Consider the following 72,089-nt stretch of genomic DNA (forward strand, 5'->3'; position numbering starts at 1 on the left):
TCTGCAAAGAAGTTGTAACTGAGATCTGTGAGTTAGTAAAAGCAAACCTGCAACCTAGACGCGTCAGGAGGACTGCTTTGACAGTTGAAGTGAAGGTTACAGCTGCACTTCCATTCTATGCATCTGGATCGTTCCAGGCCACAACTGGGGATGTGTGTTCCATTTCTCAACATGCAACACATATCTGCATTCAGCAGGTGACTGCTGCACTATATGTCCAGAGGAATGACTAAATAAAGTTCCCCATGACTGCCCAGGCTATGCGTGATAGGTTTCTGGGCTTTTTCAGGATTGCTGGCTTCCCAAAGGTACAGGACTGCATTGATTGTACCCACATCATCTTGCGAGCACATCTTTGAGGATTCCGAGATGTACAGGAACAGAAAAGGCTTCCACTCCGTTAATGTGCAGCTCGTGTGTGACGGCATGCATCGCATCCTGTCAGTTGATGCAAGATACCCTGGGAACACTCATGATGCATTCATCCTACACAAGGTATCTGCCATGTTTCAGCAGCAGTCAGAATGGCAGAGCTGGCTACTGGGAGACAAAGGGTATGGCCTTGCCACCTGGCTCATGACCCCCCCCTACGCGAAAGCTGACCGGGAATACAACATGTCGCACTTTGCGATGCACAGCATAATAGAGAGGTACATTGGCATCTTGAAACAGCGTTTCCGATGCCTGGACCATTCCGGAGACTACTTGCAATACTCCTCTGAGATTGTCGGTCAGTTTACTAGTTACTACATAATTTAGCCACTATGAGGCAGCAGCAGCTGATAGTAGAAGACCCACCTGAGGTGAGAGTGGCTGATAATGATGAGGAAGATGCAGCTGATGAGCAGGAGGACAAGGACAAGGAAGCCATGCAAGTAACTGAACCTGGAGCATGACGGCGGAGGAGGGCGGGCCATTGTGCCCCTTTAAAGATTGCTCGAGCCTTGTGCCAGCAGCTCATCCGTGAACACTTTGTTGCTTGAAGGCTCAGTGGCAACTATTCCACATGGACCATGTTTACTGTTTGGACCTGTTCCATAATGTTGTGTTGTGTTAATGGAACAAATGATGGAAATGATTCTTCTTTACTTCAAAAAGTTGTGTTAATAATGGAACAAATAATGGAAATGGTTCAGTTATAATTTAAAATATATTTTCTTCAAAAGTTTAACAAACATTTGTTTGTACTTAACATAACTTTAATAAAAATATTCTTGTATCAAACTTTTAAGTTTTCAGTTAAGATCACTTTCAAACTTTAAGATCACTTAAAAACTTTAAGATCACTTACAAACTTTTAAACTTGTAAATTTACATAACTTACAAAAAACTTTTAATTTGAGAACAGTTACAACAGTAACAACAATAATAATAACAACAACAGCAGCAGCAACGAAAGCATTTCTCGGGTTGGTACTAAGCTTATTCTTTCGAACATCTCGGGTAATGCGCACTTCTTGATGTGGGGGGGCGGGGGCAGGCGGTAATGTGGAGGTCCCGGGTTGGACCTCTTCAGAGGCTGGTGTGCGGATTGGAGTGGAAGTGGCAGTTGATTCTGTCAATTGGCGCGGGGTCTGGGTGTGTTCCCTTATTGCAGCAGCTAACTCTGACATTCCCTCCCTCATGTGCACCGACATTATTTCCGCTGCCTAAGACATTCCCTCCCACATGTTCTTGGACATTGTTACCATTTCTCGTGATAGTGTTGTTACTTCTCCCGACAGCCCCGAGACCTCATCACCCACCTCACAGATGGTGCCCAGGAATGATCATGTAAGGTCAATGCTCTCCGCACTCATTAGAAACATAGAAACATAGAAAATAGGTGCAGGAGTAGACCTTTCAGCCCTTCGAGCCTGCACCACCATTCAATAAGATCATGGCTGATCATTCACCTCAGCACTCCTTTCCTGCTTTCTCTCCATACCCCTTGATCCCTTTAGCCGTAAGGGCCATATCTAACTCCTTCTTGAATATATCTAATGGACTGGCATCAACAACTCTCTGTGGCAGGGAATTCCACAGGTTAACAACTCTCTGAGTGAAGAAGTTTCTCCTAATCTCAGTCCTAAATGGCTTACCCCTTATCCTTAGACTATGTCCCCTGGTTCTGGACTTCCCCAACATCGGGAACATTCTTCCTGCATCTAATCTGTTCAGTCCCGTCAGAATTTTATATGTTTCTATGAGATCCCCTCTCATCCTTCTAAACTCCAGTAAATACAGGCCCAGTTGATCCAGTCTCTCCTCATATGTCAGTCCTGCCATCCCAGGAATCAGTCTGGTGAACCTTCGCTGCACTCCCTCAATAGCAAGAACGCCCTTCCTCAGATTAGGAGACCAAAACTGAACACAATATTCCAGGTGAGGCCTCACCAAGGCCCTGTACAACTGCAGTAAGACCTCCCTGCTCCTATACTCAAATCCCCTAGCTATGAAGGCCAACATACCATTTGCCTTCTTTACCGCCTGCTATACCTGCATACCATCTTTCAATGACTGATGTACCAGGTCTCGTTGCACCTCCCCTTTTCCTAATCTGCAGCCATTCAGATAATATTCTGCCTTCGTGTTTTTGCCACCAAAGTGGATAACCATATGCCATCATCTGAATCACATCTGTTAGATCCTGCATTTCAGGAGAGTGCTGAAATCCCCAGCCTCGGACAGTGGGAAACCATGGAATGCCCCACCCACACTCATACTACTCAGGGAAGGGGCTGGCACCTCAATGGGCAGCACCTGCACCTCCTCCAGAGTGAGTACAACAGTGGGGGATTCATCCATCCCCTCCCCCTCCTCCTCACCCTCATGCTCTTGGTCTGGAAGGTGGGATTGGAAGATGTTCTTCTCTTCAGGCTCGTCCGCGTCTGAATCTTCTTCTGCATCGTCAGGGTTGGCCTCAAGTTCTGCAAAATATAACAGAACAGACAAATGGTTAGCAGCAGAGGAGGGGGCAGGGTGGGTGGTATGAGTAGGCTCACACAGCGCAGACTGATTTGAAGGTCCACGATGAATGATAGCACATTGCATCAACCGAAACGTAGCTGACAGAGACATCCCCATGAACCGAAGCATGGCTAGCCCACGCAGTGCTTAACATTTAGCAAAGCCAGACTGTGGAATTTGCAGGACTTACCCTCTCCCTGGAGTGTGCGCCCAGCTTGTGCAGTGGTGGTTGCTTTTCTCCAGGGAGAGGGTAAGTCCTACAAATTCCATCAAAGCAGCGACCCTCTCTTCCAAGGGTGTCAGTGGCTGCAAATTTGCCGGGACTCCTCCTGTTCGAGTTCTTTTCCATTTGTTGTGTGCCACCTTCCTCTGCAAAGATTAAAATATAACTTTTTAAGGAGGGTGTCTTTCTGCTGGGTGGATCATATGGATGGTCACATTTACAATTGCAATTCCAATGAATAAATGAAAATATTACTTACACTAACTACTTGACCAAGGTCCTGCCACTTCTTTTTGCACTGGCCTCCAGACCTTGGGTTGGTCACCATTGCTCAGTAATCTTGTGCAAGTTGGTTCCAGCGTTTCTTCATTTCTTTTGGTGGAACTTTTATGTGACCTCTGCTGGTCTCCAATTCATGCCATCTGCCGTCAATCACAGAAACCAATGCTTTCACTTCATCCTGTAAGACATTCTTGGTCCTTGCATCTTGTATTGCAGCTCCGATTTTCCCAATGAGAATTCAAGTTCTCACACACAACTGGCTCTTTAAAAATGGCCGAATGCAGACCGGGGGCTGTACTGGGCATGCGTGCCCATAGGAATCATGTCAAAAATATCCCTTTTTTTCTGCGCATGCACAGAAGGGGGCGGCATCGTTTTTTGGTGCAAATATTAGGCTCCGCTCCCCGAAGCTACAGGATAGGCTGCGCAGCACCAATTTCAAAAAATAGAATGGGGAAACTTGATACTTTTTTTTGGAGTAGTTTGGGTCAAAAAAATCGGGCGTAACTGTTGCAATATGCCAAAAAATGGCACTGGGGAAAATTGAACCCAATCTTTGTAAATAAAATATGGTGCAGTGGTTCATCACACCACCACATGTGGAATTGAACGACTGTGTACAGACTAGAAAAATCCCAGGTACGATTTCTGGTCTAAGCTAAATTAACTGTTCTCAGTCGTGTAGTGTGAGGATTCTACAATTTGCCTTACTGGCCGAGGGAGATGGAAAAACAAGCTTAGATTGCTTCCTTCTGCTTTCTGTCCAATGACCTCTGGTGAAATGACTGCATGGAATTTGGAATAGGACCAAATTAGACTTGGCTGTCATGCTCGACATGTGGAATAGCCTGTTGTTGTCCATTGTGTAAGGCCATACATGAAGAATGGTTAATTGGTTAAAGTACTGAAGCATTGCTGAGAAAGAAATAGAGAAAAGAAAAGAGAGAGAGAGAAAGAAAGATAGAGAAAAGAAAGAGAAAAAGAAAGAAAGATAGAGAGAGAAAGAAAGAATGAGAGAAAGGAAAAAAGAGCGAGAGAAAGAAAGATAGAGAAAAGAAAGAGAAAAAGAAAGAAAGGTAGAGAGAGAAAGAAAGAGAGAGAGAAAGAAAGAAAGACTGACAGACAGACCTGAATATGTAAGTCGATGAAGGGCAAAAGACATTTAATGCAAGGTAATAAGACTCGGGAGGGGAAATAAGCAGTGGGAAATTAAGTAGGCTGCAAAACAGTGCACAGGAGAGGAATCTGGAAATATTGGTGGATTGCTCACTGAAACCAGTAACACACTGCACGGTAGCAGTAAGGAAAGCTAGTTAGATCTTGGGATGTATAGTTAGAAGTAGCACAAATCTCAAGAGGTGCTAATGAGTCTGGATAAGGCACGGGTATGGCCACACCTAAAGTATTCTGGTCACATTATTACAACAAGGATATCCACATATTGGAGGCTGTGCCAAAAGGGGTAACCAAATTGATACCTAGCTTAAGGCATCAATGCTCTGAAGAGAGATTGAAGGGCCCAGGATTGTTCATTTTGGAGACGTGATAGTTCAGCAAAGACATTATTCAAGTATTGTAGATCCTTAAGGGAATAGATTCATTGAATCCCAATAATCACAAATTCTCGAACCAGGGGATATGGACTCAAGCTTAGAACAGTGGAAGTGCTGAATGTGTGGCTCAGGGAGGGGCAGATAGTGTGGACAAATTTAAGGAAGAATTCGATAGATTATTTGAGGCAGCGTGCAATTGAGAGGTAGTAGATTTTGGGATCGATGATTGACTGCAGAGTCATAGAAACATAGTAAATAGGTGCAGGAGTAGGCAAGTCGGCCCTTCGCACCTGCAGCACCATTCAATATGATCATAGCTGATCATGCAACTTCAGCACCCCATTCCTGCTTTCTCTCCATACCCCTTGACCCCTTTAGTCGTAAGGGCCACATTTAACTCCCTTTTGAATATATCTAACGAACTGGCCTCAACAACTTTCTGTGGTAGAGAATTCCACAGGTTCACAATTCTGAGTAAAAAAGTTTCTCCTCATCTCAGTCCTAAATGGTTTACCCCTTATCCTTAGACTGTGGCCCCTGGTTCTGCACTTCCCCAACATTGGGAACATTCTTCCTGCAACCAACCTGTCCAACCCCATCAGAATTTTATATGTTTCTGTGAGATCCCCTCTCATTCTTCTAAATTCCAGTGAATATAAGCCTAGGCGATCCAGTCTTTCTTCATATGTCAGTCCTGCCATCCCGGGAATCAGTCTGGTGAACCTTCGCTGCACTCCTTCAATAGCAAGAATGTCCTTCCTCAAATTAGGAGACCAAAACTGCACACAATACTCAGGGTGTGGTGTCACCAAGGCCTGTACAACTGCAATAAGACCTCCCTGCTCCTGTACTCAAATCCCCTCGCTATGAAGGCCAGCATGCCATTAGCTTTCTTTACTGCCTGCTGTACCTGCATGCCTACCTTCAATGACTGATGTACCATGACACCCAGGTCTCGTTGCACCTCCCCTTTTAATAATCTGCAGCCATTCAGATAATAATCTGCCTTCCTGTTTTTTCCACCAAAATGGATAACTTCACATTTATCCATATTATACTGCATCTGCCATGAATTTGCCCATTCACCTAACCTGTCCAAGTCACCCTGCAGCCTCCTAGCATCCTCCTCGCAGCTCCCACTCCCACCCAGCTTGGTGTCATCTGCAAACTTGGAGACATTACATTCAATTACTTTGTCTAAATCATTAATGTATATTGTAAATAGCTGGGGTCCTAGTACTGAACCCTGCGGCACCCCACTAGTCATAAGAACATAAGAACATAAGAATTAGGAACAGGAGTAGGCCATCTAGCCCCTCGAGCCTGCTCCGCCATTCAAAAAGATCATGGCTGATCTGGCCGTGGACTCAGCTCCACTTACCCGCCCGCTCCCCATACCCCTTAATTTCCTTATTGGTTAAAAATTTATCTATCTGTGATTTGAATACATTCAATGAGCTAGCCTTAACTGCTTCCCTGGGCAGAGAATTCCACAGATTCACAACCCTCTGGGAGAAGAAATTACTTCTCAACTCGGTTTTAAATTGGCTTCCCCGTATTTTGAGGCTGTGCCCCCTTGTTCTAGTCTCCCCGACTAGTGGAAACAACCTCTCTGCCTCTATCTTGTCTATCCCTTTCATTATTTTAAATGTTTCTATAAGATCACCCCTCATCCTTCTGAACTCCGAGTAAAGACCCAGTCTACTCAATCTATCATCATAAGGTAACCCCCTCATCTCCGGAATCAGCCTAGTGAATCGTCTCTGTACCCCCTCCAAAGCTAGTATATCCTTCCTTAAGTAAGGTGACCAAAACTGCACGCAGTACTCCAGCTGCGGCCTCACCAATACCCTGTACAGTTGCAGCAGGACCTCCCTGATTTTGTACTCCATCCCTCTCACAATGAAGGCCAACATTCCATTCGCCTTCCTGATTACCTGCTGTACCTGCAAACTAACTTTTTGGGATTCATGCACAAGGACCCCCAGGTCCCTCTGCACCGCAGCATAGTCACTGCCTGCCATTCTGAAAAGGACCTGTTTATTCCAACTCTTTGCTTCCTATCTGCCAACCAGTTCTCTATCCACATCAATACATTACCCCAATACCATGTGCCTTAATTTTGCAAACTAATCTCCTGTGTGGGACCTTGTCAAAAGCCTTTTGAAAGTCCAAATACACCACATCCACTGGTTCTCCCTTATCCACTCTACTAGTTACATCCTCAAAAAATTCTAGAAGATTTGTCAAGCAAGATTTCCCTTTCATAAATCCATGCTGACTCGGACCGATCCTGTCACTGCTTTTCAAATGCGCTGCTATTACATCTTTAATAATTGATTCCAGCATTTTCGCCACCACCGATGTCAGGCTAACCGGTCTATAATTTCCTGTTTTCTCTCTCCCTCCATTTTTAAAAAGTGGGGTTACATTAGCTACACTCCAATTCATAGGAACTGAACCAGAGTCCATGGAATGTTGGAAAATAACCACCAATGCATCTATTATTTCTAGGGCCACTTCCTTACGTACTCTGGGATGCAGACTATCAGGCCCTGGGGATTTATTGGCCTTCAGTCCCTTCAATTTCCCTAACATCATTTCCTGACGAATAAGGATTTTCCTCAGTTCCCCCTTCTCACTAGACCCTCGGTCCCCTAGTAATTTTGGGAGATTATTCGTGTCTTCCTTAATGAAGACAGAACCAAAGTATTTGTTCAATTGGTCTGCCATTTCCTTGTTCACCATTATGAATTCCTCTGATTCTGACTGCAAGGGACCTACATTAGACTTCACTAATTTTTTTTCTCTTCACATATCTATAGAAACATAGAAACATAGAAAATAGGTGCAGGAGTAGGCCATTCAGCCCTTCGAGCCTGCAGCACCATTCAATAAGATCATGGCTGATCATTCCCTCAGTACCCCTTTCCTGCTTTCTCTCCATACCCCTTGATCCCTTTAACTGTAAAAGTAGCTTTTGCAGTTAATTTTTATGTTCCCTGCAAGCTTATTCTCATCCTCTATTTTCCCCCTCCTAATTAAACCATTAGTCCTTCTCTGCTTGATTCTAAATTTCTCCCAGTCCTCAGGTTTGCTGCTTTTTCTGCCAATTTATATGCCTCTTTCTTGGACTTAACACTTTCCCTAATTTCCCTTGTTAGCCATGGTTGAGCCATCTTCCCTTTTTTATTCTTACTCCACACAGGGATGTACAATTGTTGTAGTTCATCCATGTGATATTTAAATGTCTGCCATTGCCTATCCACCGTCAACCCTTTAAGTTTCATTCTCCAGTGTATCCTAGCCAATTCACGTCTCATGCCGTCGAAGTTTCCTTTCTTTAAGTTCAGGACCCTAGTCTCTGAATTAACTGTGTCACTCTTCATCTTAATGAAGAATTCTACCATATTATGGTCACTCTTCCCCAAGGGGCTCCGCACGACCAGATTGCTAATTAATCCTCTCTTGTTACACAAGACCCAGTCTAGGATTGCCTGCTCTCTAGTTGGTTCCTCGACATATTAGTTTAGAAAACTGTCCCTTATACACTTCAGGAAATCCTCCTCCACATTATTGCTACCAGTTTGGTTAACCCAATCAGTATGTAGATTAAAGTCACCCATGATAACTGCTGTACCCTTATTGTGCGCTTTCCTAATTTCCTGTTTGATGCCATCCCCAACCTCCCTACTACTGTTTGGTGGTCTATACACAACTCCCACTAACGTTTTCTGCCCTTTGGTGTTTCGCAGCTCTACCCATATAGATTCCAAATCATCCATGCTAATGTCCTTCCTTACTATTGCGTTAATCTCCTCTTTAACCAGTAACGCTACCCCACCTCTTTTTCCTTACTGTCTGTCCTTCCTGAATATTGAATACCCCTGGATGTTGAGTTCCCAGCCTTGGTTACCTTGGAGCCATGTCTCCGTAATCCCAATTACATATCCGTTAACAGCTATCTGCGCAGTCAATTCATCCACCTTATTACGAATGCTCCTTGCATTGAGACTCAGAGCCGTCAGGCTTGTTTTTTTAACACTCTTTGTCCTTTTAGAATTATGTTGTAATATGGCCCTTTTTGATTTTTGCCCTTGAATTCTCTGCCCTCCACTCTTGCTTTTCTCCTTCCTACCTTTTGCTTCTGCCCCCCTTTTACTTCCCTCTGCCTCCCTGCATAGATTCCCATCCCCCTGCCATTTTAGTTTAAACCCTCCCCAACAGCACTAGCAAACACTCCGCCTAGGACATCAGTTCCGGTCCTGCCCAGGTGCAGACCGTTCGGTTTGTACTGGTCCCACCTCCCCCAGAATCGGTCCCAATGTTCCAGGAATTTGAATCCCTACCGCTTGCACCATTTCACGTATTCATCTGAGCACATTTTCATCTGCAATTCCTACTCTGACTAGCACATGGCACTTGTAGCAATCCTGAGATTACTACCTTTGAGGTCCTACTTTTTAATTTAACTCCTTGCTCCTTAAATTCAGCTTATATGACCTCCTCCCATTTTTTGCCTATATCATTGGTACCTATATGTACCACTACCGCTGGCTGTTCACCCTCCCCCTCCAGAATGCATTGTAGCCGCTCCGAGACATCCTTGACCCTCGCACCAGGGAGGCAACATACCATCCTGGAGTCTCCTTTGTGGCCGCAGAAATGCCTATCTATTCCCCTTACAATAGAATCCCCTATCACTATAGCTCTCCCACTCTTTTTCCTGCCCTCCTGTGCAGCAGAGCCACCCCTGGTGCCATGGACTTGGCTGCTGCTGCCTTCCCCTGATGAGCTATTTCCCCCAACAATACCCAAAGTGGTGTATCAATTTTGGAGGGAGATGACTGCAGGGGACCCCTGCACTACCTTCCTTCCACTACTCTGCTTGATGGTCACCCATTCCCTATTTGGCTGTGTATCCTTTACCTGCGGTGTGACCAACTCACTAAACGTGCTATTCACAACATCCTCAGGATCGCGGATGCTCCAGAGTTAGTCCATGCGCAGCTCCAGTGCTGCAATGTGGTCTGTCAGGAGCTGCAGCTGGATACACTTTCTGCACATGTCGTTGTCAAGGACACTGGAAGCGTCCCTGAATTCCCACATAGCACAGGAGGAGCATGACACGGGTCTGGGCTCTCCTACCATGACTTAACCCTTAAATTAACTTAATTTGGCAACAATGCCAAGGGTTTCCTATTGATAAGAAAAGAAAAAGAAAAAGAAAAAGATAAAATACTCACGAATCCACCAGCTAATCACTTACCTGCTTGGCTGTGACGTCACATTTCGATTTCTTTTTACTTCTTTATTTTACCTTCGGCCTCGATCTCCTGCTCTCACTGTGATCTCGGGCCTCGGGTCCCCGCTCTTTCACCCCTGCCGCTGGTCCCGCTCTCGCTGCTGTGATCTTGGGCCTCGGGTCCCCGTCTTTCCAGTTCTGAACTTTCCTGTGTTTGGGTTGACCCTGATGTCTCAGACAATGGCCGGCCATTTTCTTGGAGCTGCTCCAACTCCACCGCAAATTGTTTTTTAATTTGTTTATGAGATGTGGGCGTTGCTGGCAAGGCCAGAATTTATTGCCCATCCCTCTAATTGCCTTTGAGAAGATGGCAGTGAGCCACCTTCTTGAACCTCAGAGGGCAGTTAAGAATCAACCAACATTGCTGTGGGTCTGGAGTCACATTTCGGCCAGACCGGGTAAGGACAACTGATTTCCTTCACTAAAGGACATTATTGAACCAGATTGCATTTTTGCAACACACTAGTAATTTTATGGTCACCAGTACTGATACTAGCTTTTTTTTATGCCAGGTTTAATTAATTCACTGAATTTAAAATTCCACAACTGCCTTGGTGGGATTTGAACTCACATTGCTTGATCAGTAGTCCAGCCCTCTGGATTACTAATCCAGTAACATAACCATTATGTTACCGTCCCCAGCAGTGTGGCACAGATCCTGTTGATGCAGGTAAACAAGTTTTTTGCGCATTTCAAGTGAAGTTAGGACACTGGAGTGGGAGCAGTTCTGAGGAAATATCCCGACCAATACTTCCCAATTAAAATTCTGCTGGTTGAAAGAAAAGTAGCTTAACTTTGTCTCTGATGTGATGCCAAGTCCCCAAATATTATACTGGGCTGTCATGGCAAGATATAAGCTGAGCACTGGAATGAGATCAATACCCCCAGGGTTGGTTCCAGTTGATGTTTTGTTTAAGATTGCAGCTCCCATATTATAAATACTGACTGATTACAGTATATCCAATGTTTTCCTAAATGTACAATGCAGGCTACCCAAGGTGTCTTGATGATACCACCAAATACATGATGCAGAAATTTTATCCTGAGGAAAAATGCTTCTTTAAATCATTTCTGAATTTAATTGCAACAGTCAAATCAAAATAAACAACAACAAAAAGCCTACAAGGATCATAAATTCTGAGTTCAGCATTTCCAGTTTTATTCATTTTGACTCGTCTAACTGTGGAATGTGTTAAATGTATAAACATTATCCATTTGTGTAAAAAGCACTTTCCTGTGTCACCATTTCTAAAACATCTGTAAGATGAAACAAATATATTATAAAAGTAAATTGCTACTGTCATAAAGGAATGTTCAGTTTACAAAGGGGTAGAGCTGCCTTGCTAAAGAGGAGTAAGCTGCTCCTCAACCACGGTCCCATTTCATCTATTGGTGAAGTCATCCCACCCACACGTCACTGCACTTTACTAGACTTTGGCTCACTGCCGACTGAATCGGAAATAGAATGAATTGGGCTCTACAACAACAGTTAATTCAGAGACTAGGGTCCTGAACTTAAAGAAAGGTAACATCGACGGTATGAGATGTGAATTGGCTAGGATAGACTGGTGAATGATACTTAAAGGGTTAATGGTGGATAGGCAATGGCAGACATTTAAAGATTACATTTAAAGATCACATTCAACAATTGTACATCTCTGTCTGGCGGAATCAATTATTAAAGATGAAATAGCAGCGCATTTGGAATGCAGTGACAGGATCAGTCCAAGTTAGTATGGATTTATGAAAGGGAAATCATGCTTGACAAATCTTCTCAAATTTTTTTTGAGGATGTAACTACTAGATTAGACAAGGGAGAACCAGTGGATGTGGTGTATTTGGACTTTCAAAAAGCTTTTCACAAGATCCCACACAAGAGATTGATGTGCAAAATTAAAGCACATGGTATTGGGGATAATGTACTGACATAGATAGAGAACTGGTTGGTAGACAGGAAGCAGAGTCGGGATAAACTGGTCCTTTTCAGAATGGCAGGCGGTGACTAGTGGGGTGCTGCAGGGCTCAGTGCTGGGACCCCAGCTATTTATAATATACATCAATGAATTAGATGAAGGAATTGAGTGTAATATCTCCAAGTTTGCAGATGACACTAAGCTGGGTGGCGGTGTGAGCTGTGAGGAGGATGCTAAGAGGCTGCAGGGTGACTTGGACAGGTTAGGTGAGTGGGCAAATGCATGGCAGATGCAGTATAATGTGGATAAATGTGAGGTTATCCACTTTGGTGGCAAAAGCGTGAAGGCAGAATATTATCAGAATGGCGGCAGATTAGGAAAAGGGGAGATGCAACGAGACCTGGGTGTCATGGTACATCAGTCATTGAAAATTGGCATGCAGGTACAGCAGGTGATGAAGGTGGCAAATGGCATGTTGGCCTTCATAGCTAGGGGATTTGAGTATAGGAGCAGGGAGTCTTACTGCAGTTGTACAGGGCCTTGGTGAGGCCTCATCTGGAATATTGTGTTCAGTTTTGGTCTCCTAATTTGAGGAAGGACGTTCTTGCTATTGAGGGAGTGCAGCGAAGGTTCACCAGACTGATTCCCAGGATGGCAGGATTGACATATGAGGAGAGACTAGATCAACTGGGCCTGTATTCATTGGAGTTTAGAAGAATGAGAATGGATTTCATAGAAACATATAAAATTCTGACGAGACTGGACAGGTTAGATGCTAGAAGAATGTTCCCGATGTTGGGGAAGTCTAGAACCAGGGGACACAATCTAAGGATAAGGGGTAAGCCATTTAGGACCGAGATGAGGAGAAGTTTCTTCACTCAGAGAGTTGTGAACCTGTGGAATTCTCTACCGCAGAGAGTTATTAATGCCAATTCGTTAGATAGATTCAAGAGAGAGTTAGATATGGCCATTATTGCTAAAGGGATCAAAGGACATGGAGAGAAAGCAGGAAAGTGGTACTGAGTTGAATGATCAGCCATGATCTTATTGAATGGTGGTGCAGGCTCGAAGGGCCGAATGGTCTACTCCTGCATCTATTTTCTATATTTCTATGTTTCTATTGTGTAAAAATAAAATGGGGAAGGTGGCTCAACCGTGGCTTACAAGGGAAATTAGGTTAAATCCGAGCAAGATGCATATAAATTGGCCAAAAAAAGCAGCATACCTGAGGACTGGGAGAAATTTAGAATTCAGCAGAGGAGGACAAAGGGTTTAATTAGGATGCGGAAAATAGAGTATGAGAGGAAGCTTGCAGGGAACATAAAAACTGACTGCAAAAGCTTCTACAGATACGCGAAGAGAAAAAGATTAGTGAAGACAAATGTAGGTCAATTACAGTCAGAATCGGGTGAATTTATAATGCGGAACAAAGAAATGGCAGAACAATTGAACAAATATTTTGGTTCTGCCTTCACTAAGGAAGACACAAATAACCTTCCGAAAATACTAGGGGACCGAGGGTCTAGCGGGAAGGAGGAACTAAAGGAAATCTTTATTAATCAGCAAATTGTGTTAGGGAAATTGATGGGATTGAAGGTTGATAAATCCCCAGGGCCTGATAGTCTGCATCAAAGTGTACTTTAGGAAGTGGCCCTAGAAATAATAGATGCATTGGTAGTCATTTTCCAACATTCTATCAACTCTGGATCAGTTCCTTTGGACTGGAGGGTAGCTAATGTAATCTCACTTTTAAAAAAAGGAGGGAGAGAGAAAACAGGGAATTATAGACCGGTCAGCCTGACATCGGTGGTGGGGAAAATGTTGGAATCAATTATTAAAGATGTAATAGCAGCGCATTTGGAAAGCAGTGACAGCATCGGTCCATGTCAGCATGGATTTATGAAACATAGAAACATAGAAACATAAAAAATAGGTGCAGGAGTAGGCCATTCGGCCCTTCGAGCCTACATCGTCATTCAATAAGATCATGGCTGATCATTCCCTCAGTACCCCTTTCCTGCTTTCTCTCCATACCCCTTGATCCCCTTAGCCTTAAGGGCCACATCTAACTCCCTGTTGAATATAGCCATTGAACTGGCATCAACAACTCTCTGCGGCAGGAAATTCTACAGGTTAACAACTCTCTGAGTGAAGAAGTTTCTCCTCATCTCAGTCCTAAATGGCCTATCCCTTATTCTAAGACTATGTCTCCTGGTTCTGGACTTCCCCAAAATCAGGAACATTCTTCCCGTGTCTAACCTGTCCAGTCCCATCAGAATCTTATATGTTTCTATGAGATCCCCTCTCATCCTTCTAAACTCCAGTGAATAAAGGCCCAGTTGATCCAGTCTCTCCTCATATGATAGTCCAGCCATCCCTGGAATTAGTCTGGTGAACCTTCGCTGCACTCCCTCAATAGCAAGAACATCCTTCCTCAGATTAGGAGACCAAAACTGAACACTATATTCCAGGTGAGGCCTCACTAAGGCCCTGTACAACTGCAGTAAGACCTCCCTGCTCCTATACTCAAATCCCCTAGCTATGAAGGCCAACATACCATTTGCCTTCTTCACCGCCTGCTCTACCTGCATGAAAACCTTCAATGACTGATGAACCATGACACCCAGGTCTCATTGCACCTCCCCTTTTCCTAATCTGCCGCCATTCAGATAATATTCTGCCTTCACGCTTTTGCCACCAAAGTAGATAACCTCACATTTATCCACATTATACTGCATCTGCCATGCATTTGCCCACTCACCTAACATGTCCAAGTCATCCTGCAGCCTCTTAACGTCCCCCTCACAGCTCACACTGCCACCCAGTTTAGTGTCATCTGCAAACTTGGAGATATTACACTCAATTCCTTCATCCAAATCATTAATGTATATTGTAAAGAGCTGTGGTTCCAGCACTGAGCCCTGCGGCACTCCACTAGTCACTGCCTGCCATTCTGAAAAGGACCCGTTTATCCCGAATCTCTGCTTCCTGTCTGCCAACCAGTTCTCTATCCACATCAGTACATTACCCCCAATACCATGTGCTTTGATTTTGCACACCAATCTCTTGTGTGGGACCTTGTCAAAAGCTTTTTGAAAGTCCAAATACACCACATCCACTGGTTCTCCCTTGTCCACTCTGCTAGTTACATCCTCAAAAAATTCCAGAAGATTCGTCAATCATGATTTCCCTTTCATAAATCCATGCTGACTTGGACCGATCCTGTCCCTGCTTTCCAAATGCACTTCTATTTCATCCTTAATGATTGATTCCAACATTTTCCCCACTACTGTGTAACATTAGCTACCCTCCAGTCCATAGGAACTGATCCAGAGTCAATAGACTGTTGGGAAATGACCACCAATGCATCCACTATTTCTAGTGCCAATTCCTTAAGTACTCTGGGATGCAGACTATCAGGCCCTGGGGATTTATCGGCCTTCAATCCCATCAATTTCCCTAACACAATTTCCCATCTAATAAGGATATCCTTCATTTCCTCCTTCTCACTAGACCCACTGTCCCCCGGTACATCCGGAAGGTTATTTGTGTCTTCCTTCGTGAAGACAGAACCAAAGTATTTGTTCAATTGGCCTGCCATTTCTTTGTTCCCCACTATAAATTGCTGTACCTGCTGAAAGGGAAATCATGCTTGATAAATCTTCTAGTTGCATCCTCAAAAAATTCTAGTAGAGTGGACAAGGGGGAGCCAGTGGATGTGGTGTATTTAGACTCTCAAAGGCTTTTGACAAGGTACCACACAAGAGATTAGTGTGCAAAATTGAAGCAAATGCTATTGGGGGTAATGTACTGACTTGGATAAAGAACTGTTGGCAGACAGGAAGCAAAGAGTAGGAATAAACGGGTCCTTTTCAGAATGGCAGGCAGTGACTAGTGGGGTACCGCAAGGTTCAGTGCTGGGACCCCAGCTATTTACAATATACATTTGTGATTTAGATGAAGGAATTGAATGTACTATCTCCAAGTTTGCAGATGACACTAAGCTGGGTGTCAGTGTGAGCTGTGAGGAGGATGCTAAGAGGCTGCAGGGTGACTTGGACAGGTTATGTGAGTGGGCAAATACATGGCAGATGCAGTATAATGTAAATAAATGTGAGATTATCCACTTTGGTGATAAAAACAGGAAGGCAGATTATTATCTGAATGGTGACAGATTAGTAAAAGGAGAGGTGCAACAAGACCTGGGTGTCATGGTACATCAGTCATTGAAAGTTGGCATACACGTACAGCAGGCGGTGAAGAAGGCAAATGGCATGTTGGCCTTCATAGCGAGAGGATTTGAGTATAGGAGCAGGCAGATCTTACTACAGTTATACAGGGCCTTGATGAGGCCACACCTGGAATATTGTGTACAGTTTTGGTCTCCTAATCTGAGGAAGGACATTCTTGCTATTGAGGGAGTGCAGTGAAGGTTCACCAGACTGATTCCCGGGATGGCAGAACTGACATATGAAGAAAGGATCGACTAGGCTTATATTCACTGGAATTTAGAATTTAGAAACATATAAAATTCTGACGGGATTGGACAGGTTAGATGCAGGAAGAATGTTCCTGATTTTGGGGACGTCTAGAACCAGGAGTCACAGTATAAGGATAAAGGATAAGCCATTTAGGACCGAGATGAGGAGAAATTTCTTCACTCGAGAGTTGTGAGCATATGGAATTCTCTACCACAGAAAGTTGTTGAGGCCAGTTCATTAGGTATATTCAAAAGGGAGTTAAATGTGGCCCTTACGGCTAAAGGGATCAAGGGGTATGGAGAGAAAGCAGGAATGGGTTACTGAAGTTGCATGATCAACCTTGATCATATTGAATGGTGGTGCAGGCTCGAAGGTCCGAATGGCTTACTCTTGCACCTATTTTCTATGTAACAACACCAACTTGTATTTATAGAGTACCTTTAATGTACTGAAATGTCCCAAGGTGCTTCACAGAAGTATTATGAGATAAAAAATGTGACACCATGCTGCATAAGTAGAAATTAGCGCAGGTGATCAAAAGCTTGATCAAAGAGGTAGGTTTTAAGGAGCGTCTTGAAGGAGGAAAGAGAGGTAGAGAGGCAGAGAGGTTTAGGCAGGGAGTTCCAGAGCCTGGGGCCTAGGCAACAGAAGGTACGGCCAGCAATGGTTGAGCGATTATAATCAGGGATGCACAAGAATTCGAGGAGCACAGACATCTCAGGGTGTTGTGGGGCTGGAGGAGATTACAGAGATAGGGAGGGGCGAGGCCATGGAGGGATTTGAAAATAAGGATGAGAATTTTGAAATCGAGGGATTGCTTAACCGGAAGCCAATGTAGGCCAGCGAGCACATATCCGCAGCATAACTAAGACTGCCTATTTCCACCTCCATAACATCGCCTGTCTCCGCCCTTGCCTCAGCTAGGTGGTTTTGATTTTCATGCGCTTGGTTGCATAGATGCTCATGATGGGGGAAAAAGAAGAACAATCTACTATGAGCTCTTCATGGCGGGCGGGCGGGGGGAGGAGGTTGGCGGGGGGGGCGGGAGTGGGGTGGTGGGGGGTGGAAGGGCAGTTATTTTTGTTTTATTTACGTACCATTAATTGAGATGAATGCAAATGGGGGTTGGGGAAAGTAACTCAGTGAAAATGGGATCTTTCAAAACCTGTGAGGATGACCACCACTGACATCAGTATAGACAATCACTCCAATGGTGAAATATTCCAGCGGGTCAGTTTCAGTTGCTCTTTGATGTCTCAGCTTGTTAAGGCAGTGAGTAGCTGAGCTTTACAGACCAGGATGGTCTCGGGTTCAATCACTGGTCTGTGTATCTGTGACCAAGCTTATGGTCTACAGGGCTATAGTAATACCCGCCCTCCTGTATGCCTCAGAAATGTGGACCATATCCAGTAGACACCTCAAATCACTGGAGAAATACCACCAACGATGCCTCCGCAAGATCCTACAAATCCTCTGGGAGGACAGACGTACCGACATCAGTTTTCTCACTCCAGCCAACATCCCCAGCATCGAAGCACTGACCACACTCGACCAGCTCCATTGGGCAGGCCACATTGTCCGCTGCCGGACACAAGACTCCCAAAGCAAGCACTCTACTCGGAACTCCTACACGGCAAGCGAGTCCCAGGTGGGCAGAGGAAACGTTTCAAGGACACCCTCAAAGCCTCCTTGATAAAGTGCAACATCCCCACCAATACCTGGGAGTCCCTGGCCAAAGACTACCCTAAGTGGAGGAAGTGCATCCAGGAAGGCGCTGAGCACCTTGAGTCTCATCGCCGAGAGCATGCAGAAAACAAGCGCAGGCAGCGGAAGGAGCGTGCGGCAAACCAGACTCTCCACCCACCCTTTCCTTCAACGACTGTCTGTCCCACCTGTGACAGAGACTGTAATTCCCTTATTGGACTGTTCAGTCACCTGAGAACGCACTTTTGGAGTGGAAGCAAGTCTTCCTCAATTTCGAGGGGCTACCTATGATGATGATGATGTACAGTTATCCGATTGCAGCCTGGGCAGCAGTTGGGGCATGAGTACTCACTGGTGTGGCTCCTCAACACTAGCAGTGGGCAGTGCCTTTGGAACCTCTGTAATAAGTCAACTTGCTCTGGGAGGGATGGGGAGGTGGCAAACAAGATTTAAAAAAAACAGTTCCAACGTCTCACTAAGCGAAATGGGTGATAGATGGTGATGCATTTATCTGTGCTGCTGATGTGACACATCATTGGAGGCTAGATGCACATTTAAAATATCTTAGTTTCTCCCTTATCTGTTAAGATATTGATGTAATACTAGTACCATAGTAAAGTTGTTTATATGTAGTGTTTCATTTTGCACTGACTAAATATTAATTGCCTTTCAAGTAGTCTTGATCTACAATAAAAAGAGTTCCCAAATAACACAGAATTGTATGCTTAATGGATAGGCATTTGAAGTGCCATAACCTACAAGGCTACGGGCCAAGAGCTGAAAAGTGGGATTAGACTGGATAGCTCTTTGTTGGGCGGCACAGACACGATGGGCTGAATGGTCTCCTTCTGTGCCGTCAACTTCTATGATCATCTCAGTGCGGCTCCGAGAGATCAGCAGTGGGAGATTTTGTGTGGGAGACCATTGGTGAAACCTTTGGAAAAAAAAGCTAATAGTGGTGGACTGGAATTTTTAAAAGAAATGCAAAATCATAGATTTATGGCTTTACCCAATTACCGGTCTGAACTGAATCAACTGGCTGGAGTGATACCTAGCATAAAGGAAGATGGTTGTGGCTGTTGGAGGCTAATCAGCCCCAGGCCATCGTTGCAGGAGTTCCTCAGGGCAGTGTCCTCAGCCCAACCAGCTTCATCAATGACCTTCCCTCCACTATAAGGCCAGAAGTGGGGATGCTCGCTGATGATTGCTCAGTTTTCAGTTCCATTCGCAACTCCTCAGAAAATGAAGCAGTTCGAGCTTGCATGCAGCAAGATCTGGACAACATTCAGGCTTGGGCTGATAAATAGCAAGTGACATTCGTGCCACACAAGTGCCAGGCAATGACTATCTCCAACAAACGAGAGTCTAACCACCTCCCCATGGCATTCAATGACATTACCATCATCGAATCCCCTACCATCAACATCCTGGGAGTCACCATTGACCAGAAACTTAGTTAGAAACATAGAAACATAGAAAATAGGTGCAGGAGCCTGCACCACCATTCAATAAGATCATGGCTGATCCTTCACCTCAGTATCCCTTTCCTGCTTTCTCTCCATACCCCTTGATCCCTTTAGCTGTAAGGGCCATAGTTTTGGCCCATCGTGTCTGTGCCGCCCAACAAAGAGCTATCTAGCAAAGACCACACGTAGACTCGCCACAGTGGTGGGTGTCGTGCACGAATTTAAAATGATGCACTCGATCCATTTCGAGTACGCATCAACCAAGATGAGAAACATTTTCCCCATGAACGGGCCCGCGTAGTCTACGTCAATGCATGACCATGGCCTGGTGGGCCAGGGCCACGGGCTGAGCGGGGCCTCCCTGGGGACATTTCCCAGCTGAGCACACGTCGTGCACCTGTGAACACAGTGTTCCAGGCCTGAATCAATTCCCGGCCACCAAACATGTGACCGGGCAATGGCCTTCATCAGCACGATGCCTGGGTGCTTGCTGTGGAGTTCCCTGATGAAAGCTTCCCTGCCCTTCTGGGCATAACTACCCGGCTGCCCCATAGTAGGCAGTCGACTTGGATTGAGAGCTCATCCATCCGCCTGTGAAACGGTCTGACCTCCTCAGGGCATGCTCTGTGTGCGGGCGCCCAATCCCCAGTCAGGACACATTTCTTAATCAAAGATAGGAGGGGATCTCTGTTGGTCCAGATTTTGATCTGGTGGGCTGTGATAGTGGAGCCTGCGCTGTCAAAGGCATCGACAGCCCTGACCATCTCGGCGCTTTGCTCCGCTGCCCCCTCAGTGGTGGCCAGTGGAAGCCTGCTGAGCGCGTCAGCGCAATTTTTTGTGCCCGGCTGGTGCCCGATGGTGTAGTCATACGTAGCCAGTGTGAGAGCCCATCGCTGTATGCGAGCTGACGCGTTGACATTGACAGCCTTGCTGTCTGACAGCAGGGATGTTAATGGCTTGTGGTCTGTTTCTAATTCGAACCTCCTGCCAAAAAGGTACTGGTGCATCTTTTTCACCCCATAGACACATGCGAGTGCTTCCTTCTCAACCATCCCATATCCACGTTCCGCTTGAGAGCGCGACCTGGAGGCATAAGCCACAGGTTGGAGTTGGCCCTCAGCATTATCCTGCTGCAACACGCACCTAACCCCATAGGATGATGCATCACATGTCAGAACCAATTTCTTACAGGGGTTGTACAGGGTCAACAACTTATTTGAACAGAGTAGGTTACGCGCCCGATTGAAAGCCATTCTTGACAGTCCCCCCAAAACCAATCGCAACCCTTATGCAAGAGCACGTGTAGCAGCTCCAACAATATGCTTAAGTTCGGCAGAAAGTTCCCGAAATAGTTCAAGAGTCCCAGAAATGAACGCAACTCCGATGTGTTGCAGGACCTGGGCGCTCATCGAATCGCCTCTGTTTTGGATTCGGTAGGCCAAATCCCATCTGCAGCAACGCTCCTGCCCAGAAACTCGACTTCGGGAGCCAAAAACACACTCTTAGGCTTCTTGAGTCGCAGGCCTACCCGATCCAGTCGGCGTAGCATCTCTTCCAGGTTGTAGAGATGTTCCTCGGTGTCCCGACCCGTGATGAGGATATCGTCCTGGAATACGATTGTTCCCGGAATGGATTTGAGCAGGCTTTCCATGTTTCTTTGAAAGATCGCGGCCGCTGATCGAATGCCAAATGATCACCTGTTGTAAACAAACAGTCCCTTGTGCATGGTGATTGTGGTCAGTAGTTTGGATTCGTTGGCCAGTTCTTGGATCATGCAGGCTGAAGTGAGGTCCAACTTGGTGAACAGCTTGCTGCCTGCCAGCGTGGCAAAAAGATCCTCCGTTATAGGAAACGGGTATTGGTCTTGTAGGGACACCCGGTTGATAGTGGCCTTGTATTTACCATAGATCCTGACCGAGCCATCCGCTTTTAGGATGCGAACAATGGGGCCCAGCCCGTTACTGAATTCAATGGGCAAGGTGATGCCCTCTGTCAGCAAACGGTCCAATTCGCTTTCAATTTTCTCCTGCATCACACACGGCACAGCTCTGGCTTTGTGGTGCACTGGTCTGGCATCCAGGGTGATGTGTATCACTACTTTAGTGCCTTTGAAAGTCCCGACGCCAGGTTGGAATAGCGACTCAAATTGCTGTAGGACCTGTGAGTATGAACTTCGCTCCACAGATGACACTGCGTACACATCTCCCCATTTCCAGTTCATCTCAGCTAACCAGCTCCTACCCAACAGTGCGGGACCATTGCCCGGGACAATCCAGAGCGGCAGCCAGTTCACTGATCCATTGTGTGTGACAGCCAACATTGCACTGCCTAGCACTAGAATGATTTCTTTGGTGAACGTCCGTAATTAAGTCTCAATGCATCCTAGTTTGGGTCTGCTGGCTTTGAGTGGCCATAGCTTTTCGAATTGTTGAACGCTCATGAGTGACTGGCTGGCCCCCGTGTCCAACTCCATGCGTACCGGGATGACGTTTAATAGGACCTTCATCATCATAGGTGGCGTTTTGGTATATGAGCTGTGAATGTTTGCTACATGAACCTGCTGAACTTCATGTCCATTGATTTGCCCCACGTGTCATCCTGCCTCGCAGACCCATCTTCTGGTCCATCCGCCTCATATATTAGCCTGGTTACAGGTTTCCTGCACATTCTGGCTGAATGGCCACTGAGGTTACAATTTCTGCAGACGAACTGTTGAAACCTGCAAGTCCTGGCAGCATGTCTGCCCCCACACCTCCAGCATGAACTGAGATTCCCATTGTTGTGAACAAAAGAGCTGTTACAATGCATTCCTCACTGATAGTCCCTTTGACTGCTCTTAAGCACCCTGTTAGTGGGTATCAGTGGCCCCATCCCAGAACGCATTGTCCACTGGGATGACGTAAATGTCCGTTCAGCCTGCCATTATCTGTGTTGAAAACCTGTTCTGGGGTCTATTGCTGCCTGGGGTGTGTCGAACTGCCCTTGCCTACCTGCTGGGCTCTGAGTCGCGTTTAAGATATTGACCCCCTGATCCATCGCCAAGTTGGAGTCAGAGTTGCGCGCGTATATTATCTTGGTTTCCTCCTCCCCCGCCATAAAAGTCTGAGCCAGCAACGTCGCCGCTTCCAAGGTCAAGTCCTTGGTCTCGATTAACTTTCTGAAAATCCCGGCATGGCCGATGCCCTCAATAAAGAAATCCCTTAGCATCTCGCCCCTGTAGGCATCTGTGAACTTACAGAGGCTGGCCAAACGCCAGAGGTCCGCAATGAAGTCCGGTATGCTCTGTCTTTCCCGACGTCAGTGGGTATAAAATCTGTGTCGGGCCAAGTGTACGCTGCTCGCATCATTTGAGGTGCTCACTGATTAGTTTGCTGAGCTCTTCAAAGGTTTTGTCCACCGGCTTCTCGGGTGCTAGCAGGTCTTTCATGAGTGCGTAAGTCTTAGATTCACAGCTGGTCAGTAGATGAGCCCTTCGCTTGTCGGCCACTGTATCTCCCAGCCAGTCCTTCGTGACAAAGCTCTGCCGAAGCCTCTCAATGAAATCGTCCTAGTCCTCACCAACACAGTACCGTTCCTCTGTGCTACCGGTGGCCATTCTCGTGGGTCGTTGATTCCCGTTTCTCGTCACCACTGTAAAGTCCTTACACAATACCACAAATCCACACGAGGCACATTCTATGGACAAGGTCACTCTGTGACCTGCACCTTTATTCACAGGACAAGAAGTGATGACCCTGCGTGGGACCTCTCTTTATATACCTGGATGACCAGGTGAGGAATGTCTCCCACAAGATCACCCCCTGTGGTCAAGGTGTGCATTTCTCAAGTATATACAGTATTGCAGTGTTGTTACATGAAGGTTACATACATGACAACAACTATATTTATTTATATAGCGCCTTCAAATAGCAAAACATCCCACTGTGCTTCACAGTAGTGATATAAGACAAAACAGATAAATTTGTCACCGAGCCACAGAAGAAGAAATTACAGCAGATGACCAAAAGCTTGGTTAAAGAGGTAGGTTTTAAGGCACGGCTTAAAGGAGGAAAGAGAGGTAAAGAGGCGGAGAGGTTTAGGGAGGGACTTCCAGAGCTTAAGGCCGAAGCACCTGAAGGCATGGCCACCAATGGTTGAGCAGTTATAATCAGGGATGCTCAAGAGGGCAGAATTTGAGGAGTGCAGACATCGCGTAGGGTTGTGAGGCTGAAAGAGATTATAGAGATAGGGAGGGGCGAGGCCATGGAGGGATTTGTAAACAAGGATGAAAATTCAGAAATTGAGGCGTTACTTAACCGGGAGCCAATGTAGGTCAGTGAGCACAGGGATGATGGGTGATCTTGGCTTGGTGCAAGTTAGGACACAGGCTCCCGAGTTTTGGATGACCTCAAGTTTACGTTGTGTAGAATGTGGAGGCCAGGCAGGAGTGCATTGGAATAGTCAAGTCCAGAGGTAACAAAGGCATGGATGAGGGTTTCAGCAGCAGAAGAGCTGAGGCGGTGGTGGAGGCGGGCGATGTTACCGAGGTGTATATAGACGGTTTTAGTTATGTCATGGATATCTGGCCGGGAAGCTCATTTCAGGGTCAAATATGATGCGTAGGTTGCGAACAGTCTGGTTTAGCCTCAGATAGATGCTAAGGAGAGGGATAGAGTCAGTGACTAGGGAACACAGTTTGTGGCGGAGACCAAAGAAAATGGCTTCAGTCTTCCCAATATTTAATTGGTGAAAATTTCTGCTTATTCAGTACTGGATGTCGGATAAGCAACTTAGAGACTATGGAGAGGTCGAGAGAAGTGATGGAGAGATAGAGCATGTTACTTCAGCAGCTGCAAAGCATCACCTTGTGATCAATGCAGTGAGTATATTTCCAGTAACTAAACCTGCCTGGGTCGGTTAACCCTGATCCATCTCTATTTTCAAAGTACTGAATTTTATATAGGTTTATTTCCAAGCTGCTGTGTTAGGTTTGCTTCTGATTTCCTGATGGTCCAGGTGGGTCTATGCCTGACTTTCCTGATAGTCCAGTGGTGGATGTGTGTCCATTTTGCTGAAAAGTCCGGTTGATATGTGCTGGATTCCCCGGTGATTATCTGACCGTATATGTTTGATTTCCTCGATGATCCAGTGCTAAGATTACATCTGATTCCTATTGGTCCAGTGGTTAGTTAATATCTGATTCCTAATGGTCCAGTGGTTAGTTAATAGTAGATTCCTATTGGTCCAGTGGTTAGTTAATAGCTGATTCCTATTGGTCCAGTGGTTAGTTAATATCTGATTGCTAATGGACTAATTGTGAATTTATGTCTGATTCTGATTGGTCCAATTGTGAGTTTTTGTCTGATTCCTATTGGTCCAAGAGTGAGTTTATGTCTGATTCCTATTGGACTAATGGTAAGTTTATGACTTAAGTTGGTGTGGTGGTGTATTTGTCCCTGTTACTGGTGTTACAGTGGTAAGTTTATGCATGATTCCAGTAGTAGGTTTGTGTCTTTCGCCAGAATGAACTGGGCTAAAAACGTTTAATTATGAGGACAGATTGCATAGACTAGGCTTGTACTCCCTTGAGTAGAGGAGATTAAGGGGTGATCTAATTGAGGTGTTTAAGATGATTAAAGGATTTGAAAGGGTAGATAGAGAGAAACTATTTCCTCTGCTGGGGCAGTCCAGAACAAGGGGACATAACCTTAAAATTGGAGCTCGGGTGTTCAGGGATGATGTCAGGAAACACTTCACACAAAGGGAAGTGAAAAGCTGTTGAGTTTAAGCCAATTGAAAATTTCAAAACTGAGATTGATAGATTTTTGTTGGGTAAGGTATACAGAACCAAGGTGGGGAGATGGAGTGAGGACACAGTTCAGCTATGATCTAATTGAATGGTGTAATGGGTTTGAGGGGCTGAATGACGTACTCCTGTTCCAATGTTGCTCTGTCTGATTCCCTGCTGGCTCAGATTGATTCATGCCAGAATCCTGATGATCCAGTGGTGGGTTTTTATCTATCTCACTAATAGTTTAACATTGTTATGTATGCAACACTATGTAACCAACATTCTACCACCACCAGAGGGCGTATCTGTTGGAGACCCAAGGGATCCCAGGATCCCTTGGTAACACTGTATATAAGCAGGCCTTCCATGCTGTACCTGTCATGTATGTAACCTTCATGTAACAACACTGTATATACTTGAGAAATGCACACCTTGACCACAAGGGGTGAATTTGTGGGAGACACTCCTCACCTGGTCATCCAGGTATATAAAGGGAGGTCCCATGCAGGGTCATCACTTCTGGGTCCTGTGAATAAAGGTGCAGGTCACAGAGCGACCTTGTCCATAGAATGTGCCTCATGTGGATTACAGTGGCGACGAGAAACTGGAATCAACGACCCACGAGAATGGCCACTGGTAGCACAGAGGAACGGTACTGTGTTGGTGAGGACTGGGACGATTTCATTGAGAGGCTTCAGCTGGGCTTTGTCGCGAAGGACTGGCTGGGAGATGCAGTGGCCGACAAGCGAAGGGCTCATCTACTGACCAGCTGTGGATCTAAAACCTTTGAAGCAAGCTATTAGGTGCTCACCTCAAACCGGCGAGCAGCATACACATGGCCCGACACAGATTTTATACGCATCGACGTCGGGAAGGACCAAGCATACCGGACTTCGTTGCGAACCTCCGGCGCTTGGCTAGCCTCTAAGTTCACAGACGCCTGCAGCGGGGTAATGCTAAGGGATTTCTTTATTGAGGGCATCGGTCATGCCGGGATTTTCAGAAAGTTAATCGAGACCAAGGACTTGACCTTGGAAGCGGCGACGTTTCTGGCTCAGTCTTTTATGGTGGGGAAGGAGGAAACCAAGATAGTTTTCAACACAGACAATGGCATGCTGAACGGACATTTACGCATCCCAGTGGACAATGCGTTCTGGGATGGGGCCACTGACACCCACTAACAGGGTGCTCAAGAGCAGTCAAAGGGACAATCAGCGAGGAATGCCTGGTAACAGCTCTTTTGTTCACAACAATGGGAATCTCAGTTCATGCTGGAGGTGTGGGGGCAGAAATGCTGCCAGGACTTGCAGGTTTCAACAGTTCGCCTGCACAAATTGTAACCTCACTGGCCATTTAGCCAGAATGTGCAGGAAACCTGCGACCAGGCCAATTTACGAGTCGGATGGACCATAAGAGGCGTCTGCGAGGCAGGATGACGCGTGGGGCAAATCAATGGACACTGAAGTTCAGCGGGTTCATGTTGCGAAGTTTATGCTCACAGGTCCTAGCAATTTGAGTCGCTATTCCAACCTGGCATCGGGACGTTCAAAGTTACCAAAGTAGTGATTCGCATCACCCCGAACGCCAGACCAGTACACCACAAAGCCAGAGCTGTGCCGTATGTGATGCGGGAGAAAATTGAAAGCGAATTGGACCGTTTGCTGAGAGAGGGCATCATCTCGCCCATTGAATTCAGCGACTGGGTAAGCCCCATTGTTCGCATCCTAAAAGCGGATGGCTCGGTCAGGTTCTGTGGCGACTACAAGGCCACTATCAACCGGGTGTCACTACAAGACCAATACCCGCTTCCGAGAGTGGAGGATCTTTTTGCCACGCTGGCAGGTGGCAAGCGGTTCACCAAGTTGGACCTCACTTCAGCCTACATGACCCAAGAACTGGCCGACGAATCCAAACTACTCACCACAATCACCACACACAAGGAACTGTTTGTTTACAACAGGTGTTCGTTTGGCATTCGATCAGCGACCGCGATCTTTCAAAGAAACATGGAAAACCTGCTCAAATCCATTCCTGGAACGATCATATTCCAGGACGACATCCTCATCACGGGTCGAGGCACCGAGGAACACCTCCACAACCTGGAAGAGGTGCTACGCTGACTGGACCGGGTAGGCCTGCGACTCAAGAAGCCAAAGTGTGTGTTTTTGGCTCCTGAAGTTGAGTTTCTGGGCAGGAGCGTTGCTGCAGATGGGATTCAGCCTACCAAATCCAAAACAGAGGTGATTCGACGAGCACCCATTCCCGGCAACACATCGGAGTTGCGTTCATTTCTGGGACTCTTGAACTATTTCGGGAACTTTCTGCCGAACTTAAGCACATTGTTGGAGCCGCTACACGTGCTCCTGCGTAAGCGTTGCGATTGGTTTTGGGGGGACTGTCAAGAACGGGCTTTCAATCAGGTGCGTAACCTACTCTGTTTAAATAAGTTGTTGACCTGTACGGCACCTGTAAGAAATTGGTTCTGACATGTGATGCATCATCCTATGGGGTTGGGTGCATGTTGTAGCAGTACAATGCTGAGGGGCAACTCCAACCTGTGGCTTATGCCTCCAGGTTGCTCTCTCAAGCAGAACGTGGATATGGGATGCTCGAGAAGGAAGCACTCGCATGTGTCTATGGAGTGAAAAAGATGCACCAGTACCTTTTTGGCAGGAGGTTCGAATTAGAAATGGACCACAAGCCGTTAACATCCCTGCTGTCAGACAGCAAGGCTGTCAATGCCAATGTGTCAGCTCGCATACAGCGATGGGCTCTCACGCTTGCTGCGTATGACTACACCATCAGGCACCGGCCAGGCACCGAAAATTGCGCTGACGCGCTCAGCAGGCTTCCACTGGCCACCACCGAGGGGGCAGCGGAGCAAAGCGCTGAGATGGTCATGGCCGTTGATGCCTTTGACATCGCAGGCTCCCCCATCACAGCTCGCCAGATCAAAATCTGGAGCAACAGGGATCCCCTCCTATCTTTGATTAAGAAATGTGTCCTGACTGGGGATTGGGCGCCCGCACACTGAGCATGCCCTGAGGAGGTCAGACTGTTTCACAGGCGGATGGATAAGCTCTCCATCCAAGCCGACTGCCTACTATGGGGCAGCCGGGCAGTCATGCCCCAGAGGGGCAGGGAAGTTTTCATCAAGGAACTCCACAACGAGCACCCAGGTATCGTGCTGATGAAGGCCATTGCCCGGTCACATGTGTGGTGGCCGGGAATTGATTCAGACCTGGAACACTGTGTTCGCAGGTGCACGACGTGTGCTCAGCTGGGTAATGCCCCCAGGGAGGCCCCACTCAGCCCGTGGCCCTTCCCCACCAGGACATGGTCATGCATTCACATAGACTACATGGGCCCATTCATGGGAAAAATGTTTCTCATCATGGTTGATGCGTATTCGAAATGGATCGAGTGCATCATTTTGAATTCGTGCACGACATTCACCACTGTGGAGAGTCTACGTGCGGTTTTTGCGACCCACGGTTTGCCGGACATCCTTGTTAGCGATAATGGCCCATGTTTCACTAGCTACGAATTCCGGGAGTTCATGTTGGGTAATGGCATCAAACATGTCAGGACAGCACCTTTCCAGCTGGCCTCCAATGGTCAGGCGGAACGTGCGGTCCAAATCTTAAAACAAGGTATGCTCAGGATTCAAGGTCCCTCCCTTCAATGCCACCTATCGCGTTTCCTGCTGGCCTATAGGTCCCGACCGCACTCGCTCACGGGGGTCCCACCCACAGAGCTCCTTTATGAAACGTACACTCAAAACTCGGCTGTCCCTCATTCATCATGTCTTGTCCGACATTGTTGAAGGTAAGTGCCAGTCCCAAAATGAGTACCATGACCATAATTCAAGGGGGAGATGTATAGAAATTGGTGACCCCGTATTTGTTTTCAATCACGCTTTGGGACCCAAGTGGCTTGAAGACACTGTAATAGACAAAGCGGGGAATAGGGTCATCGTGGTTAAACTTAACAATGGGCAGATATGCCGTAGGCATCTAGACCAAGTTTAAAAAAAGGTTCAGCATGGACTCTCAGGAACCTGAGGAAGATCATGAGATGGTGTTCACACCACCGCCAGTAAACGAGCAACAAGAACATTCAGCAGCATGCACAGTCCCTGCGGTCAGCCCGGACAGGCCAGAATCACCACAGGGGACAGACACACAGGCCAAGGCTCAACAGCCAGAGCCCCAACTGCGGCGCTCCACGAGGGAGCACAGACCACCCGAAAGACTTAACCTGTGATCTCTAAGACGTTGGGGGGGAGGTGATGTCATGTATGTAATCTTCATGTAACACTGTATATACTTGAGAAATGCACACCTTGACCACAGGGGGTGAACCTGTGGGAGACACTCCTCACCTGGTCATCCAGGTATATAAAGGGAGGTCCTACGCAGGGCCATCACTTCTGGGTCCTGTGAATAAAGGTGCAGGTCACAGAGTGACCTTGTCCATAGAATGTGCCTCGTGTGGATTTGTGGTATTGTGTAAGGACTTTACATACCAGTACTCTGGAGTTAGAATAAAGAGACTAAGGGCACACTTACTCATGTCTACAGTACTCGGTTACATTGCTTTATTTGAGACATAACAAACACAAGGTGTATTTTCCAATATCAATCCGGTCAGTGCAGAACTTGTAAGTGGGAGTTGGGAAATCAGGCATTGAATCTCTTTTGCCATATTCCTACTAGATTAGTGCCATGAGCGATCTTCCAGCAATCCTTTTAAATGCTTAAATGCGGCCTTAAGTGCACATCACATCAGTAGTGCAACGTCATTGTTTGAATGTCTCAAAGTCACCTGATATTGAATGATATTGAATACAAGAACTAGTGATCACAGTGCCAATTCCACATATCAATGCTTCAGGTCCTGATTTCAGCACAGAGGGCTCTTGTTCTTTAAGACCCAGAAATGATTCAATCCAATCAAGTTACTGTGGAGTTTCATTTTCTGTGTTTTTTTTTGCCAGGAATGCACCAATGTTTTTGAGTGATCATTTTAAGCTTGTGTTAAGAAACATAGAAAATAGGTGCAGGATTAGGCCATTCGCCCTTCGAGCCTGCACCACCATTCAATATGATCATGGCTGATCATGCAACTTCAGTACCCCATTCCTGCTTTCTCTCCATACCCCTTGATCCCTTTAGCCTTAAGGGGCCACATCTAACTCCCTTTTGAATATATCTAACTAACGTTAAGGATCGGACAACCATTTTGGAAATGCACTCTTGAAGGGGCGTTATTACTTTCATAGGTTCATTTTGTTGTAATAATAAAGTCTTGTCACTAATTTGGGTTTCGGCCTACTCCATGCAAGAACATAACGGCCCTTAACCCCCAATCAAAGCTCACCATGGACTGTTGCAATTTGCACAATCTTATAAGTGGCATCACCATGGGGTATGGTAACATAGTGGTTATGTTAATGGACTAGTAATCCAGTGGGCTAGTGATCCAGAGATGTGAGTTCAAATCCCACTAAAGCAGCTGAGGAATTTAAATTCAGTTAATTATATAAATCTGGAATAAAAAAAAACTAATATCAGTAATGGTGACCATAAAACTATCAGATTATCGTAAAAACCCATCTGGTTCACTAATGTCCTTTAGGAAATCTGCCTCCCGGTCTGGCCTATATGTGACTCCAGATATGTGGTTGACTCTTAATTGCCCTCAGCGGTTGAAGAAGGCAGCTCATCACCACCTTCTCAAGGGCAACTAGGGATGGGCAATAAATGCTGGCTTTGCCAGCAACGCCCACATCCTGTGAATGAAAAAAAAAAACGATGGACCAGTTGGAAGAGGAGTGCAAACTGCCACCATTGGCAGAGGGGAGCACTGAGGCTAGAGAAACGCCTGTTGTACCACAGTTTCAGACAGGAAGAAGCTTAAGGCAGGCTCTAATTGCGAGACCTCCACATGAAGCACAGATGGTCTTGCATGTTAAAATGGACAAATAAATCACCCTGATGGCGAAAGGCATGAGCTAATCTGACACAGTCTGAATGGATTTGTAAAGGGCGAGCCGTGCTTGAGTGGAATTTATTTGAGGATATCAGTGCAGATAAAGGGAATAGGTGAATGGGTTATTACATTAGAGCGCTGTTTTTTTTTCACTTCGAGGACCTGGAATTAAATCCAAGACAAACCGATGTGATAAAAGTCTTCCGTCTCTGCAGCTATAAGTAAGCGTCTGAAATGAAATGAATTTAAGAGGGTGAATTTCCTGGACTGTCCTCGGCTCCTCTGTTGAAGTTATGGTGGATGAGCGGGAGGTCCGCTGCAGAATGCCGCTGTGCCAACAATGTTTAATGTGAGCCCACTGTGTGTAATTTGGCACCAACTGATAATCTTACCCAGGGATCATTGCTGGTGACGGGGAGTGAAAAAGTCACAGTGACGGAGATGGCGGTGATTTCCCGAGACTGGTGACGGCATAAAGGGGGCTTTACTATGATTACTTAATTTTAGTGTAATTGATGGTGCCACTGGGCCAAATATTCCACCGCCTTCCTTCCCTTGACAAGTCTAAAATTCGCAACAAGTTTGCCAATGTATATGGAGCCGTAAAACATACAGTCCTCAATATGGCCTAGTGTACACTACAGTGATCAACAAAGTATTAAATAGATCTTTAAACTACCCTGTGCTGCATGAACAGATTCAAAATCACAGACAGTAAATACAAGAATGCTGTGAGTGAAGGGTCTTAAACTGATTGGCAATTGGAAGTATATTCTTTCCAAAAGTGGCTTCCTTAGTGAAATTCGTATTTTAGTTAATGATTTTTTTTATTATTTGGAATCTAAATGTATTAAAAATGACTTGTCTGCCATTTTTTTTATAGCTGGACTGGGGCCTTGAATACTTCGAGTATTTTATAGATAAGCAGAGTGTTAAGTCTCAAGAAAGTTGGCTGAACATTACAAAATTTATAAAATCTGGAATAAGCCCAAGGTTCCATGAAAACCAAGTCTGAAACACATGCAGTTACTTATAGTGGATATAAAGTCAAGATAAACTGACATCCTGCAATAATTTACTTTATTTATTGTGAAGCTGTGTAACCAGGATAGCCTGTCCTGTTGGCATATCTTGTTTACACCAGGGCCGGAGGGAGCAGTTTAATAGTTAGCAGGGGTTCATGGAGGAAGTATTGGTTCGGGCGCTGAACTTTAATCTGAATAAATACCTTCACTCTGGGGAATGGATTCAATTTGATCATGCTGATCCGCACTGAGGTCAATCTGCCTACTGTTTACATTTACCTATGACTGAATCAGGGTGAGCAGTGGATGGTGTCAAGTGACAAATCTGCCACATGTGCTGTGTTAAACAGGAGGATGGCAACTGAACTGCATTTTAGACTGCGCCATTTTCACCAGCCTTGTCCAAATCAGCTTAATTCACAGTTAGTTTAAACTAACAATCAGAATGCAATCCAAACTAACATCGAGGTGGTGCATCTTAATAATTGCAGCTCTACAGGGTCATCGTGACAGTTCAGACTGCAATATCTGCCACTGACTGTGCTCTTACGTTGAGTTTTTGCATAATTAATCTTTGCTACATAGTGTGCTAAATGGTATTCAGTTCTTCAAACTAATACCCTATGCATTATGCCACATGTGGTTCTAAGGATACACACTGAAACAGAAGTAAGTTCAAGAGGCCTTAATGGGCAGTGGATTATAGAGCCACCCGTTCATCTTCAGAACCCTGGTATGAATTCAGCCCAGTCCCTGAAATAAGTTTAGAGCAGTCTCGGCCCAGTTAACAATGTGCGTGAGTCTACAGCAGAAAAATTCAGCACAGATTGGCACTATTGGCAAACTCGATCAAAGTAACCACAAGGATAGATGAAGCAGGTGTTATGTATGTTAACTGGGTTTTACCTGCCACCGGAGGGCGCAACTGTCGGAGTCCTAATGGTCACTGGTAGACACGTGCAAGCCGTGTATATAATGTTGACAGCCATGTCGAATCCTCATTTTGAAAATAAATAAACTGGAGTAAGATTAAACCTGAACTAGCTCACCGTACTAGGCCTCGTGGAGTTATTCGATACTTAACAATTGGCGACGAGTTTAAAAATACGAACTTTCATGCGACCATGTCTGTTGGAATTTTGGAGAGATTCATAGAAGGCGAAGACTGGGAGGATTTCACTGATCGCCTCGACCAGTACTTCATAGCCAGCGGATTGGAAGGAATTGATAACGCAATTAAGCGCAGGGTGGTTCTCCTCACTGTTTGTAGGTCAAAAATTTATGGCCTTATCAAGAATCTACTCTCGCCGACTCGACCAATGGTTAAGACTTCTGATGAATTGTGTACGCTGGTTCAGAACCACTTTAAACTGAAGGAAAGCATCATGGTGAGGTAGCGTTTCTATACGCACAATCGCTCCGAGGGCCAGGACGTGGCGGAATTTGTCACCGACCTGAGACGTCTTGCTGGGCTGTGCACTTCGGAGCTGCATCGGAGGAAATGCTGCAGGACTTTTTCGTGCTTGACATTGGCCACGATGTCATCCTTCGAAAGCTGCTGGCTGCTGAATCTCTCGACCTGAGCAGAGCCATCACGATTGCACAGGCATGCATGTCCACGGACGAAAACTTGAAACAGATATCTTCCCAGCATCGAAACTCACCGGCAAGTACTGTGCATAAAATAATATCGTCGGCAGGCAGAGCTGCACATGGCAGGGCCTACTCGTCTGCGTTCGTACGACCTGTAACTGCTCAAAGTCTGCCATCAGGGGTGAATCAAATCTCGCCTTGTTGGCATTGCGGGGGCTATCATCGAGCCCATCAATGTCGATTGAAGCAATACGTGTACAAAGGCTGTGCAACAATTGAACGAATGTGTCCGCAACCGAGCAAGTGTGCTGAGACACACCACGTGGCTGAGGATGATTGATCCAGTGTGGATCAAGCGGCACAGGTGATTGAACCCAAGGTACAGGATGAAGAAGTGTATGGGGTACATTCTTTTACCAAAAGTCCTATGATAATGCTGGAAGTTAGATTAAATGGGGTTCCAGTATCCATGGAATTGGACATGGGTGTGAGTCAGTCAATAATGAGCCAGAGGGTTTTCGAAAAGCTGTGGGACACTCAGGCAAAAAGACCCAAACTGAGCCCAATCAATGTGAAGCTGCATACCTACACCAAAGAGTTCATACCAGTCATTGGCAGCGTGGCAGTAAAGGTATCATACGATGGAGCTGTGCATGATTTATCGTTGTGGATCGTTCCAGGCAATGGACCAACGCTGTTTGGCAGGAGTTGGCTTGAGAAAATTAAATGGAACTGTAATGATATTAAAGCCTGATCATTAGTGGATGACGCTTCGTGTGCTCAAATGCTGAGCAAGTTTCCCCAGTGTTCGAACCAGGCATCGGCAACTTCACGGGAGCCAAGGTGTAGATCCACCTAAGCCTGGATGCAAGAGCCGTCCATCACCAGGCTCGGGTGGTTCCGTACATGATGAGGGAGAAGGTCAAGATCGAACTGGACAGACTTCAACGGGAAGGAATCATATCACCAGTCGAGTTCAGCGAATGGGCCAGTCCAATTGTCCCGGTGTTGAAAAGTGATGGCACGATCAGGATCTGCGGCGACTACAAGGTAACGATCAACCGAGTCTCGATATAGGATCAGTACCTGTTACCCAAGGCGATGACCTGTTTGCAACGTCAGCGGGGGCGAAGTCGTTCACCAAATTGGACCTGACCTCCGTTTACATTACACAGGAGCTGATCGAATCTTATAAAAAACTGACGTGCATCAACACGCACAAAGGACTGTTTATATACCACAGATGCCCTTTCGGAATTCGCTCGGTGGCAGCCATATTTCAGAGAAACATGGAGAGTTTGCTGAAGTCCGTCCCGAGAACCGTTGTGTTCCAAGATGACATCCTGATCACTGGTCGCGATGCCACCGAACACCTGCACAACCTGGAAGAGGTTCTACGTCGTCGGGACAGAGTGGGACTCAGGCTAAAACGCTCCAAGTGCGTTTTCATGGCACCAGAAGTCAAATTCCTGGGGAGAAAGATTGCAGCAGACAGCATCAGGCACACAACCGGCCCCATATGATGAGGCGTCACCGGCCAGCACTAACCACTTACATGGGTCATAGTGTACCAGTAATTTATTGGAACATAGCAGGTTCCTGCCCTTCTCAAAGGCTCTGTCTTGAGATTTGCCCCAAACCCAGTCGTTACCCTTTCTCAGCAACATGTGCAAGGGCTCTAGCAATGTGCTCAAACTAGGTAGAAAGTTACCAAAATAGTTGAGAAGACGCAGGAATGAACGCAGCTCCGTCACACTCTGGGGTCTGGAGCCAGAAGACCGAGGCCGTCAAGAATGCACCCAGACCCCAGAGTGTGACGGAGCTGCATTCGTTCCTGCGTCTTCTCAACTATTTTGGTAACTTTCTACCTAGTTTGAGCACATTGCTAGAGCCCTTGCACATGTTGCTGAGAAAGGGTAATGACTGGGTTTGGGGAAAATCTCAAGACAGAGCCTTTGAGAAGGCCAGGAACCTGCTATGTTCCAATAAATTACTGGTACACTATGACCCATGTAAGCGGTACTATGACCCATGTAAGCGGTTAGTGCTGGCCTGTGATGCCTCATCATATGGGGTTGGTTGTGTGCTCCAGCAAGCCAATGTATCAGGCAAACTCCAACCAGTTGCATACGCATCCAGAAGTCTGTCTAAGGCTGAAAGAGCCTATAGTATGGTAGAAAAAGAGGCGTTAGCATGTGTATATGGGGTTAGAAAAATGCACCAATACCTATTTGGGCTTCGGTTTGAGCTTGAAACAGACCACAAGCCACTTATTTCATTGTTTTCTGAGAGCAAAGGTATAAACACCAATACCTCGTCCTACATCCAAAGATGGGCGCTGACATTATCCGCTTATGATTATGTCATCCGCCACAGACCAGGCACTGAAAACTGTGCTTATGCGCTTAGCCGGCTACCATTGCCCACAACCGGGATGGAAATGCCGTAGCCCACAGACTTGCTGCTGGTCATGGATGCCTTCGAGAACGAGGGGTCACCGGTCACAGCTCGCCAAATTAGGACCTGGACCAGCCAGGATCCTGTACTGTCAAGTGGAAAAAGGTGTGTCCTAAATGGAAATTGGTCTGCCATTTCCAGGGAAATGCAGGATGAAATTAAGCCTTATAGCCACCACAAAGATGAACTGTCTATTCAGTCTGATTGTCTGTTATTGGGTAATCGTGTTGTTATGCCAAAAAAGGCAGGGAAACTTTTGTGCAAGATTTACACAGTACCCAGCCAGGCATTGTCATGATGAAGGCCATTGCCAGGTCTCATGTTTGGTGGCCCGGCATTGACTCGGACTTGGAGTCATGTGTGCATCAGTGCAACACTTGCATACAACTGAATAACGCAACTGTGGAGGCTCCGCCGAGTCTGTGATCATGGCCATCCAAACTGTTATATATGCAGACTATAGTTATACTCTCTGTGTAGTCACTGTATAGTTGCATAAAATGGAGACTTGTTACCTGATGTATTATCAATAAGGTTTACCTGTGTATATACTATGCTGGCACCACTAGAGGGTGCAACTGGTGGACATCGGGGTTTCCTGCCCCTGTGGCAGAGGCTGTTCACCAGAGGGCACTACAGTGGGAGACCTGAGGGTCACCTGCATAGGTGTGCAGGGCCCAGTATAAAAGGCTGCCCACCATGCTTGTGCCTCATTCTGGAGTTGCAAATAAAGGACCAAGGTCACTACAGTTTGAGTACAACACATTGCCTCATGGAGTCATTCATAAGTACATTTCAGACATAACACAAACCGTGGTCAAGGATTCAAATACTTTGCCGGTCCCTTTCTTGGCAAAATGTTTTTAGTGGTAGTGGATGCTTACTCCAAATGGATTGAATGCGTAATCATGTCATCCAGCACGTTCACAGCCACTCTTGAAAGCCTCCGGGCCATGTTCGCCACCCATGGCCTGCCCGACGTCCTTGTCAGTGACAACGGACTGTGTTTCACCAGTTTGGAGTTCCACGAGTTTTTGACCCATAATGGCATCAAGCATGTCAGGTCTGCCCCTTTCAAACCCACGTCGAACGGTCAAGCGGAGTGGGCTGTCCAAACTATTAAGCAGAGCCTAAAATGCGTGACTCACGGCTCACTACAGACCCGCTTATCCCACATTCTGCTCAGTTACCGGACAAGACCCCATTCGCTCACCGTGGTCCCTCCTGCCGAGCTGTTAATGAAGAAAGGCCTCAAAACCAGGCCCTCCCTTGTACAGCTGGATCTCAATGATCATGTCAAAACCAGAAGGCAACGGCAGTAATGGTACCACGATCGCGTGGCCGTATCACGTGACATTGCTGTTCATGACCCTGTGTTTGTCTTGAATTATGGTCATGGTGCAAAGTGGGTTGTCTGGCACGGTTTTGGCCAAGGAGGGGAACAGGGTGTTTATAGTCAAACTGTTAAATGACCAAACATGCAAGAGGCACATCGACCAAACCAAACTGCGATTCACAGACAACCAAGAACAAATTGAAGTTGACATCATCATCGACCAACTAACACACATCCAAACATCAGTTGACCCTTGTGTCATTCACGAAGACGAACCTACCATCCCCGACAGTCCTGTCAGACCGACTGCTCTGCAATGCAGCAATGGTCCTACTAACTCACCCAAGCTTGGGTTCGAACTGAGAAGATCAACCAGGGAGCGGAAGGCCCCGGACCATCTCAACTTGTAAACCTGTACCAAGGACTTTGGGGGGAATGATGTTATGTATGTTAACTGGGCTTTACCTGCCACCGCGACTGTCGGAGTTCTAATGGTCACTGGCAGACACGTGCAAGCCGTGTATATAATGTTGGCAGCCATGTTGAATCCTCACTTTTTGAGAATAAATAAACTGGAGTAAGGTCATTCCTGAACTAGTTCACCGTACTAGGCCTCGTGGAGTTATTCGATACTTAACAGCAGGAAATGAAAACGTCACATTATGGAGCAGAAAGGAGTGTGCTGCTTAGGATGTGATTAAGACACATTGGGGTAAAGGAGATGTAGCTTTACCCTCACCATGTGATCTATGATACACACGGCATGTAAGAACTGACAGTCGTAAAAAAGGACAAGAGTGTGCCAAATCGCAGCAATGTCATATTTCACTTTGTTCAGTGCAACATTCACCAGAGACTAAAAACAAAAACATATTTATGAGATGCCACTTTTCGCTCTGTCCAACGGTGCTGCCTGAAGAAGAGTTTTGTAGCCTTTCCCTTTCTATATACTAGAGGCCATAGGCCATATTTTGTTGTAGCAGGGCATCGTCTGCTGTAAGTTAGACTTGTCCCCTGCACCCTTCAGCTCAAAAAATGTTTGCCCACTAAGTTGCTGAAAGCACGAGCTGATAACAGCACAGAGAGGGGAAACAGGGCATCTGGGACCTGAGTGAGCAGGTAAAGCAACAGGGTATCTCCCTAACCAATCAGATTGGAGGATTGGCAAATAAATAGTGGAAGGACTGAGGAGGAAGTGGAAATTAGATTGGGTGAATTCAATGTCAAATCAGGCACATAAAGAGAAATAAAGAGAGGGAACAGGAGATTGGATTCAGAGAGAGAGAAAAAAGAGACAGAAAGGACTAGAAAGAAGAAAGCTAGGTCGAAGAGGTAGGTTTTAAGGATTGTCTTAAACATAGAAACATGGAAACATAGAAAATAGATGCAGGAGTAGGCCATTCGGCCCTTCGAGCCTGCACCGCCATTCAGTATGATCATGGCTGATCATTCACCTCAGTACCCCATTCTTGCTTTCTCTCCATACTCCATATTAAAGGAGGAAAAAGAAGTGGCGAGGCGGAGAGATTTAGGGAATGAATTCCAGAGCTTAGGAGTAGGCAGCTGAAGGCATGACCACTAATGATGCAGCAATAAATGCAAATCGAGTCTTTTTTTCTTATTCAGTGTGCACTGAAAACCATTTGAGGATGTACACTCAATGTGGCTCCATTCTTTTGAATTTTCCATCTGCATATAAAATTGACTGAAACAAAAGGATGCATTTATCAAGAATGGAACTTACTACTAGGGGGATCAAGGGGTATGGCGAGAAAGCAGGAATGGGGTACTGAAGTTGAATGTTCAGCCATGAACTCATTGAATGGCGGTGCAGGCTAGAAGGGCCGAATGGCCTACTCCTGCACCTATTTTCTATGTTTCTATGTTTCTATGTTATGACTGAAGTCATCCAATGGTTACAAAAGTGATTTTAAACTACATCAGAACCCTAACTCCAGAGCTAAGTGATACGACTGACCTTGTAGAATCGTAGAATTTTAGAAATTTACAGCATAGACGGAGGCCATTTCGGCCCATCGTTGTCCACGCCGGCCGACCAAGAGCTATCCAGCCTAATCCCAATTTCCAGCTCTTGTTCCATAGCCCTGTAGGTTACGGCACTTTGGGCCCAAATTTCTCCATGAGTTGCAAGTTTTTTTTTTGGTGTAACTTGATTTTTCTGGTGTATTTTGTTAGTTGCAAATATAGCCATTTAATTTGCGCCAGTGTAAGTGAGTTAGGTTTATTGTTAGGTCAGATTTTTTTTCAATAGGGGGCGTTCCCAGCGATTTACACCATTTATGCCAATTTGGCCAGAAAAAAGTTGTACTAAACTAACTTAGGGCAGCGTATGTGTCCACTTTTGTCCGCACAGAAAGACCTTACTTACAGGTAAGGAATTGGCGCAAGTAACAACAGTTCAAGCACCAAACAAAGCACAAAAAGTAATAAGCATTCAATAAAAAATAAAGAAGTGAAGTAAACAATTAAAGTAACAAATAAAAGTACTGCATCAAATCCTACCTTAAACTGAACTATGCAGCGGCTGGCCGTGCTGGAGTCTGTTCGGCCAGAGCAAGGTGCGGGACACCGGCAAGCTCTTCGGCCAGAGCAAGAATTGGGAGAACGCGGCAGGCTATGGGGGCGGGGGAGAGAAACGGAGAAAGAATACGGCAGGCTGTGGAGTGGGTTGGGGGGAGAGGAATGGAGTAAGAATGCGGCAGGCTGGGAGGGAGAAGGCTGAATTCTGCAGGCTGTGGGGTGGGGGTCGGGGAGGTTATTGATGAGGATGGATAGGGAAGTCACATGACTGAGGGGGAGGGGGAGAGAACAAAAGACCTTTGGGTTTCTTAACTTGTTTGGGGAGTGAGAAGAGCTGTGTGTTGTGTTAATGGAACATGATTCAATTTCAATGCAAAAAATATTTTATTGAAAATTTTAGAATGCACTTCACTTTTGTGTAATAAAATAATTTTTTTATGAAACTGCACTTTAATATGACTCTTCAAGATCACTTAAAAACTTTAAAATCACTAATAAACTTGTAAAGTTACAAAAGTTACAAAACAATTTCAATGTGAAAAATCTTACACTCTAAAATCACTTAAACGTCAAGATCACTTTTTAGGTGTGAAATTAAATAACTTACAAAATGCAAGAACATTTACACTCTAAGATCACTTAAAAACCCTAAGGTCACTTATAAGTTGTAAAGTTACATCACTTACAAAACAATTTCCATTAGAAAACAGTTACATTAGTAAAATCAACAACAAGAAAAACAACAGCAGCAAAGAAAGGCTGCACCCATCTCCGATCCACATCTCGGTGAATGTGCACTGCTTCATGGCGGGTGGGGGTGGCAGTGGTGGTGGTAAAGGGGGGCGGGTGGTTATGGCTTGGGTCTCTACAGAGACTAGTGCGGGGACTGCCGTGGGAGTGGCAGTGGAATGGCCTGGCTGTGCTCCGTTATTGCAGCAGCTACCTCCCTGATGGCCTGTGCCGTCGTTTCGGATGCCTGTGACATTCCCTCCCTGATGGCCTGTGCCATCGTTCCCACTGCCTCTGAAATTCCCTACCTGATGGCCTGTTCTCCCCTTCATACCTCTCCATGGCCACCACCTCCCCCCTGCAAAGTTGGCCTGGCTCGCCCGCGTCTGAATCTTCTTCTGTATCTTCAGGATTGGCATCAGGTTCTGCAAAATATAACAGAACAGTCAAATGGTTAGCAGCAGAGGAGGGGGCAGGATGGGTGGCATGAGTAGGCTCACACGTAGCAGGCCAGGCAGCAGGTTGATTTGAAGGGCCACGAGTAATTTTCAGTACTTAGCCTCTCCCTTGTGTGTGGGCCCAGCTTGTGCAGTACTGATTGCTCTTCTCCAGCTAGGACCCATCAAAGCAGCGACCCTCTGTTCCAAGGGTGTCAGTGGCTGCAGATTTGGCACACCTCCTCCTGTTCAAGTTCTTTCCCTTTGGTTGTGGGCCAATTTCTTCTGCAAAGATGAAAACATAACTTGTTAGAGAGGGTGTCTTTGTGCTGGGTGGGACATATACAGATGGTCACACTTACAGATACAATTCCATTGACAAATGAAAATATTACTTACACTAACGGTTTGGCCAAGGTCCTGCCATTTCTCGTGGTATTCACCACTGCGCAGTAATCTTCTGCAACTTTGTTCCAGCGTTTATTCATTTCTTTGGGTGGCACTTTTATGCGACCTCTGTTGCTCGTATCCAGCTCCTGCCATCCTTCCTCGATTACATTAACTAGTACCTCCACTTCGTAATACGTGAAATTCTTCGTTCTTGGTGCACGGTGTTGGATTGCTCTATAGAATTGACACTCAGTGATTTTTAAAAACACAAAGTCCTTACTTTGCTTGCAGCAATGAATGATTCCCACCTATGCAGCACTCCTTGTGGAGGTTTAGCAACAGATTTCTTGCAGAGTACTCCAAACAGCACTCCTATAGCTTTCAAAACATCAAACAGGCATCCAAAACTCAGTTAGAGGCTCTCCCTTTAAAAATGGCCGATTGCCAATGTTATTGCCCCACTGAGCATGCGCGAACGCTGCAACGCCCATGTGTGTGCTGCCGGCACTTACACAGGCACTCTGATCAGGCCCCCACCCCCCCGCCGGCTCTGCGCGGCCAGCACAGAACTAGCTCCGCCACCCCCCTCTCTTTGTTCTATACCACGCCAGCTCCAAAGACGGCCCGAGAATCGGCCATGATTGCACGGATTTTTTTCGCCGCTGCTTCTGAGGTAAAATGTCGGCAGGGGACTTGGAGGTGTGCCGAAAAAAACAGGAGGGTCAAATTTGGGTGCACAATCCACAAATTGGCAGAAGGTTCAAAGGCAACATGAGGAAAAACTTTTTTACGCAGCGAGTAGTTATGATCTGGAATTCACTGCCTGAGATGATGCTGGAGGCAGATCAATTGTGGCTTTCAAAAGGGAGTTGGATAAGTACCGTAAGGAAAAACAATTGCAGGGAAAAAGGGTGGGAGAGTGGGACTAGCTCAAATGTTCTTGCAGAGAGCTAGCATGGGCTCGGCGGCAACAACAACAACTTGTATTTATATGGCGCCTTTAATGTAATGAAACATCCCAATGCACTTCACAGGAGTATTATGAAATAAACCAAATGGCTTCCTACGGTGCTGTAACAATTCTATGATTCTATGCTATTTGTGGAACCTTGCTGTGCGCAGATTGCATACCATGTTTCCTACATTACAACATTGACTACACTTCAAAAGTACTTAATTGGCTGTAAAGTGCTTTGGGATGTCCTGAGAATATAAGAACATAAGAAATAGGAGCAGGAGTAGGCCATACGATCCCTCGAGCCTGCTCCGACATTCAATAAGATCATGGTTGATCCGATCATGGACTCAGCTCCACTTCCCCGTCCGCTCCCTATAACTCCTTACCTCCTTATCATTTAAGATACTGTCTAATTCAGTCTTAAATTTATTCAATGTCCCAGCTTCCACAACTCTCTGAGGCAGCGAATTCCACAGATTTACAATCCTCTGAGAATAGAAGTTTCTCCTCATCTCTGTTTTAAAAGAGTGCCCCCTTAATCTAAGAACGTGCCCTCTAGTGCTAGTCTCCCCCATCAGTGGAAACATCCTCTCTGCATCCACCTTGTCAAGCCCCCTCATAATCTTATACGTTTCGATACGATCACCTCCCATTCTTCTGAATTCCAATGAGTTAGAGGCCCAACCTACTCAACCTTTCCTCATAAGTCAACCCCCTCATCCCCAGGATCAACCTAGTGAACCTTCTCTGAACTGCCTCCAAAGCAAGTATATCCTTTCGTAAATATGGAAACCAAAACTGCACACAGTATTCCAGGTGTGGTCTCACCAACACCTTATATAGCTGTAGTAAGACTTCCCTGCTTTTATACTCCATCCCTTTTGCAATAAAGGCCAAAATACCATTGGCCTTCCTGATTACTTGCTGTACCTGCATACTATCCTTTTGTGTTTCATGCACAAGTACCCCCAGGTCCCGCTGTACTGCGGCACTTTGCAATCTTTCTCCATTTAAATAATAACTTGCTCTTTCATTTTTTCAGCCAAAGTGCATGACCTCACACTTTCTAACATTATACTCCATCTGCCAAATTTTTGCCCACTCACTTAGCCTGTCTATGTCCTTTTGCATATTTTTTGTGTCCTCCTCACACATTGCTTTCCCTCCCATCTTTGTATCGTCAGCAAACTTGGCTATGTTACACTCAGTTCCTTCTTCCAAGCCGTTAATATAGACTGTAAATAGTTGGGGTCCCAGCACTGATCCCTGCGGTACCCCACTAGTTACTAGTTGCCAACCAGAGAATGAACCATTCATCCTGACTCTCTGTTCTCTGTTAGTTAGCCAATCCTCTATCCATGCTAATATATTACCCCCAACCCTGTGAACTTTTATCTTGTGCAGTAACCTTTTATGTGGCACCTTGTCAAATGCCTTCTGAAAGTCCAACTATACCACATCCACTGGTTCCCTTTTATCCACCCTGCACGTTACATCCTCAAAGAACTCCAACAAATTTGTCAAACATGACTTCCCCTTCATAAATCCATGCTGACTCTGCCTGACCGAATTTTGCTTTTCCAAATGTCCTGCTACTGCTTCTTTAATAATGGACTCCAACATTTTCCCAATCACAGATGTTAGGCTAACTGGTCTATAGTTTCCTGCTTTTTGTCTGCCTCCTTTTTTTTTAAAAGGGGTGTTACATTGTGACTTTTCCAATCTGCTAGGACCTCCCCAGAATCCAGGGAATTTTGGTAAATTACAACCAATGCATCCACAATCTCTGCCACTACTTCTCTTAAGATCCTAGGATGCAAGCCATCAGGTCCAGAGAATTTATCTGCCTTTAGTCCCATTATCTTACTGAGTACCACCTCCTTAGTGATTGTGATTGTGTTAAGTTCCTCCCCCCCTATAGCCCTGAGACTATCCACTGTTAGAATATTGTTAGTGTCCTCTACCGTAAAAACTGATACAAAGTAATTGTTCAGAGTTTCTGCCATCTCCATGTTCCCCATCACTAATTCCCCAGTCTCGTCCTCTAAGGGACCAACATTTACGTTTGCCACCCTTTTCCTTTTTATATACCTATAGAAACTCTTGCTATCTGTTTATATAGTTGCGCTAGTTTACTTTCATAAACTATCTTCCCTTTCTTAATCATTTTTTTAGTCGTTCTTTGCTGGCTTTTAAAAGCTTCTCAGTCTTCTGTCCTCCCACAATTTTGGCTACTTTGTATGCCCTTGTTTTTAATTGGATATCATCCTTTATTTCTTTAGTTAGCCACGGGTGGCTATCTTTTCTCTTACACCCTTTCCTCCTCATTGGAATATATTTTTCTTGAGAGTTGTGAATTATCTCCTTGAATGTACACTACTGTTCATCAACTGTCCTCCACTTTAATCTATTTTCCCAGTCCACTTTACCCAACTCTGCCCTCATACCATCATAATCTCCTTTATTTAAGCTTAGTATGCTGGTTAGAGATCCAACTTTCTCACCCTCCATCTGAATTTGAAATTCAATCATGCTATGATCACTCATTCCAAGGGGATACTTTTACTAGGAGATTGTTTATTAATCCTGTCTCATTACACAGGACCAGATCTAAGATAGCCTGGTTGGTTCTGTTACATACTGTTCAAGGAACCTGTCCCTTACGCACTCTATGAACTCCTCCTCAAGGCTACCCTGACCAATTTGATTTGTCCAATCTATATAGAGGTCAAAATCACCCATGGTTATTGTTGTTCCCTTTTTACAAGCCCCCACTATTTCCTAGTTTATGCTCCAACCAACAGAGTTGCTACTGTTAGGGGGCCTATAGACTACATCCACCAGTGACTTTTTCCACTTATTGTTCCTTATCTCCACCCAAACTGTTTCAACACCCTTATCATTTGAGCCAATATCATTTCTTACTATTGCAGTGATTCCATCCTTTATCAATAGAGCTACCCCACCTCCTTTTCCTTTCTGTTTGTCCTGCCGGATTGTCAAGTACCCTGAATATTTAATTCCCAGTCCTGGTCTCCTTGCAACCACGTCTTTGTAATGGCTATCAGATTGTACCATTTACATAAGAACATAAGAATTAGGAACAGGAGTAGGCCATCTAGCCCCTCGAGCCTGCTCTGCCATTCAACAAGATCATGGCTGATCTGGCCGTGGACTCAGCTCCACTTACCCGCCCGCTCCCCATAACCCTTAATTCCCTTATTGGTTAAAAATCTATCGATCTGTGACTTGAATACATTCAATGAGCTAGCCTCAACTGCTTCCTTGAGCAGAGAATTCTACAGATTCACAACCCTCTGGGAGAAGAAATTCCTTCTCAACTCGGTTTTAAATTGGCTCCCCCGTATTTTGAGGCTGTGCCCCCTAGTTCTAGTCTCCTGGACCAGTGGAAACAACCTCTCTGCCTCTATCTTGTCTATCCCTTTCATTATTTTAAATGTTTCTACAAGATCACCCCTCATCCTTTTGAACTCCAATGAGTAAAGACCCAGTCTACTCAATCTATCATCATAAGGTAACCCCCTCATCTCCGGAATCAGCCTAGTGAATCGTCTCTGTACCCCCTCCAAAGCTAGTATATCCTTCCTTAAGTAAGGTGATCAAAACTGCATGCAGTACTCCAGGTGCAGCCTCACCAATACCCTATACAGTTGCAGAAGGACCTCCCTGCTTTTATACTCCATCCCTCTCGCAATGAAGGACAACATTCCATTCGCCTTCCTGATTACGTGCTGCACCTGCAAACTAACTTTTTGGGATTCATGCACAAGGACCCCCAGGTCCCTCTGCACCGCAGCATGTTGTAATTTCTCCCCATTCAAATAATATTCCCTTTTACTGTTTTATTTCCCCAAGGTGGATGATCTCACACTTTCCGACATTGTATTCCATCTGCCAAACCTCAGCCCATTCGCTTAACCTATCTAAATCTCTTTGCAGCCTCTCTGTGTCCTCTACACAACCCGCTTTCCCACTAATCTTTGTGTCATCTGCAAATTTTGTTACACTACACTCTGTCCCCTCTTCCAGGTCATCTATGTATATTGTAAACAGTTGTGGTCCCAGCACCGATCTCTGTGGCACACCACTAACCACCGATTTCCAACCTGAAAAGAACCCATTTATCCCGACTCTCTGCTTTCTGTTCGTCAGCCAATTCTCTATCCATGCTAATACATTTCCTCTGACTCCGCGTACCTTTATCTTCTGCAGTAACCTTTTGTGTGGCAGAATTCCAGTAAATTAGTTAAACATGATTTCCCCTTCATGAATCCATGCTGCGTCTGTTTGATTGCACTATTCCTATCTAGATGTCCCGCTATTTCTTCCTTAATGATAGTTTCAAGCATTTTCCCCACTACAGGTGTTAAACTAACCGGCCTATAGTTACCTGCCTTTTGTCTGCCCCCTTTTTTAAACAGAGGCGTTACATTAGCTGCTTTCCAATCCGCTGGTACCTCCCCAGAGTCCAGAGAATTTTGGTAGATTATAACGAATGCATCTGCTATAACTTCCGCCATGTCTTTTAATACCCTGGGATGCATTTCATCAGGACCAGGGGACTTGTCTACCTTGAGTCCCATTAGCCTGTCCAGCACTACCCCCCCTAGTGATAATGATTATCTCAAGGTCCTCCCTTCCCACATTCCTGTGACCAGCTATTTTTGGCATAGTTTTTGTGTCTTCCGCTGTGAAGACCGAAGCAAAATAATTGTTTAAGGTCTCAGCCATTTCCACATTTCCCATTATTAAATCCCCCTTCTCATCTTTTAAGGGACCAACATTTACTTTAGTCACTCTTTTCCGTTTTATATATCGATAAAAGCTTTTACTATCCGTTTTTATGTTTTGCGCAAGTTTACCTTCGTAATCTATCTTTCCTTTCTTTATTGCTTTCTTAGTCATTCTTTGCTGTCGATTAAAATTTTCCCAATCTTCTATTTTCCCACTAACCTTGGCCACCTTATACGCATTGGTTTTTAATTTGATACTCTCCTTTATTTCCTTGGTTATCCACGGCTGGTTATCCCTTCTCTTACCGCCCTTCTTTTTCACTGGAATATATTTTTGTTGAGCACTATGAAAGAGCTCCTTAAAAGTCCTCCACTGTTCCTCAATTGTGCCACCATTTAGTCTGTGTTTCCAGTCTACTTTAGACAACTCTGCCCTCATCCCACTGTAATCCCCTTTGTTTAAGCATAGTACGCTCGTTTGAGACACTAGTTCCTCACCCTCAATCTATATTACAAATTCAACCATACTGTGATCACTCATTCCGAGAGGATCTTTTACTAGGAGATCGTTTATTATTCCTGTCTCATTACACAGGACCAGATCTAAGATAGCTTGCTCCCTTGTAGGTTCTGTAACATACTGTTCTAAGAAACAATCCCGTATGCATTCTATGAATTCCTCCTCCAGGCTACCCCGTGCGATTTGATTTGACCAATCGATATGTAGGTTAAAATCCCCCATGATTACTGCCGTTCCTTTTTCACATGCCTCCATTATTCCCTTAATTATTGCCCGCCCCACCGTGAAGTTATTATTTGGGGGCCTATAAACTACGCCCACCAGTGACTTTTTCCCCTTACTATCTCTAATCTCCACCTACAATGATTCAACATTTTGTTCATTAGAGCCAATATCGTCTCTCACAACTGCCCTTTATTAACAGAGCTACCCCACCTCCTTTACCTTCTTGTCTATCTTTCCGAATCGTCAGATACCCCTGTATGTTTAATTACCAGTTTTGGCCACCCTGCAACCACGTTTTTGTAATGGCCACCAAATCATACCCATTTGTAATGATTTGTGCCGTCAACTCATTTACTTTATTTCGAATGCTGCGTGTGTTTAGGTAGAGTGTTTTAATACTAGTTTTTAAACCATGATTTTTAGTTCTGACCCCTCCTGCAGCCCCTTTATATTCAGTGGCCCTTTTTGTTTTTTGCCTTGGGTTTCTCGGCCCTCCACTTTTACTCATCTCCTTTCTATCTTTTGCTTTTGTCTCCTTTTTGTTTCCCTCTGTCTCCCTGCATTGGTTCCCATCTCCCTGCCATATTAGTTTTACTCCTTCCCAACAGTACAAGCAAACACTCCCCCTAGGACATTGGTTCCGGTCCTGCCTAGGTGTAGACCGTCTGGTTTGTACTGGTCCCACCTCCCCCAGAACCGGTTCCAATGCCCCAGGAATTTGAATCCCTCCCTGCTGCACCACTGCTCAAGCCACGTATTCATCTGAGCTATCCTGCGATTCCTACTCTGACTAGCACGTGGCACTGGTAGCAATCCTGAGATTACTACTTTTGAGGTCCTATGTTTTAATTTAGCTCCTAGCTCCTTAAATTCGTCTCGTAGGACCTCATCCCTTCTTTTTATCTATATCGTTGGTACCAATGTGCACCACGACAACTGGCTGTTCACCCTCCCTTTTCAGAATGTCCTGCACTCGCTCCGAGACATCCTTGACCCTTGCACCTAGGTCTCTTGCACCTTGATCATGCTCGATCAGCTTCGATGGGTGGGCCACATTGTCTCAATTTGTGCCATCAACTCATCTATCTTGTTACAAATGCTACGTCCATTTAGACAAAGTGCCTTTGAATTTGTTTTTTTAAACTTTATTCCTGCTTGTTTCCTTTCTCCTTCAAACTCACTTTCTTTATTTTTGCTTTCTAATTCCAGCTTTACTCCCCTCCCTACTGAATCTAGTTTCAGGTTCCCATCCCCCTGCCAAGCTAGTTTAAACCCTGTCCAACAGCACTAGCAAACCCCACCCGCGAGGATATTTGTCCCGGCTCTGTTGAGGTGTAACCCGTCCCACTTGTACAGGTCCCACCTCCCCCAGAAGCAGTCCCAATGCCTCAGGAAACTAAAGCCCTCCCACCTGCACCATCTCTCCAGCCACGTATTCACCTGCTCTATCCTCCTATTTCTGTACTCACTAGCTTGTGGCACTGGGAGTAATCCGGAGATTACTACCTTGAGGTCCTGCTTTTTAGTCTCTCTCCTAGCTCCCTAAACTCTGCCTGCAGGACCTCATCCCTCTTCCTACCTATGTCATTGGTACCGATCTGCACCATGACCTCTGGCTGGTCACCCTCTTCGCCCCAGAATGCCCTGCAGCCACTCAGTGACAGGTCGTGAAAGGCGCCATATAAGTGCACATTCTTTCTTATAAAAATGGTAGACTAGGAACTATATACAGTAGGCACCTCAAAAGCACTGGAGAAGTACACCAACACTGCCTCTGCAAAATCCTGCAAATTCATTGGCAGGATAGGCGTATCAACATCAGCATCTTTCTCAGGCCAACATCCTCAGCATCGAGGCATTGATCACATTCGATCAGCTTCGATGGGTGGGCCACATTGTCCGCATGCTCGATACGAGCCTCCCGAAACAAGCACTCGACTCCAAGTTACTTCACAGTAGGCGAGCCCCAGGAGGGCAGAGAAAATGCTTCAAGAACACCCTCAAAGCCTCCTTGAAAAAATGTAACATCCCCACCAGCTCTTGGGAATCCTTGGCCCAAGACCGCTCAAAGTGGAGGAGGAGCATCCGAGAAGGTGCCGAACACTTTGAGTCTCTTCGCCGGGAGCACGCGGAAGCCAAGTACAAACAGCGGAAGGAGCGCCCGACAACCCAAGCACCCCACCCCCACGCACCTGTCCCTCCAACCAACATCTGCCCCATCTGTGACAGAGACTGTAGATCCCTAATTAGTCACCTTAGAACTCATTTTTAGTGTGGAAGCAAGACATCCTTGACTCCGGGGGACTTCCTAAGAATAAGAAGAGACTAGCGAGAATATCTAACAGCACCTTAACTGCTATAAAATGTATGAGTTAAATTTTTACGTTGTATACTTCTTGCGACGTGCAGGATACTTTATTCCTGCTGGTGCCTGTTTGTTAGTCGATGTTTCAGTCAAAAGCCCATTAAGTATAACAGTTCAGTAAGGGAAAAGTCTATTGCCATTCTCCATTTCCATCGTTCAGAATGACCACACATCTTTCCGAAGCAGTTGTGGACAGCTTTCAGCCCTTGCCTCGATTAGTTAATAAGGTTTTACTTTTGCCAGTGTCAGCTTTCACATCTTTGCAATGTATAACTTAGTTAAAAACTAAACATGATGGGAATGATTTGCTCGATGTTGACAATGGTGTGAAAATTGGCAGAGCTCACGGTGTATTCTGGGAAGGAAGAACGTCACATCTATCAGTTATGTGTTTCCAGTTCTTGTTTCTCACACTCCAGATATCACATTCCAGATGTTACAGGTGCAAAACAGTTTTGAAGAAAAAAGAACGGAAACCAAGCAACAATTTGAAGATGAGTTCATCTGACCTCCAGGAGCAGCCAATGATTTACAACCGACTGCCACTCTCAATCACCTTCTAATTGATTTCAGGAAGTCTCCAGGGGAATTGGCCTCAAACTTACTTCAAGGTCTACTGACGGCAATTAAACCCTGTGGCCTTGAAGGGTCACAACTCCACCATTGCAGCAGAATGTTACATTGGCATAGTAATAAAACAGAGTATCCCAAGCCTAATCATGATCAACCATGGGAGATCTGCTAGCACATATAAAAGTCTTCAATCTAGCGACTGCATTTGAATCAGAAATTCTGTGTCCTGAAATGTTCTGAAATTGGAAATTGGAAACACTGAACAAGCATACCAATGAACAAATACAATCTTAAGAAAAAGTTAAAAGGAAAGGTAAACCTGGTTCCCCATTTCCACTATTTGAATTTGAAGGGGCTGCTCCTCGATTTTTGGTTGCATTTTAGTCCTGATCTTTGGCCACTCGGTACAGGCAAGTTGGAGGACCTCCTCGTGGGACTGCTCCTGGGCCTGGCCAAAGTGGTCATAAATAAGTCCAGGCAGAGGGCGGTCGAGGGAATCATTTGGCCCGACTGCCTGCCTCTCTTCCGCGGCTACCTTTGAGCCTGGTGTCCCTGGAGATGGAGCACGCAGTGTCCACCGGGACGTTTGGGCACCGGAGGGACTGGAGAGACATTCCCTCCAAGGTGTGACGCGCAGCTCTCTGCCTGTTCCATGCATCCCGGGACTGGCTTTTCCAATGTTAAACTTTGCGCATGCGCAATATTGCGAATGGGCTGTGCAACCCCAAAAAAAATTAGGACTGGAATGATTCATCACACCCCCCGGAATAAAATTTTTAACATGATTTGATAAGTTTCCTTTAAATTTTTGTTTAAGTTACAGTTTATGGGTTGTGCCCCTTTAAGAAGGGGGCACGTGCTACCTTTTTAAATTGGTGATGACATCTGTCATCAATTGTGATGAACCAATAAAAGGTAAACTTGGTTTCTTTGGACTTGGAGATGTAGAAATAGATCCAGTTGTCAATCTATAAACTTCTCTTAGTAACAGCAATTACTGTCTAATTGAAATGAAAATGTGCCTATTAAGAGTAATGTGATTTCAAAGCCAGATGAAGCAAAGCACCATTTCACTGTGCAGGGATGAAGTTCCAGACTTTGCTCTTCCTTTGCACCATACTTATGCCAGCAATGCAAGGAAGAACAATCGCAGGGCCCACCATTCCATGGCTGATGTTTGCCCTCTGGTATCTCACCTGTATGAGAGCAGGCAGTGAGCATTGGCGAGCGATTTGTCCCAGGAGGACATAATTACTGAGCCTGATCCTGTCCACACTCAATGGCCAAAAGTAACATCACAGCTGAGCTTAATCCTGTTTTCACTCGCCTCTGAGTCAGAAGGTTGTGCGTTCAAGTCCCACTCCAGAGACTTGAGCACCAAAATCCAGGCTGACACCCCAGTGGAGTGCTGAGGGAGCATTGCACTATCGAAGGCACCGCCTTTCCGATGAGACGTTAAACCGAGGCCCCGTCTGTTCACTCAGGCGGATGTAAAAGATCCCACGGCACTATTTCAAAGAAGAACAGGGGAGTTATCCCCAGTGTCCTGGCCAATATTTATCACTCAATCAACATAACAAAAAACAGATTATCTGGTTTTTATCACATGGCAGTTTGTTGAAGCTTGCTGTGCGTATTTGGCTGCCTCATTTCCTACAACAGTAACTCTTCTTCTTAGGCAGTCTCTCGGAATCAAGGATGACTTGCTGCCACACTAAAATGAGTTCTAAGGTGACTGATGAGACCAATTCGGGATCTACAGTCTCTGTCACAGGTGGGGCAGATGGTGGTTGGAGGGATGGGGTGCTTGGTTTGTCGTATGCTCCTTCCGCAGTTTGTACTTGGCTTCCGTGTGCTCCCAGCGAAGAGACTCAAAGTGTTTGGTGCCTTCTCAGATGTTTCTCCTCCACTTTGAGCGATCTTGGGCCAGGGATTCCCAAGAGTCGATGGGAATTTTTTCAAGGAAGCTTTGAGGGTGTCCTTGAAGCGTTTTCTCTGTCCTCCTGGGACTCACTTGCCGTGATGTAGCTCGGAGTAGTGCTTGTTTCGGGAGTCTAGTATCGGGCATGCGGAGAATGCAGCTCGTCCATCGGAGCTGATCAAGCATGGTCAATGCTTCGATGTTGGGGATGTTGGCCAGAGAGAGAACGCTGATGTTGGTGTGCCTCTCCTGCCAGTGAATTTGCAGGATTTTCTGGAGTCAGCGTTGGTGGTACTTCTCCAGTACTTTGAGGTGCCTACGGTACATAATCCATGGGCCTGAGTTTGGTCAACTTACCGTCGGCTGCCGTCGAGTTTTCTTGGCGGTCTCGATGGCTTTTGGGTGCTCTCCCCTCCAAACGAGTTTCATCAGGTCCTCATGCCGGCGGGGAGAGAAGACCGCTGGGTACCATTCGCTGGTGTGTGCCGCTGTGCAACGCCCACAAGAGTGCTCCAACCTGCTGCGTTCCCAGTTTGGTCCGGGCGGTCCTCTGCTCCAGTAGGTGAAAAGACTGCCGTATGGAGGCAGGTCTTACCTGAACGGTAAGTATGAAGACCTGCCAAAAATGGTTACTGCACTTCTTTTCTTTATTATTTTTGCAGTGATTTAGGTGGATGGGGTCCCCTGAAGGATTTCTGGAGTTTTTTAAAAATGTTTTGTAAACTTTTAATTTTATCAGTTCCCTCCCTCCCTGGGCCTGACTCAATCCTCCGAGGATCGCATTTGCCGCCCAGAATCGGAGCTACCGCCCGCTGCCGCCCAGAATCGGCATGCAAGGCCCTATTTTTGCAGCCGGGCGGTCTTTCCTACAATTTTTCATGAAACTTCCGCCCAAAGTCAGGATCTTAACAGTGGTTTGGACAATACTTGGGCGGAACTTAGGTCTCACTAAACTCGGGCCCCATGTCTCTGAAGCATATAGGAGGGTGGTTATCATCATCATAGACAGTCCCTCGGAATCGAGGAAGACTTGCTTCCACTCCTAAAGTGAGTTATTTGGTGGTTGAACAGCCCAATACGAGAGCCACAGACCCTCTCACAGGTGGGACAGATATTCTTCGGGGGAAGGGGGGGTGGCACTGATTTACCACATGCTCCTTCCGCTGCCTGCGCCTGACCTCTTCACACTCGCAGCGTTGAGATTCGAAGAGCTCAACACCCTCCCGGATGCACTTTCTCCACCTCGGGCGGTCTTCGGCTAGGGTCTCCCAGGTGTCAGTGGTGATGTCGCACTTCACCAGGGAGGCTTTGAGGGAATGCTTGTAACGCTTCCACTGCCCACCTTTGGCTCGTTTGCAATGAAGGAGCTTCGTTGCATAGGGAGTCTCTTGTCTGGCATGCGAACAAAATGGCCTGCCCAGCGAAGCTGATCGAGTGTGGTTAGTGCTTCAATGCTGGGGATGTTAGCCTGGGCGAGGACACTGATGTTGGTGCATCTGTCCTCCCAGGGGATTTGCAGGATCTTGCGGAGACATCGTTGGTGATATATCTCCAGCGACTTCTGTACATCGTCCATGCCTCTGATCCATACAGGTGGGCGGGTATTACTACAGCCCTGTAGACCATGAGCTTGGTGGTAGGCTTGAGGGCCAGGTCCGCGAACACTCTTTTTTCCTCAGGCGGCTGAAGGCTGCACTGGCGCACTGGAGGTGATGTTGAATCTTCGCATCAATGTCTGCCTTTGTTGGCAAGAGGCTCCCGAGGTATGGGAAGTGGTCCACGTTGTTGAGGGCTGCACCGTGAATCTTGATGACTAGGGGGGTAGTGCCGTGCGGCGAGGACAGGCTGGTGGAGGACCTTTGTCTTACGGATGTTAAGCGTAAGGCCCATTCTTTCATTTGCCTCGGTGAATACGTCAACTATATCCTGGAGTTCAGCTTCAGAATGTGCGCAGACGCAGGTGTCGTCTGCGTACTGCAGCTCAACGACAGAGGTTGGGGTGATCTTGGACCTGGCAAAGAGGCGGCGTAGGTTAAGCAGCTTCCCACTGGTTCTATAGTTTAGTTGCACTCCAGCGGGGTACTTGTTGACAGTGAGGTGGAGCATGGCAGCGAGGAAGATTGAGAAGAGGGTTGGCGTGATGACGCAGCCCTGTTTAACCCCGGTCCGGACATGGAATGGGTCTGTAATGGATCCGCTGGTAAGGATCACGGCCTGCATGTCGTCGTGGAGCAGGTGAAGGATGTTGACAAACTTTTGGGGGCATCCAAAATGGAGGAGGACGCGTCATAAGCCCTCATGGTCGACAGTGTCAAAGGCCTTTGTAAGATCAAAAAAGGCTATGTATAAGGGCTGGCGCTGCTCCCTGTATTTTTCCTGCAGTTGTCAAGCTGCGAAGATCATGTCCGTTGTTCCCCATAGGGGATGAAATCCACACTATGACTCCAGGAGGAGCTCCTCGGCCACGGGAAGAAGACGGTTGAGGAGAACTCTAGCGACAACCTTCCCAGTGGTTGGTAGCAGAGAGATTCCCCTGTAGTTGCCGCAGTCGGACTTGTCCCCTTTTTAAAAAATGGTCACAATCACTGCATCTCTGAGATCTCCCGGCATGCTCTCCTCCCTCCAAATGAGAGAGATGAGGTCATGTATCCACGCCAACAGCGCCTCCCCTCCAACACTGCACGAGGTAGATGGGTATCACTACTGCTCTGTAGACCATGAGCTTGGTGCCGTGTTTGAAATCTTAGTCTTCAAACACTCTCTTTCTCAGGTGACCAAAGGCTGCACTGACACACTGAAGGCAGTGTTGGACTTTGTCATCGATGTCTTCCCTCGCTGATAGTTGGTTCCCGGCGAAGTGGTCCACATTGTCCAACGTTTCATCATGGATCTTGATAATCACAGAGCAGTAATGTGTGACGGGGGCAGGTTGGTAAAGAACCTCCCACCACCCCAGCTCTTGCACTAGCAGACACATCTTCCCATACGAACCACCCCCCTTGGGATCGTAACCCCTCACCCACCCCACCTGAGGATAGGGATCAGAGCATCCTTGGTATCGGACCTCCCCTGGGTTAGGGAACAGACCTCCCTTGGGATCGGACCACCCCGGGATCAGACAGCCTAGTGGGGTAGGGATCGGATATCGCCCCCACCCCCTCCCAGTCAGGGATCAGAAACCCCTCCTCCCCCAGGATTAGGGATCGGACCCCACCCCCTAAGATTGGACAGTGCCCTGTCACCTCCCCGGGTCAGGGATTAGAACCTCCCCCCCCCCCCACACAGAGGTTAGGGATCAGAGCATTCCTGGTATCAGACCCCCCACCGCCGAGGATCGGACAGCCCACCGGGTTCGGGGATCGCACACCCCTCCCCCCCAGGGTCGGGGATCGGACACCCCTCCCCACTGGGATCAGGGATTGGAGCCCCCACCCTCCCCTCCCTAGTGTCAGGCATCAGAGCCCCCTTGGGATCGGACCACCCCAGGATTGGACAACCCAGTGGGGCCAGTGATCGGACACCCCCCCTGGGGTCAGTAATGGGACCTCCCCTCCCCCCATAGTCAGGTATCGAGACCCCCTTGGGATCGGAACCTCCCACCCCCCCACCCCGGGTTCGAGGTTCGGACCTGCCTGGTGCTGCGGTCTCCTCTGGAGCGCTCCCCTCCCGACTAGAAACCAAGCCAGTCAATCAGGCCGACTTCCGGGTGGGGAACCTGTTAATGATGAAGGACATGCGCGATGGAATTAAATCTCCACAGCATGCTGGGAAAACCAGACATCTGGGTTTCCCATGCACCTTCCCCCAACCGTTCCCAACGCGTCAGAAAGTAAAAGTCCCCATTTCCCCCCTGCTCCCCTCCCACCCCTCCCCTACTTATCTCAGTGAGGTTGCTTCAATCTGATTGGTTGAAGAACCTCGCTGTTTATTTACCTGCTCACAAATGCCACAGATGCCCTGCAGTGGGCGCTGCGCTCGATCAAACAGTGGATTTGAGCAAGTCTGTGCTCGGAACCTCGCACAGACTTTGCGTGCAGCTGTCAGCGAGTTGGAGGGCAAGCGCAGTTCCTTCGCCACTGACAGCAAGATCCGAAAAATAATGCCCTAAATGGCTTCAAATCTTTATAGACCGATAGAAGATTGTTATGTGTAGAATATATGGAGGAGGAGCAAGGGTATGTGAGCCACAGGCAACGGAGGGGCTCCTTTTTATGTTACTGTGTTAACATGCAAGTAGTTAACTGAAAAGAGAAACAAAAAACTTTCATGTCTGCTTCTGAGCCTTTTTGTGGCTGGATTCTAAAATGTTAGAGGGGTTTAATTAACCTTAAAGTAGAAGGAGATTTGAGGAAAGCAAAAGAGATGGGAGGAAATACTAACTACTAGATGATCATTTCTGTCTGAAGTCAGAGGGTGAATTACATTAAATAAATTACCACTGGGCTGCTTCAATAAAGCCTCTAGTCATGCAACTCAGTGCATTTCTGCAGAAGTTAACTGGTATAATGGCGTACAATCATTTAACATGGCTGAAATTCCTCTCTCTGTTATTTTAGCAGAGGTGTCAATCCACTAAAAGTTCAATTAACTTCAGTTGACTGAAAACTTTTATTTTTAACAGCAGACTTTTCAGATAATTATATTTTCAGGCTTTCATAATAATATTATTTAACTTCCTCCTTAATATTTTAAAACTATGCATTTTTCTCTTTTAAATAAACCCCAACTATTAGAGTGCCGCAACTTTTCTTTTTGCTGCCCCTCAATTAACCTCCAGTAATATTTTGCCCAGAAATGCTAATGGCTAACAGACTGACAAACAAAGCCATTGGCCCAGAAATTGTTCAGGGACATGGGGCCCGAACTTGGTCGAAGCCAAGGCCCGCCCACCGATGGCCGACGAGTGACCGGGCGGTACTTTGCCAGGAAGATCCCTCTGAATGAGGTGGCAGTACCGCCCGGCGGCAAAATAGCGGCTAACGCCGTCAATCTGGGCGGCAGCGGGTGGGAGCTCTGAATCTCGGCAGCAAATGCACTTGCCGCCCAAGTGCCGCCGAGGATGGAGTCGGGCCCAGGAAGGGTGGAGGAGCTGAAAATAAAAACCATTACCAAAAAAAAACATCTTCAGGGGAGCCCATACCGGTAAGACACTGTTTAAAAAAAAAAATGTAAAGATGTTCATTACCCTTTTTTTTGCAGGTCTTCGTACTTTGCAAATGACACTAAGCTGGGTGCAGTGTGAGCTGTGAGGAGGACGCTAAGAGGCTGCAGGGTGACTTGGACAGGTTAGGTGAGTGGGCAAATGTATAGCAGATGCAGTATAATGTAGATAAATGTGAGGTTATCCACTTTGGTGGCAAAAACTGGAAGGCAGAATGTTATCTGAATGGTGACAGATTAGGAAAAGGGGAGGTGCAACGAGACCTGGGTGTCATGGTACATCAGTCATTGAAAGTTGGCATGCAGGTACAGCAGGCGGTGAAGAAGGCAAATGGATGTTGGCTTTCGTAGCGAGAGGATTTGAGTATAGGAGCAGGGAAGTCTTACTGCAGTTGTACAGGGCCTTGGTGAGGCCACACCTTGAATATTGTGTACGGTTTTGGTCTCCTAATCTGAGGAAGGAAGTTCTTGCTATTGAGGGAGTGCAGCAAAGGTTCACCAGACTGATTCCCGGGATGGCAGGACTGACATATGAAGAAAGACTGGATTGACTAGGCTTATATTCACTGGAATTTAGAAGAATGAGAGGGGATCTCATAGAAACTTATAAAATTCTGACGGGATTGGACAGGTTAGATACAGGAAGAATGTTCCTGATGTCGGGGAAATCCAGAACCAGGGGTCACAGTCTAAGGATAAGGGGTAAGCCATTTAGGACTAAGATGAGGAGAATCTTCTTCACTCAGAATTGTGAACCCGTGGAATTCTCTACCACAGAAAGTTGTTGAGGCCAGTTCGTTAGATATATTCAAAAGGGAGTTAGATGTGGCCCTTAGGCTAAAGGGATCAAGGGGTATTGGAGAGAAAGCAGGCCTCGAAGGGCCGAATGGCCTACTCCTGCACCTATTTTCTATGTTTCTATGTTACCGTCGGGGTTAGACCAGCCTCTATGCAGTGGTCCTTCTCCCTGCTGGCACCAATCTGGCAGCTCGGCGGGCGGGAGGACACTTGCGCTACTTGGTTGCCAGCAGCCGTCAGCGGGCGGTTCCCGGCAGTACTCCCCTCCCGCTCGCTGCAGCCCGAGTGGAAACTGGCACAGAGGGGAGACCGGTGGCAAAATCCGGTGGCAACCTGTGTGCGACAGTGGGCGGTAAGGCCACCAATATCGGGGCCATAATCCCTGCAGTTACACTGGGATCGCACCCAGCAATGGCTAACGGCTCGAACCCTAATGGAGCAAGCAGGGTCAGTGAGGGTACAGCAGATCTGCTTTTGCTCGGGCAAGTGCCCATGAACAAAAGACTTGCATTGATTTAGCGCCTTTCACGTCCCAAAATACTTTACAGCTAATGAAGTACTTTTTGAAGTATAATCGCTGTTGTAACTGTAGAGGAGGACGAAAAACCCCTCATTTTACCCAGAAGGAAAAGGGCTGTGGGATCGGACTGTGCTGTGAATTGAAACCGAGACGGTTTGACCTTGGCAGAGCAGTGATTGGACGGGGGAGGACACCGGAGGGCCACTGGTGGGACAGAGTCAGCCCGAAGCATGTGGGTTTCAAGCCAATGGGAGAGCACTTGCTCGAAAACTGTGGGACTGACGCATAGCCATTATTGGGCTATTGTCTTCTCCATGTTTACACTATGGAAGGAAATTATGCAGACCTTCAGAAAACTAGAAAACCCAAAACAAACCAAGGGCCTACACAATGGCTACAGGAGGCCCATGCAATCAACACCCACTCAAACCTTGAGTAGGTTAACATCAGTGGAAAAAACCCGCAATAATCTAAAACTGCTGCATTTTTCAAAATCACAAAGCCCACCAATGGGAAGAATCGATTTCAGCAGGAGAGGCGGACTGGATAATCTGGCTATAAAAAGGGGTTTTCTGACGTCGTGTGTGTGCTTCCCTGCCCTCGTGATCCAACAACCAGCACGCCTCTTGACACTGAAGGAAAATCAGTGTTCGAAGACACCGAAGATAGAAGAAACAAACCACCAGACTGCGGAAGGCGCAGTAGTGAGTATAACCTCTGGTCCCCGGCACTCCCAACTCAGTTAGGCCAGGAAAGGTGGGAGGTTGGGAGGTTAAACTTGTGTAAAGATTTTCGTTGTGTCCGTTTAGTGGGATTTAGGGGGATTGTTTTGTTGGGGTATTGCTGTTTGTTGAGATACACCTTGTCAAATAAATTGGAAGTCTAAGTTCCTCTTGGAATCACCTTGTCTCAGTTCTATTGTATTACATCTCCTGATCATGAGTCTTATGTCGGAACAGTGTAAGGGAAGCTAGGAGCGCCTCGAAAACGCTCAACACCTCTGTCATAGGCTAGGGAAGAAGGGTTTAGGAGTGTTTGACACTCACAGGTGCCTCACAGGCTAGGCATAAGCTGTGGGGACGCACGAGTCTCAAAAGTCCCCTTCATAAGCTGTGTACACAGTCTCTCCAGGGGTGCTCTTGCAGCACTCAGGGTGCCTCACAGGCCAGGCATAAGCTGTGAGGGCAGAAGCCCAGAGAGAGAGAGACAGCCAAGGCACAACAACACTCCCTGAGAACCCCTTACATAACATAGGAAACACGACAGCCAATTTGTGCACAGCAAGGTCCCACAAACAGCAATATAATAATGACCAGATAATCTCTTTTTAGTGATGTTGGTTGAGGTATAAATATTGGCCAGGACACCAAGGGTAACTCCCCTGCTTTTCTTTGAAGTATTGCCATGGGATCTTTTACATCCACCTGAGAGGGCAAACGGAACTTTGGTTTAATGTCTCATCACAATACCATGAGGAGTGCATTGTGGATACCCACCAGGTCACACAGGCAGCAACCTCTGGTGTCTGTTCCCATCCAGGCTATGGGTACCTGGTCTCCCATTGAAGAAATGACTTTCCAGGCCATCCGGTTCTTTATTAATGGGGACAATAATTAAAACAAAATGAAAAAGTATGTTAATTTGAGACCTATGTTTAAACATATTTAGAAGACATTTGGATGGGCACTTGAAGTGCCGTAGCCTGCAGGGTTACGGACCTAGTGGGATTAGACTGGATAACCTCTTGTTGGTTGGCGTAGATACGATGGTAAGTACTGCAGGGAATTGACTATGGCCAGAGTGATCTCCTGGACTAGTTTCGACCGCTTGGATGGGTCAGAGAGGAATTTTCCCAGATATTCTTTTTCCCCAATTAGCCTGGGTTTTTTCTGGTTTATGTCTCTCTCAGGAGATCACATGGCTCCGGTTGGGGTGGAGTGTAGAATGTTTCAGTATAAGGGGTGTCGCAGTTGTGTGGGGCGGACTGGTTGGGCCGGGTGCTCTTTACCTGTCCGCCATTGTTCATTTTTCATAGATTTTTATGTAATCTTCAGGGCTGCTGACCGAGGGCCGTGCAGCTCTCTGTCGGCCGGTGTGGACACAATGGGCTGAAATGGCCTCCTTCTGCGCTGTAGATTTCTATATTTCTATGTGGCCCACATCCACCCTTTAATTCACTGTGCGTACCACTTCCACACCTATACGGGCACCCACTGAGGTCAGGGAAATGGTAGCTCTCAGGGTAGGGAGTTGCCTCTCCTGATTCCATCCTCCCCACTGCTGCAGGCAAATATGTTTGGGATAGACGGCGGTTCTGTCCCAGACAGCGAAGGCTGACACCTGGATCCCAGCCTTTTTCCCAGGCCTTCCTGCTGGAGATTCGTCAGGAGTGCTCGCAAGGCCTGCACACTTTCAGGGCCATTGTTGAGAACAGTGATCACTTTTCGTCGCTACTCCGATGTTGAACAGTTGGAACTGAGAGATTCGTTTGGAATCCTGATTTGGGAGCAGAACGAGCTTATTTTAAATAATGGTTGTTGAGACGTGTTAAAGAAAGAAGAAAATAACTTGCATTTATATAGTGCCTTGTGACCTCAAGGTGTCCCAAACCACTCCACAGCCACGGAAATGTTTCGAAGTACTTTACAGGGAACGGTAGCATATGGACGAGTAATCTGGAAGCCTGGACTAATGATCCACAGAAAGTGAATTCAAATCCCACCACGGCAGCTGGGGAATTTAAATTCAGTTAATAACTAAACAAAAAAGCTAATATCAGTAATGGTGACCATGAAAACTATCAGATTGTCATTAAAAACCCATCTGATTCATTAATGTTCTTTAACGGCACGGGCTCGATGGGCCAAATGGCCATCTTCTGTGCTGTAACTATTCTATGATTCTATGAAGTGTTAGTTACTGTTGTAATATATGGAAATGCGGCAGCCAATTTGCACACAGCGAAGTCCCACAAAAAGCCATAAGATAACTGACCAGATAATCTGTTGTTGGGGGATAAATATTGGTCAGGACTCCCTTACACTTCTTCGAATAATGGCACAGGTCACAAGCAGATGGAAGCATCTCTCGCGAATGCTGAAACTGCTGGCATGCAGATAATAATGGAGGTTGATAAAGTACTTTGTTGTATTGAAGTTGGGCCTAAAATCTTCCACTTACCAACTGTCTTTAAACTTTAATGACCCGTGAAAATGTTTGAGTGGGTTAAGAGCAATGCTCCCTCTAAGTATTGCTTGTTTATTTAAAAGCACGATGCCTTTAAATTAGTGCATGCACAGTACGGGATAGCTTGCGAGTGGCCTGCGTGGTACCTTCATAGTTGGTGCACCCGCACTGCTTACAGGGAGCCATGGTTAAGAGGTGACCTAATAGAGGTTTCTGGGATGATAAGAGGTACTGATAGAAACATAGAAACATAGAAAATAGGTGCAGGAGTAGGCCATTCGGCCCTTCGAGTCTGCACCGCCATTCAATGAGTTCATGGCTAAACATGCAACTTCAGTACCCCATTCCTGCTTTCGCACCATACCCCTTGATCCCCCTAGTAGTAAGGACTACATCTAACTCCTTTTTGAATATATTTAGTGAATTGGCCTCACCAACTTTCTGTGGTAGAGAATTCCACAGGTTCACCACTCTCTGGGTGAAGAAGTTCCTCCTCATCTCGGTCCTAAATGGCTTACCCCTTATCCTTAGACTGTGACCCCTGGTTCTGGACTTCCCCAACATTGGGAACATTCTTCCTGCATCGAACCTGTCTAAACCCGTCAGAATTTTAAATGTTTCTATGAGATCCCCTCTCATTCTTCTGAACTCCAGTGAATACAAGCCCAGTTGATCCAATCTTTCTTGATATGTCCGTCCCGCCATCCCGGGAATCAGTCTGGTGAACCTTCGCTGCACTCCTTCGATAGCAAGAATGTCCTTCCTCAAGTTAGGAGACCAAAACTGTACACAATACTCCAGGTGTGGCCTCACCAAGGCCCTGTAAAACTGTAGTAACACCTCCCTGTCCCTGTACTCAAATCCCTTCGCTATGAAGGCCAACATGCCATTTGCTTTCTTAACCGCCTGCTGCACCTGCATGCCAACCTTCAATGACTGATGTACCATGACACCCAGGTCTCGTTGCACCTTCCCTTTTCCTAATCTGTCACCATTCAGACAATAGTCTGTCTCTCTGTTTTTACCACCAAAGTGGATAACCTCACATTTATCCATATTATACTTCATCTGTCATGCATTTGCCCACTCACCTAACCTATCCAAGTCACTCTGCAGCCTCATAGCATCCTCCTTGCAGCTCACACTGCCACCCAACTTAGTGTCATCCGCAAATTTGGAGATACTACATTTAATCCCCTCGTCTAAATCATTAATGTACAATGTAAACAGCTGGGGCCCCAGCACAGAACCTTGCAGGACCCCACTAGTCACTGCCTGCCATTCTGAAAAGTACCCATTTACTCCTACTCTTTGCTTCCTGTCTGCCAGCCAGTTCTCAATCCACGTCAGCACACTACCCCCAATCCCATGTGCTTTAACTTTGCACATTAATCTCTTGTGTGGGACCTTGTCGAAAGCCTTCTGAAAGTCCAAATACACCACATCAACTGGTTCTCCCTTGTCCACTTTACTGGAAACATCCTCAAAAAATTCCAGAAGATTTGTCAAGCGTGATTTCCCTTTCACAAATCCATGCTGACTTGGACCTATCATGTCACCTCTTTCCAAATGCACTGCTATGACATCCTTAATAATTGATTCCATCATTTTACCCACTACTGATGTCAGGCTGACCGGTCTATAATTCTATGAGATCCCCTCTCATTCTTCTGAACTCCAGTGAATACAAGCCCAGTTGATCCAGTCTTTCTTGATATGTCCGTCCCGCCATCACGGTAGAGTAGATAGAGAAAAATGATTCCTTCTGGCGAGCGAGTCAATGACTAGAGGTCATAGATACAAAATCATTAGCAAATTATCTAGAGGGGAGAGGAGGAGAATTTATTTTCACTCAGAGAGTTGTCGGGATCTGTAATGCTCTACCTGAAAAGGTGGTGGGGGCTGATTCCATAAATAATTTTAAGAGGGAGTTGGACAGGTCCTTGAGGATGAGGAACTTACAGGGTTACAGACAAAAATTGGGGATGTGGTTCTAAGCACGACTGCTCTTTCAAAGAGCCAGCACTGGCACGACAGGCCGAATGGCCTCCTTCTAGGCTGTACATTTCTATATAGGCCCGAATTGGTCAAAGCCAACATAAGAACATAACATAAGAACATAAGAATTAGAAACAGGAGTAGGCCATCTAGCCCCTCGAGCCTGCTCCGCCATTCAACAAGATCATGGCTGATCTGGCCGTGGACTCAGCTCCACTTACCCGCCCGCTCCCCATAACCCTTAATTCCCTTATTGGTTAAAAATCTATCTATCTGTGATTTGAATACATTCAATGAGCTAGCCTCAACTGCTTCCTTGGGCAGAGAATTCCACAGATTCACAACCCTCTGGGAGAAGAAATTCCTTCTCAACTTGGTTTTAAATTGGCTCCTCCGTATTTTGAGGCTGTGCCCCCTAGTTCTAGTCTCCCCGACCAGTGGAAACAACCTCTCTGTCTCTATCTTGTCTATCCCTTTCATGATTTTAAATGTTTCTATAAGATCACCCCTCATCCTTCTGAACTCCAACGAGTAAAGACCCAGTCTACTCAATCTATCATCATAAGTTAACCCCCTCATCTCCGGAATCAGCCGAGTGAATCGCCTCTGTACCCCCTCCAAAGCTAGTATATCCTTCCTTAAGTAAGGTGAACAAAACTGCACGCAGTACTCCAGGTGCGGCCTCACCAATACCCTGTACAGTTGCAGAAGGACCTCCCTGCTTTTGTACTCCATCCCTCTCGAAATGAAGGCCAACATTCCATTCGCCTTCCTGATTACCTGCTGCACCTGCAAACTAACTTTTTGGGATTCATGCACAAGGGCCCCCAGGCCCCTCTGCACCGCAGCATGTTGTAATTTCTCCCCATTCAAATAATATTCCCTTTTACTGTTTTTTTTCCCAAGGTGGATGACCTCACACTTTCCGACATTGTATTCCATCTGCCAAACCTTAGCCCATTCGCTTAACCTATCTAAATCTCTTTGCAGCCTCTCTCTGTCCTCTACACAAAGTGAAATAAAGATTAGGAAAGACAGATTAAGAGAGAGAGAGAGAGAGTAAAGTGACAGACAGAAAAGATAAAACAAAAATTATTTAAACTTTAAAAAAAAATCTCGAATACTGACCGAATGAGATTCCACACATAAAATAAATTTTTTAGGGCAGTAATTATCACTTATCATGCAATTAAAAATTCACTTACTCCTGAGTGCACCAGCCCTAACATTTTCTGGCATCTTTAGTGGGGAACCCTTGGGAAGGTACCCCAGCTTCCCGCCATTGCATTGATCTCAGCACCGAGCCTATCGGCGTGGACTTTTACAGCACTCCCTGTGGAGGAGCGGGGTATCCCTGACAGTCATCATCATAGGCAGTCCCTCGGAATCGAGGAAGACTTGCTTCCACTCTCAAAAAATTCGTCCTTGGGTGGCTGAACAGTCGCATACGAGAGCCACAGTCCCTGTCACAGGTGGGGCAGATAGTCGTTGTGGGAAAGGGTGGGTGGGACTGGTTTGCCACACGCTCTTTCCGCTGCCTGCGCTTGATTTCTGCATGCACTTGGTGTTGAGACTCGAGGTGCTCAGTGCCCTCCGGGATGCACTTCCTCCACTTAGGGCAATCTTTGGCCAGGGACTCCTGACAGTAACTTCTGGATTGCCGCATGTATTTAAGGTGGAGTTAGATGGATTTTTGGGCACCGGGAGTTGCTGTCTGATTTAGTCCGATATTACGGTGAGCGCTGTTAGACTCACCATTATTATCTATGCAAAATCCGGGCCAATATAAATGCAAATTCTTTCTTTCATTTTCACATATCATTATAGAAAGGATATAGATTGAGGATCAGATAATTTCCAAAAAATAAGCCTTTTATTGGCGTAACATGAATAGTTCAATTTTCAGAAACCATCCAATCCAAAGGTACGCTCTCTTTATACACAATTGTTTCCCACATTACAACAGTGACTACACTCCAAAAAGTACTTCATTGGCAGTAAAGCACTTTGAGACGTCCGGTGGTCATGAAAGGCGCTATATAAATGCAAGTCTTTCTTTTATGGAGATATAAGAACATAAGAACATAAGAAATAGGAGCAGGAGTAGGCCATACGGCCTCTCGAGCCTGCTCCACCATTTAATACGATCATGGCTGATATGATCATGGACTCAGCTCCACTTCCCTGTCCGCTCCCCATAACCCCTTATCTCCTTATCGTTTAAAAATCTGTCTATTTCTGTCTTAAATTTATTCAATGTCCCAGCTTCCACAGCTCTCTGAGGCAGCGAATTCTACAGATTTACAACCCTCTGGGAGAAGAAATTTCTCCTCATCTTTATTTTAAATGGGCGGCCACTTATTCTAAGATCATGCCCTCTATTTCTAGTCTCCCCCATCAGTGGAAACATCCTCTCTGCATCCACCTTGTCAAGCCCCCTCATAATCTTATACGTTTCCATAAGATCACCTCTCATTCTTCTGAATTCCAGTGAGTAGAGGCCCAACCTACTCAACCTTTCCTCATAAGTCAACCCCTTCACCTCCGGAATCATCCTAATGAACCTTCTCAGAACTGCCTCCAAAGCAAGTATATCCTTTCATAAATATGGAAACCAAAACTGCACGCAGTATTTCAGGTGTGACCACACCAATACCTTATATAGCTGTCGCAAGACTTCCTGCTTTTATACTCCATCCCCTTTGCAATAAAGGCCAAGATACCATTGGCCTTCCTGATCACTTGCTGTACCTGCATACTATCTTTTTGTGTTCCATGCACAAATACCCTCAGGTCCCGCTGTATTGCGGTACTTTGCAATCTTTCTCCATTTAAATAATAACTTGTTCTTTGATTTTTTTCTGACAAGGTGCATGACCTCACACTTTGCAACATTATACTTCACCTGCCAAATTTTTGCCCACTCACTTAGCCTGTTTATGTTCTTTTGCAAATTTTTTGTGTCCTCCTTACACATTGCTTTTCCTCCCATCTTTGTATCATCAGCACACTCAGTCCCTTCTTCCAAGTCATTTATGTAGATTGTAAATAGTTGGGATCCCAGCACTGATCCCTGCGGCACCCCACTAGTTACTGGTTGCCAACCAGAAAATGAATCATTTATCCCGATTCTCTGTTTTCTGTTAGTTAGCCAATCCTCTATCCATGCTAATATATTACACCCAACCCCGTGAACTTTTATCTTGTGCAGTAACCTTTTATTTGGCATCTTGTCAAAAGCCTTCTGGAAGTCCAAATACACCGCATCCACTGGTTCCCCTTTATCCATCCCGTTCGTTACATCTTCAAATAACTCCACCAAATTTGTCAAACATAACTTCCCCTTCATAAATCCATGCTGACTCTGCCTGACTGAATTTTGGTTTTCCAAATGTCCTGCTACTGCTTCTCACCACTTTCTCCTCACTGAAATATATTTTTCTTGAGTTGTGAAATATCTCCTTAAATGTACACCACTGTTCATCAACCGTCCTACATTTTAATCTATTTTCCTAGTCCACCTTACCCAACTCTGCCCTCATACCTTCATAGTCTCCTTTATTTAAGCTTAGTACATTTAGTTATTAAATACATATAATAATCTATTCATCTCAGTCTTTACATTCATGTTTGCTATTTTCAGCAGGATGCTTGTGGATGGATATGATCTGAGGCTGTGGTAAGTCAGGGGTATTCAACATTCAGGAAGGATAGAATAAAAGGAAAAGGAGGTGGGGTAGCATTGCTGGTTAAAGAGGAGATTAATGCAATAGTTAGGAAAGACATTAGCTTGGATGATGTGGAATCTATATGGGTAGAGCTGCAGAACACCAAAGGGCAAAAAACGTTAGTAGGAGTTGTGTACAGACCTCCAAACAGTAATAGGGATGTTGGGGAGGGCATCAAACAGGAAATTAGGGGTGCATGCAATAAAGGTGTAGCAGTTATAATGGGTGACTTTAATATGCACATAGATTGGGCTAGCCAAACTGGAAGCAATACGGTGGAGGAGGATTTCCTGGAGTGCATAAGGGATGGTTTTCTAGACCAATATGTTGAGGAACCAACTAGGGGGGAGGCCATCTTGGACTGGGTGTTGTGTAATGAGAGAGGATTAATTAGCAATCTCATTGTGCGAGGCCCCTTGGGGAAGAGTGACCATAATATGGTGGAATTCTGCATTAGGATGGAGAATGAAACAGTAAATTCAGAGACCATGGTCCAGAACTTAAAGAAGGGTAACTTTGAAGGTATGAGGCGAGAATTGGCTAGGATAGATTGGCGAATGATACTTAGGGGGTTGACTGTGGATGGGCAATGGCAGACATTTAGAGACCGCATGGATGAAGTACAACAATTGTACATTCCTGTCTGGCGTAAAAATAAAAAGGGGAAGGTGGCTCAACCGTGGCTATCTAGGGAAATCAGGGATAGTATTAAAGCCAAGGAAGTGGCATACAAATTGGCCAGAAATAGCAGCGAACCTGGGGACTGGGAGAAATTTAGAACTCAGCAGAGGAGGACAAAGGGTTTGATTAGGACAGGGAAAATGGAGTACGAGAAGAAGCTTGCAGGGAACATTAAGGCGGATTGCAAAAGTTTCTATAGGTATGTAAAGAGAAAAAGGTTGGTGAAGACAAACGTAGGTCCCCTGCAGTCAGAATCAGGGGAAGTCATAACGGGGAACAAAGAAATGGCGGATCAATTGAACAAGTACTTTGGTTCGGTATTCACTAAGGAGGATACAAACAACCTTCCGGATATAAAAGGGGTCAGAGGGTCTAGTAAGGAAGAGGAACTGAGGGAAATCTTTATTAGTCGGGAAATTGTGTTGGGGAAATTGATGGGATTGAAGGCAGATAAATCCCCAGGGCCTGATGGCCTGCATCCTAGAGTACTTAAGGAGGTGGCCTTGGAAATAGCGGATGCATTGACAGTCATTTTCCAACATTCCATTGACTCTGGATCAGTTCCTATGGAGTGGAGGGTAGCCAATGTAACCCCACTTTTTAAAAAAGGAGGGAGAGAGAAAACAGGGAATTATAGACCGGTCAGCCTGACCTCAGTAGTGGGTAAAATGATGGAATCAATTATTAAGGATGTCATAGCAGTGCATCTGGAAAATGGTGACATGATAGGTCCAAGTCAGCATGGATTTGTGAAAGGGAAATCATGCTTGACAAATCTTCTGGAATTTTTTGAGGATGTTTCCAGTAAAGTGAACAAAGGAGAACCAGTTGATGTGGTATATTTGGACTTTCAGAAGGCTTTCGACAAGGTCCCACACAAGAGATTAATGTGCAAAGTTAAAGCACATGGGATTGGGGGTAGTGTGCTGACGTGGATTGAGAACTGGTTGTCAGACAGGAAGCAAAGAGTAGGAGTAAACGGGTACTTTTCAGAATGGCAGGCAGTGACTAGTGGAGTGCCGCAAGGTTCTGTGCTGGGGCCCCAGCTGTTTACATTGTACATTAATGATTTAGACGAGGGGATTAAATGCAGTATCTCCAAATTTGCGGATGATACTAAGTTGGGTGGCAGTGTGAGCTGCGAGGAGGATGCTATTAGGCTGCAGAGTGACTTGGATAGGTTAGGTGAGTGGGCAAATGCATGGCAGATGAAGTATAATGTGGATAAATGTGAGGTTATCCACTTTGGTGGTAAAAACAGAGAGACAGACTATTATCTGAATGGTGACAGATTAGGAAAAGGGAAGGTGCAACGAGACCTGGGTGTCATGGTACATCAGTCATTGAAGGTTGGCATGCAGGTACAGCAGGCGGTTAAGAAAGCAAATGGCATGTTGGCCTTCATAGCGAGGGGATTTGAATACAGGGGCAGGGAGGTGTTGCTACAGTTGTACAGGGCCTTGGTGAGGCCACACCTGGAGTATTGTGTACAGTTTTGGTCTCCTAACTTGAGGAAGGACATTCTTGCTATTGAGGGAGTGCAGCGAAGGTTCACCAGACTGATTCCCGGGATGGCGGGACTGACCTATCAAGAAAGATTGGATCAATTGGGCTTGTATTCACTGGAGTTCAGAAGAATGAGAGGGGACCTCATAGAAACGTTTAAAATTCTGACGGGTTTAGACAGGTTAGATGCAGAAAGAATGTTCCCAATGTTGGGGAAGTCCAGAACCAGGGGTCACAGTCTGAGGATAAGGGGTAAGCCATTTAGGACCGAGATGAGGAGAAACTTCTTCACCCAGAGAGTGGTGAACCTGTGGAATTCTCTACCACAGAAAGTAGTTGAGGCCAATTCACTAAATATATTCAAAAGGGAGTTAGATGAAGTCCTTACTACTCGGGGGATCAAGGGTTATGGCGAGAAAGCAGGAAGGGGGTACTGAAGTTTCATGTTCAGCCATGAACTCATTGAATGGCGGTGCAGGCTAGAAGGGCTGAATGGCCTGCTCCTGCACCTATTTTCTATGTTTCTATGTTTCTATGTTTCTATGTGATATTACCCTGAAGTCAGTCTGAGGTTGGATCCTGAAGTTTGCATTCCAGAAATATTCAGTAATGGAGTGACATGTATTTAAATGTAATAAACGTCCAGCGGATAAGTGCATATTGTTCTGGGTGAAGAATTGGCACTTTATGCAATGCAATCGGTGTCCAAAATGTTTGTGACAATTTATTTTTAAAGTTCTGTTGGCAACTTACTAAAAGCTGTCATGCTTCTATCTCCCCCTGGGAGGGTAGAAGCGGTTAAAGTTATTTCTCCACTACTTCCTGTCAAGCATTGCTCTCTGATTATCTACGAGGAAGCATAATTTAAACAAGGCAAGATGGGTGATGTTAGGTTATGTCATTTTGCATGAGATGAAAAGCCTTCATTTCACAGCCTGGCAGAATTATGCCCAAGCTGAGCCAGCTGTGCCAAGCTATAAGAACATAAGAACATAAGAATTAGGAACAGGAGTAGGCCATCTAGCCCCTCGAGCCTGCTCCGCCATTC

Source organism: Pristiophorus japonicus, chromosome 1 (assembly GCF_044704955.1).
Source record: "Pristiophorus japonicus isolate sPriJap1 chromosome 1, sPriJap1.hap1, whole genome shotgun sequence".
NCBI lineage: Eukaryota > Metazoa > Chordata > Chondrichthyes > Pristiophoridae > Pristiophorus > Pristiophorus japonicus.